At 38.2% G+C, this 58264-nt stretch overlaps 6 protein-coding genes and 1 pseudogene across 7 annotated transcripts; 4 read left to right on the forward strand and 3 right to left on the reverse strand.

The window, feature by feature from the left end:
* The first annotated feature begins 3982 nt into the window (after positions 1-3982).
* Positions 3983-9787, forward strand: LOC141596171 (protein MALE DISCOVERER 1-like). Its single transcript, XM_074416264.1, has 13 exons — positions 3983-4206; positions 5000-5455; positions 5670-5802; positions 5978-6049; positions 6416-6559; positions 6642-6764; positions 7283-7344; positions 7447-7890; positions 7961-8151; positions 8327-8459; positions 8560-8717; positions 8915-9097; positions 9354-9787. Exons 2-13 carry the CDS (start codon positions 5311-5313, stop codon positions 9612-9614), a joined length of 2049 nt encoding a protein of 682 aa, XP_074272365.1. The 5' UTR covers positions 3983-4206; positions 5000-5310; the 3' UTR covers positions 9615-9787.
* Positions 9788-10960: 1173 nt separating this feature from the next.
* Positions 10961-13410, forward strand: LOC141596170 (uncharacterized). The gene is made up of 2 exons (XM_074416263.1): positions 10961-11096; positions 11209-13410. Exons 1-2 carry the CDS (start codon positions 11058-11060, stop codon positions 13162-13164), a joined length of 1995 nt encoding a protein of 664 aa, XP_074272364.1. The 5' UTR covers positions 10961-11057; the 3' UTR covers positions 13165-13410.
* Positions 13411-13548: 138 nt separating this feature from the next.
* On the reverse strand, positions 13549-15157 carry LOC141596172 (receptor-like protein 51). Its single transcript, XM_074416265.1, has one exon. The coding sequence runs from the start codon at positions 14973-14975 to the stop codon at positions 13707-13709; it is 1269 nt and encodes a 422-aa protein (XP_074272366.1). The 5' UTR covers positions 14976-15157; the 3' UTR covers positions 13549-13706.
* A 4212-nt stretch (positions 15158-19369) lies between these two features.
* On the reverse strand, positions 19370-19897 carry LOC141594526 (uncharacterized). Its single transcript, XM_074414538.1, has one exon. It carries the CDS (start codon positions 19895-19897, stop codon positions 19370-19372), a length of 528 nt encoding a protein of 175 aa, XP_074270639.1.
* Positions 19898-22310: 2413 nt separating this feature from the next.
* LOC141596173 (protein ACCELERATED CELL DEATH 6-like) lies at positions 22311-27878 on the forward strand. Of its 2 annotated transcripts, none has more exons than XM_074416266.1 (4): positions 22311-22990; positions 24640-25380; positions 25705-26273; positions 26968-27878. In XM_074416266.1, exons 2-4 carry the CDS (start codon positions 24759-24761, stop codon positions 27619-27621), a joined length of 1845 nt encoding a protein of 614 aa, XP_074272367.1. In that variant the 5' UTR covers positions 22311-22990; positions 24640-24758; the 3' UTR covers positions 27622-27878. The 2 variants fall into 2 exon arrangements, with proteins under 2 accessions (XP_074272367.1, XP_074272368.1); XM_074416267.1 differs by having other exon boundaries at positions 24646-25380.
* A 2891-nt stretch (positions 27879-30769) lies between these two features.
* LOC141594527 (uncharacterized) lies at positions 30770-33192 on the forward strand. The gene is made up of 4 exons (XM_074414539.1): positions 30770-31135; positions 31304-31987; positions 32093-32185; positions 32986-33192. Exons 1-4 carry the CDS (start codon positions 30770-30772, stop codon positions 33190-33192), a joined length of 1350 nt encoding a protein of 449 aa, XP_074270640.1.
* Positions 33193-46453: 13261 nt separating this feature from the next.
* Positions 46454-49455, reverse strand: LOC141594528 (putative pentatricopeptide repeat-containing protein At5g37570; annotated as a pseudogene).
* Positions 49456-58264: the final 8809 nt, after the last annotated feature.

Below are 58264 nucleotides of genomic sequence, written 5' to 3' on the forward strand. Positions count from 1 at the left end.
AGCTTATTACCTCAAACTTTATTTGTTTTTTAGCATGTGTTTTGAGCATATTAAAGTTTATAAGTTAGATTTTAATATTTTTTCCGTCAAAACTAAAAGTTAACTAAACTTATATATAATGTTTTTGAGTTTTATTTTAATTTTTTAGAGCTTAATGTTTAAGTGAATAAACTCAGAAACTTCATAGTAAAACTCATAAACTTTAAAACAAAACTCAAAAACTTTATTATAATGCTCAAAAACTATAAAATTAGAGGTAATACATCAAATGTGTAAATGTATAATCTTCTTACTAGTACTGTTGTAGATGAGGATGAGCGAAAGTCACACACTTTTGAACCATCTCGAGTAAGTTTACCCGCGAGTGTCCAATGTTGGTATTATCTCACTTTTTCCAACCTTGTGAAAGCAACTATTAAACAACTTCACGAAAAAATTATCATCGATTTTTTTTTTTTTTTTTTAAATACTCGTAGTAGCAACTTCCCACCATATCACAAAACATTACAATAACTTTTATAATGCAAAGGCTACCACCTTTAAAAATAATTTTTGAAACTTCCAATCATTTGCGGTTAAAACTCTTTTTAAAATTCGAGTCTTTGACTCGGGAGATATTAAGTTATTAACATCTCATAAGCTTTAAACATGGATATTTGACCTTACTCATAATGAATAGTACAACCTAGAACATACTCCTATACGATTACAACGTAAAAGAGATTTAAACGATAGAGAAACTATGCTTCATTCCCGAATTTTCCCTTCTTAACCCTATTCCCTTCCTCATCGACTTCTTATGTCTCTTTTTTTCTTAAAAAATATTAGAACACATTCTTAGTTTTACCACATGAGTAACATGTGAGTTTTCTATAAAATTTATGTTCAAATCATAAGAAGAGTAAAATCTCGTGTAAAACTATTTTATAATACAATATTGTGAAATTAAATCATCTACATACTTTGATATCTTTACCAGTTTCATCACCTCGTAACTATAAAAAAAATTTACTAAGATAATTAAGTGAAATACTCCAATAACACATAATTTTACAATAACAATTGCGTAAAACCGTCTCATTTGAATAAGAAACTTGAGGATTACAAAACAAGAATTGAGAAATCAATAATGAGAAAAGTCAAGAGGAATGGGAATTGAAGGGACGCACGACCATGATCATTCTCCATCATTGTGTTATCTTGTTGGCATCATATTATGACTAGTAGGTCCCGCAAACAAATTAAATTACCGGCAAATGTAGGTAATTTCCGCCGACAGTGACAGTTAAAATTATGCCGGCGAACAGACGTGGCTAGAGGCCCCACACTACGCATTATTGTTCATAATTGGCAATTTAGTTTTTTACTTTCTCAGTTTAAGTTATTTCTTTAATTATTAACAACGGTTTTGCTAACGTGTATTTTAGTTTTACACTTAAATAATGTAAGGGTACATATTCTCTAGGTAGCACCAAAACGGACACGGACACGGACACGGACACGACACGGACACGTGACACGGCATCCCATGAAATTTAAGACACGGGACACGTTATATAAATTTAATAAAATATATATTTTATAGTTATAAACATTCGATTTTATTTTTATAAAAGTATTTGATATTAAATTTAAATAAGTAAAGGTAAAACTTGTCCATAATTATAACTCATTTTCATTTCCCACCAAAACCCATCTTCTAATCAAGCTATTTAACCATTTCATTTCGTCTAAAGAACATCATTCACCCCAAATGATGTCCAAATGTTATGGACACGCGTCGGACACGGCCCAAATACCATGGACACGCGTCGGACACGTGTCCAAATAAATGTTGAAAGTTAGACACGGCTTTATAGGCGTCCGACACGTTTCGGCGTGTGTCCGAGGAGTGTCGGTGTCCGACACGGTGTCCGACACGGGACGGCTGATTAAGTGAAGTGTCCGTGCTACCTAGCATATTCTCATGAGATATTTAATTATAACTAACTCATTGTTATCATAATTAATGAGAATATATTGTTAATCTTATCCTATTAAGGTTATTAATATGTGCACATTTTAGAAAAACCGTGTAATGTAATTAATAAGAGTTGGTCTAATTGTAAATAATCTACCTTCTAAATGTTGAAGTTAGGATTTCGATTTTCATTGAGTTAAAATAAAGCCATGCTGGCGGTTGGGTGTTGATAGGCAATCAAAATACCATTTTAAGCCCTCAAAGAGGATGATGGTGAGCCGGCATTAGACTGGATAAAACCTACTCTAGAATCTAAACTTTTGAGTAAAAAAAACTCTTAAATAACTTAAATGTGAACTTTATATGTAAAATGAAAATGTTAAAATTTTTACTATGATACAAAAATTATATTGAGATTTTTGCATTAGTATTTTGTGAGTTTCAAGTTGCTTAATTTGATGTTAATGGTGACTTAACTATTTCAAGTTAGGGTGAGTTAAGAGTTATAGGACCGGTGAAAAATATTAATTGGGTGGATTAGACACGATGGCTACTAGTTGGGTGAGGGTCAGACCGAGCTCCTCTGGCCATGTCCTGAACTTGCCCGTCCAGGAGTTCTAGGGCGAGTTACTAAATATAAATCAAATATAGTACTCTGTAATTCATTAGAAAGTAGGAATTTTCATTAAAAAGTTCATACATTTTGTTCAAAAGTATGACTGTCTTTGTAAAAGTTTTATGGCTTCGTCGCAACTTAACATGACGGTGATAAGCTAGCTCCATTTTAGTGGCATGGTTTGAGCTGCGCCTCACTTCAATAATCTAAATGTTAAAATTGTTCTCACTTTAATAACTACTCCATTCGACTTTTTAAAGTGCATCGAATTTTAAATTAGTGAAGATAAGTCACAAGTATCAAAGGAAGAACTTTGCTATATTTCATTTTAAACCAACACAAAGGATATCAAAACGTCCAAAAAACATCTAATTAAGTAAAATTAGCAAACTATCAAACAACAAAATAAAATTACCTAAAAATCTAAAGACATCAAAGCTAGCCCTGATAAATTGGTCAAACACATTAATATAAGTCATGTCACTTTCAGATTTAATAGAATTCGGATCAAATAGGACCTAATCGGACCAATTTGGATTCAAGTCATTTTCGAGTATGTTATTTATGAATAATAGACCGTGTCCAATAAATATTCGTATCCGATCAATTCAATTACGGGACAACTTAAATCCTCAATTCGGGTTTTGAATCAATTCAATTTTAAGAGGTCTAATCAAAGCTACAAATTTCATTGTAGCTAGACCTGGCAAACAGGTCGGGTCGTGTCGTATTCGTGTTTTTGTTAATATTAAACGGATCACCACTACCCCAACCCTAACCTGACCCAATTAAATAAACGGGTCATTTGTCTCAACCCTAACCCGACCCATTTAATTTTTCTATAACCCAACCCGACCTGTTTAACTCATTTATCTTTAAGCAGGTCATTTTTAACCCACTTAATCCATTTAATCCAATAAACTAATAGAATAAACTACGTTTTATAATCCTATTATCCTAAAAATGATAAATAAAAATGCTAATTTTAAGTTGTTTTATTGAATCATTGACTCAAGCTAAATATATTATGACAATTTTAAATAAATGGGTTATTCGTGTCGGGTTCGTGTCAAAAGACATCAACCCTAACCCGACCCATTTAAGTTTTGTGTCGTGTCAACCCAATTACTTAAATGGGTCACAATGTCTTGACCCTAACCCGTTAATTCGTGTTGGGTTCGTGTCGTGTTTTCGGGTCGTGTCAGTGATTGCCCCCTCTAATTGTAGCTATCTAATTAAATCATTTTTCCTTAAAATGAAAGCAAAGGTAGTTGCTTACGATATTTTATTTATAATCAGAAAAAATCATTCTTTAGTTTGGACCCACCAAAATCAATAATTTGTTTAAAAAAGTAGTTGGTAGAGGACAAGCCAAATTATTAAATTTAATCAAAAATAAAAATTGTGGAGGGAAAGTATGGTAATCTGAATTCTGATATTACTGCTTTCAGGGGAAAGAAGAGAGAGAAACAAAAAAAGAGGAGAGAGAAAATAGAAGAACAAATACAAAAAGAAGAACAAGTTAGAGAGAGAAAGGGGAAAATAATTCTACCTTTTTTGAGGGCTTTATCTTCTTTCTAATTCTTCGTCTTGAAGATGGATTGAAGAAGAAGCTCTTTCATCATTAAAGGTTTAATCTTTTTTGAATTTGAGCAATTACTTTTCCTTCATTTTTTTTGGGTTTATTTTTGTTTTAATTTGCTTTATTAATGTTAAAGTTGGGAAATTTGGTACTTTTTGTTACCTAAATGATTAGGGTAAACCCTAATTTGGGGGATAAACTGAAATGTTTGAAAAAAAATTAAAAAGTTGTCATCTTTTTTATTCCTTGCTTCTAAATGGGTTGATTATTTGATTCTTGTACATTATTGCAAAATGAAGTTTTGTTGTTACTTTTAGGTACCCTTTTGGATAATATAAAAAGGGTTTGTTTTTAATTTTGGAGTTTGAGTAGCATTTTTGAGCTCTGATTGTGTGTTACATGGCTATTGATTCCTTGATTCCTGTACATTATTACAGAATGAAGTTTTGTAGCTAGTTTTCGGTACCCTTTTCGAGTTTTCAATGATATGAAGAGGGTTTGTTTCTAATTTTTGGTGTTTGATTAGCATTTTTGAGCTCTGATTATGAGTATTATGCCTGTTGATTATTTGATTGCTGTACTTAATTACAAAATGAAGTTTTGTAGCTAGTTTACGGTACCCTTTTCGATGATATGAAGCGGGTTTGTTTCTAATTTTGGTGGTTGATGTGCTTTTTTGAGCTCTGATTAGGAGTATTAGTAGCTGTTGATTATTTGATTGGTGTACTTAATGACAGAATGAAGTTTTCTTGCTAGTTTTCGGTACCCTTTTGAATGATGTGAAGAGGGTTTGTTTCTTTGAGTTCTGAATTCTGATTGTGTATCATGGCTGTTGTATTAGGGGTCAAATTTGCTGAGCTGCTTGCTACATTGTGAAACAAAGAAGGGTTCATCTTCTGATTACTTCCGGAATGAGGGATTCGTGTTTGATTGCTAAAGTTAAGAGGAGGACAGCTTATTTGGATTATTTTGTAATTATTTAGCTTGTATAAACAGTTGTACATTAGTGTGTAAAGCTTGCCAAGGCGTTGCTGTCGTAGTTGTAGAGTTGTATCTTCGTTTTGTGACTGGAGCTCGGTCAATTGAGGGGGTAAGACGGGATCCTGGCGATTTCCTATAATATTGGTGTGTATAGGTGGTGGTCGTTGGGGAATGTCCATGATAGTCCCGTCACTCCAGTTTTGTATTGAACGAGCAATGTGGGGAAGATGGAGTGCATTTAACCTCCAGTTCATATGTTTTATGGTTTTGATCCTTTGTTCGAGACTCCCAGGAACTTCTTCACTCAATCTTGAGGGTAAGAGAGCATACAAAAACTCATTTGAGACTGTTTCACATGCTAGATCAACCTATTAACCCTATAATTAAATGAGGAATATATAATGATTCGGGTTGGTCTCACATTTTAGACCATCTCATACAAGTGTTACCGGAGAGGGCAAGCTTTTCTGTAACTAGTGCTTTTATTTTCAACCATGATGTTCCTAATTTTTTCATCTCAATCAATGTAGGATCAATATTGCTGAAAGTTCGGGCTAGTATAAAGTCAGATCCTTTTAGCTCTCTGGCAAGTTGGGATTTTAATGATCCTCATCCATGCAATTGGTTTGGTGTCCACTGTGTTGACGGCAAAGTGCAAAAGCTGTAAGTTCTTTGCCATTCTACACCGGCATTAAGCCACTGATAGTTCATATTGTGACTCTACTACTTTATTTGTGCTAGCCATGGTGCATATGGTCTGCAGTATATTAACTGAAAGTAGAATCAGATAAAAAAAATTACAGTTGCTTATTGAACGTTTTCATTTTTTCGCTGACAGAGATCTGAGTGGACTATCTTTAGGAGGTACACTCTCTCCGGAGCTTGGTAACCTTGGCAGTTTAAGATCTATGTGAGTATTGTTTAATTTATTGCATTTACTTTAAGGCGTTAAGCTGACGAGTTGTACCAATGCTTATGTGTGTAATGTGTCATGAGCAAACTGTAATCAACAACTTTACTGTTGTGCCTTAAGGGCAAGGGCTTTCGCCAGAGGGAGGGTTGGTTCGATTGACCCATAATGGTGATTGTGTCAAGATTTGCACTATCCAGTTGTTGCTCCATACAGTTCATAGTACAAAACCGCGATTGTTTGATAACCTATTTGCTGTATTTCAGAATGATTGTCATTTAGTTAATATTAAAAATTACCAACCAGTCTCCTTTCATGTTCTTTTAAATTGGAAACTTTGGTGATTTCTTTCATTTACCTGAACAGCATACTACATGCGAACCATCTCTCAGGGGCCATACCGACTGAATTTGGACATCTCACCCTCCTTGAGGTCCTGGACTTGAGAGACAATAATTTGACCGGAATAATACCAGCAGAGATCGGGAAGCTGGTATCATTGAAACGCTTGTAAGTGCTGGCATGCTATGTCCACCTCTATTATTTTTGGCTACGAGTCTATAAAGTGATTAGAATCCGTTTATTGCTCCAGACTGCTAAGCAATAACAAGTTCACAGGAGTCATTCCTCCAGAAATTGTGGAGCTCACCTCGCTATCTGAGCTGCAATATGATGATTATCTTGTATCATCCAATAACAAGAAAATTGATATCTGGTAATTGGTTACTCTTTTCTGAAGTTTTAGTTTTTCCGTATCTTGTCTGAATTTCTGTGTAATGCACTGCTTTCCAATTTTGAGTTATGTAAATGTTAAGGTTTTTTGAACCTTGATTAGAATAGGTTCCATTTTAATCACTTTTTATTTATGAGCTGAACCTGTTGGCTCTTCGTGTTTAAATCAAGTATATCACGACTTTTCTCATCCATTTGTTTACCTTTGCCGCTGGATAGGTTTTTATACCAGCACATTCAAGTGGGGTTAGTCTTTATAATGGCTATATTTGAGTGTATGTGGGGTCCACCACTCTCGTGGGCACCTCGCAGAAAATATATGAGGGTAAAACAGTCTCTTAACACATAAAACTTGCATATTAGGAAACGTAAACAAATGCCTGAGACAAAGAGGAAGTACCGTATATTATCCAGAAGTCGGCATTGCCATATATTTTTTGCATTGTTGTTATTCTTTTTTCTTATATTGACAAGTCTAACCTAACTGCTTCTTGTTTGAAGGCCGAGCGGTGTGACCGACTCTTTGTATGGTCCGCAAGACAGTCCCAGTAGTAATCTTGAATGTAAGTTTATATACATTATTGCTCATGATCGTCAATTCACAACTTTCCACCTATCTGTTAGATTTGTCTAGTAAAAAATGTGTAATCTTTGGCTATTGTCAGCTTCATATGGCGCAAATCTGCTTCAAAAAGCCCACAATTTAGCTTCTTCCAGACGGCGTCGGTTGGCTGAGCAGTCCAGTAACCTTGAAGCTATACCTGATAAAGACCTCAATCCAGGAGCCCAAGTCAACTCACAACCCATTTCCAGAAGTAGTGGGTCTTTTCCAGCTTCAGGCATCGAGACAAGCCCATTTATAGCATCTCCATCAGCGCCTCCTGATTCGAACTCACAGCCAGTGGCCCAACAAGGTCAACCAACTTCCCATTCTGATAAGGGAAAGCCTTCACAGAAGGTTTGGGTGTATGTGGCTGTTGCTCTTGGAGTGGCTTTCTTGCTTGTTTTTGCTGCAGCATTATTTTTCATGTGGAGAAGTCGATGTGCAAAACCGATAGGTCCCTTTAAGACAGGCATTAGTGGACAATTGCAGAAAGCATTTGTTACAGGTGATTTTCTCTTCTGTCATTATTCTCCACATGTAAAATATCGTATCTTACAATGCTGTCTGAAGTACAGGTGTCCCTAAGCTGAATAGGCCGGAGCTAACAGTAGCGTGTGAGGATTTCAGCAATATTATTGCTACCTTTGATGCCTTCACCATTTATAAAGGAACATTATCAAGTGGAGTAGAAATCGCAGTTGCATCAACCAATATCAGTTCTTCACTTGATTGGTCAGAGGCCGAAGAGTTAGCATACAGAAAAAAGGTTTGTTAGAGTTAAGAGCTTACGAATCTTACGATTATTTTCTGATCCAAATGGAAATATAATGAAGTTACTTCAGCATTCCAAAAGGAAAATGCAATAAACCTTAATGAACGCGAAGGGGTTCCTGTTTCTGCAATTTCTTATATGACGATTTTGTGATCTAAACCTGTTACAGATAGAAACGTTATCAAAAGTGAATCACAAGAATTTTGTGAATCTTCTTGGATATTGTGAAGAGCAAGAACCTTTTACTAGAATGATGGTTTTTGAATACGCCCCGAGTGGCAACCTCTTTGAGCATCTCCATGGTAATTATTCCTCCTATGTTAATTACTATCTGATAATGTCGGTTGTTTTTGTCTCCGCAGAAGCTTACCTGACCCTTGTTTACGATGGTTTATTTTTCAGTTGAGGAATTCGAAAATCTTGACTGGAATTCTAGGATAAGAATCATCATGGGGGCAGCTTATTGTCTCCAATATATGCACCATGACATATATCCTCCCATCGCTCATTCCAAGTTGGACTCGGCTGCTATATATCTGACCGATGATTATGCAGCTAAGGTGCGCCGCGCCATCCACCCCCTTTTTTTTTTCTGATTGAATGCCTTTCTGTCATGTTTTAAATAGGTCTACGACAAATTTAGCTGGTAAAGTCATTGGAGCGGTTTAATTATACCAAAAAGAACTTGTCCATAATACTTTCTGTTCGTCTGTTCGTCTGTCTCTGGCAATAATGTGCTTATTTTGCAATGACCTAGCTTGCGGAGAGACCATTTGAGGTCTTACCCAAATCCAAAGACTCCGGTGAAGAGGGCCCACCTGCTGAAGCGACCAGTAAAGCTGATCCACGGGAAAACGTGTACGACTTTGGTATATTACTGCTTGAAATCATTACAGGAAGGCTTCCGTATTCGGAAGAGGAAGGCTCCCTAATAGACTGGGTAATGCTTCTGTTCATATTTCATTATCTACAAGACCCGGTATGACACGACACTTCAACACTTCACTTAACTGCCATATCGAAGTCTGACACGACACTTCAACACTTCACTTGAGACCAAAAAACACTTGTAGTTTGACCGTACCCGTATGAGTGTATGACCCAACCCGCTGGACCCATTTGGCAGGTGTATTCACATTTACCCTAAAATGACCCTGTGTGACTAGACTCTCATTTTACGGGTGTGTATCGTGCAGGCGTCCCAGTACTTGAACGATAAAGAGAATAACAAGGACATGATTGACCCGGTACTCAAATCAGTCAAAACAAACGAGCTCGAGATCATATGCGACGTTATTCAACGATGCATCGACCCCAATCCGGCGCACAGACCCACGATCCAGGCGTTGACTTCCAGACTACGAGAAGTAATCACAATAGCACCCGATGCAGCAGTCCCACGACTCTCTCCTCTCTGGTGGGCTGAACTCGAAATCTTATCTGTGGAAGCAACTTGATTGCTGCCTTCGCTCGCACTCACCCTCTCTCTCTCTATAATATATATATGTTCTTGAGTATACCTTTTTGCACATTAAATCCTATGCAAAGGGAAGCAGACTGTTGAGTGATCCCTTTCCCCCCTTCCTCCCCCAATCTTGTGATGATCATATTTATTCATTTCTTCTCTATATATCTTTGTCTCGCGTGCAGTTAGATCAATAGGTATGGGGTTATTCTAGTTTACCCACAGGTCTTGGATTCGAACTTGGAAATGCAACCGTGTTAAGAGTATTGCCACCCTTGTGGCCCTAACCGGCTTGTTCTGAACTATACCGAATGGTTTGCACCAAAAAGAAAATTGTTAAGAGTCGGTTTCCATGATTTTCTCTTGTAAATTGCGAAATGGATAAGCTGAAGACATAAAACTCACCAAAAATCGACTTCAACGTAAACCAACACCAACTTCATAACTTCACAAATTCTTGAGATAAAAAATAATTTAGGCATATAATCCAACATTAAAATTCCAAATGTATTAACTAATTCAATGAAAAGTAAAGAATTCAATTTTGTGAGAGGAAATGGTATCCGTCTTTAGCTTGTGACGGATATCGTCGTCTTCAATGAGATTTTGTGTTCAAGTTCAAAGGTCACCTGAATGCTAGTTGGCGCGTATCAGACATTTGACGTATCTAATATGACACATTTTGACACTTTATTTAGTCCAAAAATATAAAATTTTGCGGAATAACTGTATTCGATACTTGCAAGCTAAGTCGGAGAACATAGGTTCAAACATGGATTAATCTATTTTAACCGGAGGTTCAAATAATGGCCATCTAATATAGAAAAATAATAAACCAAAATAATGAAACATCTTTTTTTTTTAAGGTTATCGTGATCATTCTATCAACAATCATTAACTTACTAATGTGATAAATATTTATAAAATCACTTTACTGTGATAACTTAATAAGACTATATTTTTTCTTATATATTTGAGAAGTAAACATTTTCTTATAGGAATAAACTTACAATATCCTATAACAAGGCATATTTTCGATACATTTATTGTTCATGGTAAAATTATAGTTGCATTTTCACTACTACTTTTTATTAATCCCATAATTAAAGAATGGCTAGCCTTCATTCATGCATTTCCTACTTTTCTCCTTAATTCACTTTTGAAATGTATGGTAAAAATTAGTTTTGAAAAAGTAAGTGACATGTATTAAAGTGATTAGCAATTCTACGATAGATCCTAGTTATTCGTAGTTCCCAAACTTTAGCAATGTAATACATGGTGGAAAATCAACTAAGAAACTTATAAATACTCCTTTCAAATTGTTATTCAATCAAAAAACAAAAAACAAAAAAAACAAGAAATAAGCATTGTTTCTACTTCAAAAAAAAAAAACATTAAAAAAAATCTGAATAAGTTAAAGAGAAAATAAGTCTCAATGGCATCATACGTACTCCATATTATTACTTTTCTAATCGTAAGTGACATTTTATATTGCTAGTTTAAGACATGTTTTGTCGATTCTTATTTACAATACATGTTTAACTTATGCAATGTGTTTTTTTTTTTTTTGTCTTTTCAATTTTCAGCTAGCGATTTCAGTGTGCGAGGCGACGCTTTTACCTTTATTAGCTATGGCAGCGGCGAGAAAACACATGATGTTACACGGGAGAGGTCGTGGAGACGGACATGGAAGGCTTGGATTTCATGGAGGATTCCATGGTGGAGCACAAGGTGGGTTTTCCGGACAAGCTAGTGGTGGAGGACATGCATTTGGACAAGGTAGAGGTTTTGGTCAAGGACAAATTGGAGGTTCAGGACAAGCATCTGGACAAGGTGAAGCTAATGGCTCGGGACAAATGTCAGGACAAATGTTCGGACAAGGTGGGTTCTCGGGACAAATATCCGGACAAGGTGGGTTCTCAGGTAAAGCCGGTGGCTGGGGACAAGCATCTGGAGATGCGTCAGGGCAAGCATCAGGCCAAGGTGGAGTCGGTGGCTCAGGACAAGTTTCCGGACAAGGTGGACTTTCAGGAGATGCTAGTGGTTCGGGTAAATTTGCCGGCTCAGGACAAGGATCTCTACATGGAGGATTTTCTGGAGGATTAAGTAGCTCAGGACATTTTTCAGGCGGTGCGTCTGGACAAAGTGGAGCTTCAAGTGCAATTAGTGGCTCGGGACAAGTGTCAGGAGAAGGTAAAGCTAAAGGTGAGGGTAAATCTAATGGTTCTGGAAAAATGTCCGGACAAGCCTCTGGAGATGCTTCAGGGCAAGCATCAAGCCAAGGTGGAGTCGGTGGCTCAGGACAAGTCTCCGGAAAAGGTGGACTTTCGGGAGATGCTAGTGGTTCGGGACAAGGTGAAACTTCAGGTAAATTTGGCGGTTCAGGACAAGGATCTCTACATGGAGGATTTTCGGGAGGATTAAGTGGCTCGGGACATTTTTCAGGCGGTGCGTCTGGACAAAGTGGAGCTTCAAGTGCAATCAGTGGCTCGGGACAAGTGTCAGGAGAAGGTAAAGCTAAAGGTGAAGGTAAATCTAATGGTTCTGGAAAAATATCCGGACAAACTTCTGGAGATGCTTCAGGACAAGTTGGAGGATCTGGAGAATCTAGTGGCTCGGGACAAGCATCCGTACAAGGAGAAGCTAATGGCTCAGCACAATCATCCGGAGATGTATCGGGAAAAAGTGAATCTTCTAAAGGCGCTAGTGGCTCTGGAAAAGCATCAGGAGAAGGTGAAACCTCTGGTAAAGTTAGTGGCTCAGGACAAGCATCAGGAAAAGGTGAAACTTCTGGTAAAGTTAGTGGCTCAGGACAAGCATCAGGAAAAGGTGAAACCTCTGGTAAAGTTAGTGGCTCAAGACAAGCATCAGGAAAAGGTGAAACCTCTGGTAAAGTTAGTGGCTCAGGACAAGCATCAGGAAAAGGTGAATTTTCAGGAGCTATTAGCAGCTCAGGACAAGCATCGGGGAAGGTTGAAGCTTCTAAAGAAGCTAGTGGCTCAGGAAAAGCACAAGGTGAAGTCTCTGGAGGAGCTAGTGGCTCAGGACAAGGATCAAAAGATGCGTCAGCCAAAGACGAAGCATCTAAAAAAGCTACTAGCTCAACAAAAGCACAAGGTGAAGTTAATGGCTCAGGGAAAGTAGCTGGACAAGGTGAAGTTTCTGGAGAAGCTAAGGGTTCGGGAGAAGCATCAGGAGATGCGTCCGGGAAAGCCGAAGCTTCCAAAAAAGCTAGCGCCTCGGGAAAAGCATCAGGAAAAGGTGAATTTTCTGGTAAATTTAGTGCATCGGGACAAGCATCTGGGCATGGGGAAGTTTCCGGAGAAGCTAAGGGCTCGGGAGATGGTTCAGGGCAAGCGTATGGGCAAATGGGAGGGGGCGCAAGAGGTAACGGACATATGATGGGACATTTTAAAGGTCAATTTTCGGGTGGATTTTCCGGTCATATGTCACACTCTTTTGAAGGTAGAGGTGAAGCTTCAAAAAATAACGGCTCAGATAGAAGAAAATTCAGAAAACTTTTAGCATTGGAAGATTATTGATGAACTAAAAGAATAAATTGAGTAAAATAAATGATCATCTGGTAACATCACTAAGTAGTTTTACATGATCACATAAAGTTGTCTTACAATAACGTTAGGGTAAGACGACGTGTTTTTCTTAGTGATTGTTTGGTTGCCTTCTCAAATGGGAACTCTATTTCCTATGAATTGTAACTGTATGGAATTGTTTTGGTTATCCATTCTTTCTAAACATAATAAAAATGGAGGAATTATGAGTTCTTCAAATCCGATTCTTATGTTCTGCTTTTTATTTAATTATTTATGTACTCTCTCCGAAATGATTAATGTCATTTGCAGCAATGTTATAGAAAAGAGTTTGACAACATCTACCAAAACAAAAATTGACTTAGTTTAGACAAGTAATTGCAACATTGGTGAATTATAGACGAGTCTTATTTCAGTGAAATGTTACAACTTCACTTATATTTTTCTATAAAAAAAAGAGTAAATAATACCATTTTTTTTTTCAAAAGTTATATTTTTCCATCCTAATCTCTACACCTACAAATTCTCATAATTTATCAAGCACACTTTCTAGAAACAAATATGAGGAAAATAATTAAAAATACAATAGAAACAAGAGCAATAGCTATGGCAATAAAAGCCTTGCTAGGACCATGATGCTCCTTACTCTTGTGACTAGTCTCCTCTTTTGCGCTACTATCCTCATCACCAGAGTCATCGCCCTCGTCCTTGTCATCGTCATCATCACCGCCACTCGGAACCGCCTTCGGCGGTGGCGAAACCGGAAGCCCATCCTTATCACAAGGCACAATGCCAAGCTTGACATTAGGAGAAATAATACTAGAGTTGTCATAACATAAATTCACATTTCCACCAATCTTAAAAAACTCCAATTTATTAATAAACGTCTCATTAAATGGCATAATACCCTGAAAATTATTCTTTTCTAGATTTAAATATTTTAAATTCTTCAACTTTTTTAAGAAATTTGGGATTGTCCCATTTAATTTATTTGAACTTAGATCAAGGTATTCTAACTCTGGCATTGAGGCCATTGATTCGGGTATCCGACCCGAAAGTGAATTCGACGAAAATGATAGCTTCTTAAGCCCAATTAGGTCACCAATTGAATTGGGTATTTCACCAATTAATTGATTTGAGGTTAAATCAAGTAAAATTAAATTCTCCAATTGAGTTAGTGAACTAGGTATGTTACCTTTTAATTGGTTATATGATAAATCAATTTGGGTAAATTTTGGATGCCATGATTTGGGTAAATTACCAACAAGATTAGCATGAGTAATTGTGAGTTTATGAAGGCTATAAAGGGTATTAAGTATAACATTAGGTTCACTAGCATTAATTGGGACAAAAGATATAGTAAGATCAATTACATTTTGTAATTGGCTTAGCATGAGACCATTGAGGTTATGCAAACTATTAATGCATGTAAAAGATTGGAGATTATAGCCTAAATCGGACGGAAAATGGTCGGCGGTGGGGGTGGCAGGGCAATTTGTGAAGGATAATTTTTGGAGAGTTGATAAGGATTTGAGGGCGGTATATGAGAGAGAGACGTCATTTGAGCAATTTTCGAGGTGGAGGGAGACAAGGTGGCGATAGGGTCTTGTGCTGTCGCAAACAGTCGCGTTCTGAAGGGGAGGAGGATTCGAACATGGGTCTGTTGATATAGGGAAGTTTAAGGATTGGAGGGCTCTTAGTTGTTTTGGGTCTAGAGTATTTGAGGAAGATATGAGGTCGGAGTTTAGGAGGATGCAGAGCGAGAGGAGGAGAACGAGGAGGGATGACGATGGAGGGGCCGCCATTGAAGTAAGGTGGACAATGTGGTGGAGTTTGGATGGTAAAATTTATGGGGGGGAAACGCTGGGACAGATAATCTGCTCTCAGAAATCGAGGGCGTAATAAGAACTAAGAAGGTGGTGGTGGTGAGTACAAAGTTAAGAGGTTATTGCAAGGGTTTAGATCAATATGATTAAGAAAATGCATGCTTCTTTTCTTTTCTCATTTGGGGATTAGTCAAGTTAGGCTCTTATATAAATATGAGGTGTTATGGCATGAAGTTGATAGTTAATAATGATTGGGACATCTAAATGATCTCTAACTGATCATGATTTGGAGATTGAGTGTTTGAGTTTAAAGACATTGACATCACTTGCGTGTAATTTTCTCTAAATGTTGTAAAAGGCAAATTCATTTTAGCTCAATCGAATTCCATAACTAGAACTCTAGAAGTACCCAACTTTTGGGAAGATTATAGCTAGAAGTATTTTTTGTTAAGCATTAATACGACTATTCCATAGTTGCCATTGTTTAAAATTCGTAAGAAACTTTCAAACAACGGTGCTGTTTGGCCCGATTTTTAGAAGTGTTTTTTTACTGAATAAGCACAAATTAGGTCAAATAATCAATTTTGAAGAAGTTAAAACAACTACTTTTAAGCGCAAAAGTCAATTTTGAGACCCAGAAGTAAAAACATCAATTTTGTGCTTCTAGATTTTACTTTTATTTTAAAGATTTTTAATGTATAAATGACAAATTTGATGTTGTAAATATGTAAAATAGAATAAAATTAATACATATTAATTCATATTTTTTCATTCTCTACAAATCGCGACCCATCTTGATATATACTTTTCAGCAAAAAAATTCATTTTTCATCCGCTTACGTAAAAAGTCTTGTTGAGAAGTCGATTTTTATAAAATGTTAGGCCAAACAATAACAGTTTTTATCAAGAAGGAATTTATTAAAAAACTCATTTCAAAAAGCAAAATCAGTTTTCCAAAAACGAGGCCAAACATGCCCGTTCGATAACTATTGATCGAGACGAAATAAATATAACTCACCATGGTATTAGTATTACTCTCTTTGTGATATAATAACCTCATCGCCGTTTCTAAACCGAGATAGTAATTCCGTTCGATCTTACACAAAACTAACTACATGTATATTAAGATATAAGACATCGGCCATGTAAAAAAAAAAAAAAAAACATGCACCAAATGCATAAACATATTATTAACGTACGTAGGTGATATGTCAGGGTCATTTATCATAAATAAACAATAATTGTATTCAAGAGTTATGTAGTTGAAGTATATGAATTTTGAACAAATAAAGATAGAAAACAAAAGAGGTACACATAATGAGGGAAATTCATGCATACTTCTAAGCTTTTTCCATTTGTAGACCATCTTTGTTAGTCACACTACGTAATTTGTTTATCATCTAACCTAAGTATGATGATGTTGAGATATGAGCGAATTTAATTCCTTGGTATTGAATATTGATGATGACAAAGGAGATGAATTACTTTTGACATGTTAATGAATAAGATGTATGGGATTAATGTAAAGATGTATGTTATAGATTAAATTAGAAACATACATTTACATTAATAATATATTACATGTAACATGTTTATGTTACGTGGGTTTATTTGGGTGAGTTTTTCTATATAAGAAAGATCTTATGTATGTTGCAAGTGTGTGAGATATGTAACCTCAACAATGTTATAGTGTGAGGTCTCTTCACCAGTGAGAGGGTGGTAGTCACCACAAAAGAGAGTTGTGTGGGGATTTCGGCCCGACCCTTTGACTGAGATGTGTGCTCGGGGTCCTTGGATGGTTTATTGTATGAAGGTTTGTCAAGTTGTCCTTAAACTTGTACTTATGAGATGATAATATATTATGGATGAGATGGTGGACGTAGGCATTTGCCGAATCACGTAAAAATCGTGTTCTTGCATTTTTTTTCCTTCTTTATGTGTGAGGCTAATTTTCCCCAACAGATGAGAACTGAACTGAAGTGGATGTCTCAATGGTTGTTAAGAGGAACGTTTATTTAAAGTTATGTAAAAATACAAAAAATTATTAATGGCGTTCGGTCCAAACTATTTATAGCAAATGGGTTTATGTAATAAGGTCGGATCAAAGTAAAATCGTTGTTGTTATTGGATTGTTTTTTCCCTTCAGAAATTGTGTTTTATTGTGTTAAGAGGAACGTTTATTTAAAGTTTTATTATTTCCCTTCAGAAATTGGGACAACAATTTTGTTTTCAAACTTTATCATATGGATCGAATCTATTTTTGTTGCTTGATATAGAATAAAGCCGCTATGAACGGTTTTACTCCCACCTCCTAGGACCAGTAGTGGTGGACCTAGGGCTAGGTCTACTGGCGGTAAAAAATTCTAAAGTTTTTAGTTAAAATTTCCAACATTTTTCGAGTTTTCCTTAAACCATTATTCGTTTGCCTCCGCTAGGATCAATTCCAGGCTTCGCCACTGCCTAGGACTGTATTTGTCACAGAAACAAATACGCGTATAAGATAGTAAATAGGCACACGTCTCGTGATTGTCAACATACTAATAAATCATAAATCAAAACTACACAATGATTTTAAGTAATACTTAGGATTTTTTGTCAAACACGATCTTTAAAAAAAAAAATCCACAACACCACCTTTAGAAAAAAAGTCTGTTAAACACAATCTTTAATAATTTTTTTTTTTACACGAGTTTTTGGACGGATTTCGACAACTTAAATAATTTTCTAACCACTTACAACGGAGTGACTTTCACTCGATGTTTGAAATAGCAAACGAGGTCGGTTTGAGGTGTTCGTAAAATGTAGTATAATCAATACAGAACATACAACTTTGAGTTCAGTCGTACATTTTTTGGCACGTCAAATTAAACATGAGATGTACACGTTAATCTACTTTACATAGTGGATACGCTCATACGCTCTTTAGAGAATCATGGAAAGTGGATACTTTCCTCAAATCTTTAATTTGAGTTGTTTACATTATACATTGTGATATTTTTGAGTTTAAGTGAGATTTTTGGTGACTTATTCAAGCAACGTAACGGTCACATAATTATAACGCATGATTTTAGTGGAAAATCACGCATTCATCATATATATTATTCGGCATGCACTTGTCTTTATTTTATTATGATAAATTATTGAATTTGATTGTTATTATTGTATGGCAATGTATAAATTTCATTTAACATTATTGCTAAATGTGTGACAAAACAAAAATCAATTATCGAAGAATTTGAAAATGGCTTGTTGAAGTGAAATCCAACCAAATTAGCGTAATAGCAAGTGTAATACATCAGACAGTTAATGTATTATACAATTGGTTGTATATACAACCTATTTAATGTAGTTGAGCTTTATTATAAAGTTATTGAGTTCTATTAACAAAATTATCGAGTTATGGTACAAAGTTATTGAGCTTAATAGAATAATTATTAAGCTCAATAACTTAATAAAATAGCTCAATAACTTGTAAAATAGCTCAACAACTTGGTTTAAGAGCTTAACAACTTGGAGGCGGTTGTACAATGCTACTATACAACTGGTTGTAGGATAGTATTTGTGCAAGTTCTGGTGTGTGGAAGGTTGAAAACTTTTAAGGGTTGCAATTACAAATGAAATATAGCCGTCATAAAAAAAAAATTGAAAGCTTAACAATAGGGCGTAGTTATTAAGTTTTTCGTTGTTCAAAATGATACAACGCTAACACCATTTAACATCTAAGTATCTAACCTAAATAAAGAAGTAGTGGTGATCACGGTTATATTACGGTTGTATTTAACTAATGAGTTAGACCTTAAATATTGTAACATTTGACTTTATTTATGTATTTGACGAATAATGAAACTAGCTGCATTACCCGTATTAAGGTGGTATTTGGTTACCATGGCTGAATTAAACTCTATTAGTTTCAAAATACATAAATTGGACTCCATTTTTTTTTAATTCATGGGATTTTCCAAATCCCTCGCATTTATAATGACAATCAATTGACACCGTATTTCCTCGCAGTAAGAAACTCCTTTCATTTTGTGCAATTCTTCTAATCTAACAAATTTCGCTTCTAACTACGCCCTTGATTGCGTTTAACTCATCAATGCGAGCAAAACTTTTTAGTGGCTTAATTTCGATTTTATTCTCTTCTAAAAAATATCGGATGATTAAAAATTGAGATTGCTCGACGTACTACTTCGAATCACCCCTTCTCTACGTATCATTCATCACAACACATAAAACCTCAATTTACACTTCAAATTAAGAGTAAAATGGAAGGAAAAAGGTGACAAATACAGCTCAAATTGTTAAGAAAACTTGTAAATTGTAATTAGACACTAAAAAAACAAAAAGATTACTAACTAATCCATCATCATTCATCATCTAACCATAGAAGCTACATTACGTGCCCAAATTTTAATGTAACTCTTCATATCCATCTGATTAGTACAATCAGGAACTTTCAAATTTAATACATTTCTTTGTTTCTTCTTCTCAAAACCTAACATTTCGCGAGTACGGATTCCCTGTCCCATTTCCCATGCTTCCGAAAGATAAGGCCTTGAAATTGCACATTTCTTTTCGTCATCAACAATATTAACAATAATATTATTATTAATTTCGTCATCATTAGCATTTCCTAATCTTTGTAACCCGGGAATAATAGAAGCCAAATTTGAATCTTTATCTTTAATAGTGAAAACAAACCCTAAATCCATGAACCCTTTAAGCTCTTCAAACTCAAGGTCCGATAAACTCTTAACCCTTCTACTCGAAATTACCTTACTCCAAGAAATATTTTCTTGTTCTTGATCATCAGAATCCTCTGTTTCGTTCCCAAAAAATATTGTTTTTTGGAGATTTTGAGACAAAAGAACAGAACTCGGAGATTCGGAAAGGTCACTCATCTTTGAATTTGAGAACATTTTCTCGAGTTGTTGTGATTTTGTATGAATTGTGGGTATTTCCAAGATTTTGGAATTAATTGTGGGTTTTGATGTTTTAAATAAATCAAGATTATACCAATATAAATCAAGGAGATTTAGCACAATTTTAGGCTCCATTAATGGTGGCTAATTTTTTGGAAAAGAAGGTAAGTAAGAAGAGAATATGCTATGGTGTAAGAGAATGTGCTTAATAATGTACTTAAGTAGTTGTTAAGAGGTATTTATATTTGAGTTTTGATTAGTATATTACCCTTTTGTTTTGTCTACATAATTATTCTAAGAGACAACTAATAACAAGTGTAAAGTTGATTAAACGCTCCACTAGTATATACAATTTGTCAAGAAAATAGTGAAAATCAGAGCAAGTGTGGAGTAGTGTCAATCTATTATTCTTATTGAATATTCCGCAAAAGTTGAATTATTCTTATTGAATATTCCCCTAAGTTTGAAGCAATAGTACTTTGTTATTAGGGGTGTTTATTGGTCCGATCGACCAGATTAAAGTAAATGGTTTGAAGACGAAAACTAAGGTGAAAAAGTGAATTATAAATAATCGGACTATAATTACATTTGTTTCGCTTTGGACAGGACTAAAATCTTGAGTGTAACAAATGGACCGAAGTTTGTGTAATTACGCAAACTTGTAAAACAAACAATAAATAATGTAAAAACGAAATTTATAATTTCAAAATAATGGAATAGACAGTTAATCTAAATGTGAAATACTGTTTATACATAACACATGGTGGATCTACAATATGTTAACCCAAATTTATAAATAGATATAAGATTAAACCAAAAGTCGATGTGGCAATTTGATAGGCCACGAGGCAAAATATAGGAGTTCAAAGCCAATAACATTTATGTCAAATAAATCAATTTATCATCATATTCATAACATTAAAAATTACAAATATGACATCTAATAAAAAAAAAAAATTGAAAACACCTTTATATTTGTTGATCATCATATTGTTGTATATTATTTGAAAATTTTCTCTCCAAAATGCTCAATTTAAAGAAGGAAATTACACCCGTGATAATAAATGTCCAATTCATACATCTCAATTGCAAATCATTATAATTGTGAAATTATCACTATGTCGATGAGGACAAGACATTGATGTAGGTCCGTCCGTAGTACGAAGCTTTGCAAATTAAAATGAACATCGCCCTTAAACTAAAAGAATAAGAGATTCTCAAGTTTTCCCGCCTAAATGAGTTGCTCTATATTAGGCTTTGGGCTTCATTATATCCTATTTTTAAAAGGGATAATATTTTTTCAACTTGCATTTCCCTTTATTTAGAAAATAAAAATTTTCAATAGTATTCCCTCCAAAGGAAGTTGGCTAAATAAGGAAACAAAACTCTATTTTTAGTAAATTATTATCTTTTAGTTAAGATATAATCTTTAATCATTATAAATTTTTTATAATTAAATTATAATCTTTTAATTTAAAAATAAAACAAAACTGGTATAAATCTAAAATTCGTATATGAAAAACCGACAAATTTGATATTATTAGTGTCGCATAATTTTTTTTTACCAAGTACGAGTATTAATTCGTATAAAAAAATTATGAACTTATATTATTAATTTCTTGAAAAAAAAAATCTTTAAAATTATTTGAAAAATTTTATAAATTGTAATCATTAGTTTTGTGATGACACATTTCATTAAAATGTACCTTTCGTGAATTTATTTAATTCTTTTAATTAATTTTCCATTTCAATTTTTATTCTCATATTAAAATATGAAAAATTAATAATACGTCAATTTTAAATCATAAATAATACATTATAAAGTAAAAGATCTATGAATACCCCGCATGTATGCGCGGTATCCATACTAGTTATACACTATTATAATAATAATAATACAACAAATCAATTGCAAAATATTGCAAAATAATAAAATCCTCTATTTACTAAAAGAATAGGCGAATCTAGACATTTTCCCACTCAAATTTTTTTACCTATATATATATATTTATTTATTTTTGGTTACACGAAGCGGGATTTTTTTTTACCTATATATTGGGCCTTAACATGTTTAATAGCTATCTGTTATTGGACTTAACATTTTTGCTCATTCTATAATCTATACAAATGTTGGCCTACCTTATATATAATTCTTATTTGTGAATATTTATACAAAAATATATTCTACCAAAGTATTTTACACTATGTCATATTATATCTCAAAAATTCCGTGTTTTAGTACGGGATTTACACTAGTTAAATAATAAAAGATTAAACCCTCAACTCGAGCTTTACCAAGCTTGGAATTGACTCGAATTTGGTTATGCTCAACTAATATTGAGCTCAAAATTAGTATCGATCGATTTCATGCCAAACTTTGACCGAGCTGATTTTAAAAACTCCAACGGACTCAAATCGTTATCACTGGAATTTTACGACACCTCGGACACCCATTCTAAAAATTTCCCTCGTTCTAGTTTCATGATCTCCTCCCGCCAAATTATCCACCTTTTTCAAATTAATTTAGGAAACCCTAATTGGATAAACTTGAACCCTAATCAATTTAATTCCAGCTAATTAGAGCTCACATGTTGAAGAATTACTGTGTGAATTTTCGAATTTGCTACGATTTGATCATATTCACCTGTACGCGTCTCTTGATGATAATTTCCCATTATATTTGGGGAAATTTTTTCCGAATAAGTTTTATTTCAATTTCAGGAATTATTGCAAGAATTATGGCTCCGTTGTGAGGAATTCGTACGCGAAATTGGGAATTAATTGACTGATAAGTTCAATTTTGATTCTAGTTCGGCTCATTAGTGTTGCAATTTAGGTGTTTTATATGGATTTCCAGTTTTTAGGGTTTCAATTTTGGGAATTCTCTGCAAAATGTCGAATCTGATTTTCAGCATGTTGATTTGTGATAAATTATACTATAAAAATATGCTGATGCTATTTTTGTGTCGATTTTGGAGGGCTACTAGTTGAAATGTTGTGCAGATTATACTGCACTTTTCGGCGCGTGGCGTGGAACTTCACTGTCTTGATTTTGCAGTTTTCTGTGCTCTGGTATGCTTGTTTCCCTTCTTCACCTCTCATGTTTTTTGATTTTATGTTTCAGTAGCGTACATTGAGGACAATGCATTAGCTTGAGAGTGTACTTCGATGGTGGCTGTGTGCTTATGCTGTAACTAGTATAGGATAATGTTTCACTAGAATGGAATTCTTTGTTGGGGATGCTGTACAACGAGTGTTTCCGAGTACAATAAGATTATTCCGAACATACTTCAAGAAGACATGGAATTCTTGGTTGGGGATAGTGTTTCCCAGTACAATAAGATTATTCCGAACAAGCATCACATATTATTAGAGAACATACTTCCATATATTAATATATATTTAAATGCAAATATTTCTACTCCCTATTACATCTGATAATTCAAGAAGACATGTTCGGAATAATCTTGTTGTACTGGGAAGCAAGAAGAGGATCTTATTTCCTTCTAATAAAGTACACTACCAACTATAGTCTTAGTTCTTTAAATAATAATTGATCTCAAGTACATGCCATTGCTCTGTACAAGACTTAGCAAACTGGGTCATTCTGGTTGGGTATGTCGTATGTGCCTACTTACTACTTAGTCTACATTGGCTCATTTAAAGTATATCCTGCAATTAAGGCCGGGGTCAAATCGATTAATTTGCTCTGTTTGAGCCTTCTGTTTTCAGGCCATTAAAGGAGTTTTAGCTAGTTGGTATCAGGTCATTTTCGGTTCATTAGTTATGACTTAGATTGATCATGTCTAAGAGTGGTCATCTGCGATTTTAGTCTCCCTGATCACAGGGAGGGAGGCGGGAGGGAATTAAAGCCTGCAAAGATTTCTTTCCAAGTATTTCTACAATAAAATCCGTCAAATATCATTTGGAAGACATTAAAGGGTGAGGAAGAGTCGAAATGAAGAGGAGAAAGAAAAGAGATGAAGTGTTAAGGAGAGAGTTGAAATGTTGAATGGAAAACTAGGGCATGCTTATGCGTGCATTTGGCTCAAACAGGGCCATCAATGTAAGCGGATCTGATATTCATAACAGGGACTTAAGGCTCACCCAAATATGTAAGCGCACACGATATCGTCTATCTATATGTTAGTATTAATGGTGTTTTCATTATTGCATTTTTAATAAGTTGATTATTTCAACAGTGTAACTACTGTGTAAGGAAGAATATTAATTTGACTGTGTTGATATATCTTGATGTGGATCAATTTATTAAAATACATTTACAACTTTGAAAAGTCAGGACATATACTAATATTAATCACACATGCTAGTTAGTTGTCGCGATTTAAATGCCACGATTAAACTTTGGAGGTAAGTTTATTATTGTTTAGTCTAAAGTCTCAATTCAGAAACATAAACGAAATTTCACATGATCACTATCAATTTTGGACTTGTAATAGAAAATTAGTATTCCGAGTGATTTAAAATGCTGCAATATATGTGTCATCTTCATTTTGTAACAATGCATGCCTACTGACTAAATCAATTGCTTATTTCATTGATTCTCCTCGTTGATCAAGGAAAGCATTTAAAACTGGACTTTTGTTAATAGCATAAATAGAGCATCACTGGAAATTAATAACCAAGTTAAATAAAGTGAAACATTACAAACTGAAGTTTAATGGCTGACGATAAATTTCCACTGCCTCCATTCCACCAAGTTGCAGTAACTTACGATGAGAAGCAAGCTAATGGCTATGATCAGCAGCCTGCAAACCAAGATGGTCAGCAGCCAAATCAATGGGACCAGCAACTAGCACAAACCCAATCAAGGTGTCGCATGGAGCGTGATGTGTACCTTGCTGCGTTGAGTGGCTCAGTGAATGAGCTGCAGTCGCGTGACTGGAAGGACATGAAAACTCCATTGGGGAATAATGTCTTGCATGTTCTCGTGGGGAAACCTCTTAAAGGCAAAATAACATCCAAGAACAAGAGCGTACCCTTCATCAATTATGTTCTGGGTGCAACAGTAGAGAATTCCATGCTTTTGCAGACAAATGATAATGGGGATACTCCGTTGCATCTGGCTGCAAGGTTCGGGCATGCAGACGCTGTTGAAGCTTTCCTAACGTACCAAATGTTGCAAGGCTATGGGGTAACTAGCCTGATGAATATGAGTAACATCAACAAGGATACAGCTTTACATGAGGCTGCTCGGGGTGGCCATGCTCTTGTTGTTAAGTTGCTGGTTGAAGCGGAAGCAGAAGCAGGTCCTGACAACTCGGATTGCCATAACCCTAATGGTGTGGATGAGACTCCGCTTTATCTTGCTGCAGAGAAAGGGTGTGTTGACTCTTTCAGTAGTATTCTGCAGGTTCCCAAAGCATTGGGATCACTTCCTGAAAACAGACGTCCATTTGGCCTAACCGTTCTTCACATTGCAGTGCTGTGTCGGAATGAAGGTACGCTTATCCTTGCCCTTGGTTTAGCGTATACCCTTGGTATACGCTAAACCGTAACAATCAAATGTTAAACTAGCTTAATTAGTAAACTAATAGAGTGATACATAGTAATATACATTCGTTGAGTTCGAAATTGGTCAGCCAAGCTTACAAATTTTGTTTTTAGGGAACATATACCCCTTCCCTGCCCCCTGGTTGCGGGCAACTATCTCCCCAGCCCGTCCTACCCACGTCGAACCCCCTTCTGCACCCATCAAAACCCCATCTTAGGGGCACTCAGCTATTACAGCTTTCCTGCTTCTCGCTAATAAAAAAAATCATCAGGGGTTGTGAAGAAGATACTGGAGAACGGTAGTTCACTGATCAGCGTTAAAAACGATCAGGGGCAAACCGCACTTCATTGTGCAGCTGCTCAGCATGTACACGATTTGAGTATTCTGCAGCACCTCCTAAATTACGACGATCAGTACAATTCAGCGGCATACATTCAAGATAATAAAGGGAGAACACCTCTACACCTCGCGGCACTCAGTTGGAATTTCAAAGGAGCAAGTAAGATAATTCAATCGTATCCCGACTGTATTGAGACAGTGGATATTAGTAAGCAGAATGTGGTGCACTATGCAGCCAATTTGGGATGTCTCCATAGATTGCAACGGTTTCTAGAGCATGCACCTTCCTGTGACCGACTTCTGAACGACAAAGACCAGAATGGGGATACGCCTCTTCATCTGGTAGCCGCTACTACTCCAAGCATTCCAAGCCATGACTGTTTTGTCCGCTTAGCCAAGTTCATTAAGCAGTACGACTACATACTTGATGTGAATGCATACAATAACCAAAACCTTACTGCCGGGGATATTATTGCCTCAAATACCAGCCTTCGTCATTTTGTATGTTTCCTTTCACTCTCTCGCCTTTAAATTTTTTTTTTATTTTTTTTTTTGATGACGAGGGGGTTGAATCTCCCCCGGGCCCATGCATTCCCGCACCACCACATGGACCATGTAAGCCAATCCCTTCGGGGGCTGCAGTGGCCAAGTGATCATCGCCCCAGATGGTAGTCGAACCCGGGACCTCTCAACTCCTGCATTTCTGCAAGCTTCAAGGTTTAACCCGGCTACCACTGGACTAACTCCTGCCTTTAAATTTCATAACACGTTTATTGAGTATGCTTAGGAGCTATCAATTTTGGTTTAGATTAAGCCAGGGCAAGTAATATTGATTTCAAGACATATCGGGTCAGCAGCACCATTTTAGGTCATTAATGGAGTTTTGGGTCAGATAATTTGTTGCAATCATGTCCAGTTACAGTTATTTAGGTAAATGTCAAATGAATTGCATTTATAACTTAACTGGGTAACAAGTCATTGTTGCGTTACGAGTTGAATGGGTCAGAACCAGCTTCATCGGAGATTAATTGGGTTGTATCAGTTACTTTCCTTTACCATGCGCTGTCCGATTGGTTGTTTTTAGTTCCCTCGCTTTGCGAGTTCCATATCTTGTTTTTAGTATGCTCCTATGTTAAGCAGTTTGCTATGATACAAACTTACAACTTCCTGGTTTTACCTATATACTGTAATGTAGGCTGCAGCTCCACCAAGACAAATGAGTAAGATACTTCCAAAAAGCCGAAGAAGGAACAATGGAGTCCCCAGCGGCGAGATAGTTAAAGAGAATGTCAATAACATTACACTAGAAGAGAAAAACATAAATCTTAGAAAAGTGGAAGATAAAATTAGCACTCTGAAGAAAGCAAATGAGACTCGGTTGGTTGTTGCCGCGCTAATTGCAACAGTATCCTTCACTGCTGGATTCACCGTTCCTGGCGGATTCTTTCAGAACAATCCAGATAATACAAAAAATGCAAATTCCACCGGCTTGGCAGTGCTTGGAAAACATCCTGCATTTCAAGCATTTTTGGTATCGGACACTGTCGCATTTACATTGTCTAGTCTTGCCATAATCTGCTACTTTGTGGTTGCAAGAGAAGAAGCCTTTGTGACTGTAGACAACTTGTCAATAAGTGCTCACTTACTCAACTCGATTTCATTGGGTGCATTGATGATAGCGTTTGTTAGCGGAGTATGTGCTGTTGTGACTAATTCACCGGTTCTCGTTGCCACAGTCATAATCGTTTCTTTGTTCTACTTCTACTTCTACCTCAACCTGTTGCTTGGAACTTTTGGTGGGCTTTTGGCGTTCATGACCAGGAACTCGAGCAAGAAAGCCAGAGAATGATTGAAGATAATTTTATGTAAAATAATTTGATGTTCCATTTTAGGCATGTTTTGTGTGGTAGAGAATGCACGTTGGCCTCTCCTAGCTCGCATTTAGATGTGTTTACACTATAACTGATTTAAAAGCAAATGTAAACTACTGATTAGAGTAAACAGTGTGAGAAACATATGATGTAGCTGATGACATGGATCGAATAATGGCCGCATTCTACTGTTTTATTTCTAAATTGAATCACCAAATTTGTTTGTGTTCTAGTTAAACTTCGACTTGGTATTTGAAAAAAAAAATTGTATGAATGGATTACACTAATAATTTAAATTGAACGGATCAATTCTTTCTTTTTATACATGTATAGCAATATTTGTGTATGACTCCCGCAGAAACTCCAAAATGATTAGATGAGTTTTTTTTTTACATTATCTTTTACGAACATTGTATGGCAAATAAACTGTTTAATATTGCACTTTTAATCGCTAAAAAAAAAGCTTCCTTTAATAATACAGATAGATAGATAGATATTGATTGTCAGATGCCAACAACACACATGTGAGAAGCCCGTGCAAATTATAACTACTTGTAATTTAGCATAACTAACTAGCTGGCATTTAGAAGTTTGTTAGGGAATTTGAGCGGGAATACTTTATAAATAGAGCTTCATTGCTTTACTTTGAACTTGTTTGGTTATTCTTTAAAAACACATGAAGTGTAATTCATGGGAAGTGAAGTGTAAAAATAGCTAGTTGGGTGATTGCGGAAGTGGTAAACTGGTAATTGAGCCTCATTACTTTGTCTAAGGCCCTGTTTTTTTTTTTTTTTTTTTTGGTAAAGGTCTAAGGCCCTGTTTGGTAAACAACATATTGGCCAATTTTTAGCATATTCAAGGGTTTTAACATGTTTGACCAGTCAATATGCTAATTTTAATGTTTGGTAAACAACATATTGGAATAGCATATTTGGGGTCAAATGGTCAATATGTTGTTATTAGAATATGCTGCTTAACACAGCATATTGGTCAGCATATTCTAAACTAGGAAATTTTACTACATTTTACAAAGAAAACTAACAATGTACTAATCGTAATCTACCAGTTACAAAACACTCAAATTAATTCTGCTAATTATAATATGCTAGTCAAACCTTCTGTTACAATCTGCCGTTACAATCTGCTTATGCTGAAATTAATCCGTTGTTTACCAAACATGGCCTTATTGTGAAATTAAACCTCATAAGTTTAGATTGTAGTGATTAAGCCCCATAAGTTATATAAAAGGTGAAATTAAACCCCGTACCCAAAATCTCATGGGAAATTCAATATATCATATATAAAAAGTGAAATTAATTATACGTTTTACAAAATATACAATCAAAATTCAAAAAAAAAATTAACAAATGAAGTCATAATCGAAATTGAATTAACATCAATTAGAAAAAAATTTAAATATTTTATAGAAAAAAATATTTAAATTTTGTAAGAGAACTAAATATTTTTCCTAAAATTGTTAACAATTCTTTAAAATATATACATATATAATTTTTTTTGAAAAAAAAAGGAATATTCTAAAAAATATATGTGTCTGGTTTTAATTGTCTAAAATTTTCTTAGATAACAAAAATATGTTTAAATAAAAAGATGTTTTTTTCTCAAAAAAAATATAAAATAAAATAAGTTTTTTCATTTTTTTCAGAATTTAAAACATAATTTTATTTACATTTAAAAAATTCGATCTTATTTTTAAATAAAACATAACTAATTTCGGTTTTTACAGTATGAGAAAATGAATTTCTCATGAGATTTTGACATGAGGCTTAATTTCACCTTTTGCAAAAGTTAAGAGGCCTAATCACCCCAATTGAAACTTAAGGGGTTGAATCTCACGATTAGACTAAGGCTCTGTTTGGTAAAACAACCTGAAAAGGTAGCTGAAAACTGAAAAGGTAACTGAAAACTGAAAAGGTAGCTGAAAACTAAAAAGGTAACTGATAAGGTAGCTGAAAATTAGGAGCTAATAAGGTAACTGATTATATAAAAATGTGTTTGGCAAACTAGCTGAAAAGGTAACTGATTTTGGTAAAATGACGTAAAAGGATATGAAAACTATTTAATATTATAGAATAAAGGAGTACAAAATGGAAAATAAGTCATTTCAGGTACCTGATTTCTCAAATGCTACCTGATGTAGCATTTCATTTCAGGTACCTTATTTGACCAAATAAGCTACTTGCCAAACACTTGCAAAAAAAATCAAGTAGCTGAAATTTTGGTCAAATAAGCTACTTTGGTCAAATAAGCTGCCTGAAGTGTCGTGCCAAACGGAGCCTAAGTTAAGGGGCTAATTTACTACTTTCGCAGTTGTCCGATTGACCCATTTCACATGAATTGGAACTTCCTAGGAACTCTAATTCCTCCGTAATGGAGGAAGTTGCTTATCTAGGTCCCTCTAGGTAAATGGAAATTCCTATAGAATTGGAGTTCCCACACGCAACCAAACAACTTTTTCAAATTCACATGAAATAGAATAACATAGTAATTGGATCTTCGTAGGCATTGCAATTTTCCCTTGTGAACCAAACGACCCCTTAGATTCATTTAATTCTCCTGTAATAGTTTCCCCGACTTATCTCTGTGTAAACATTCCTTGAAATTGCTTGTTAATTAATACGATATACCCAGCACATCGAGCCAACAACTCTATTTCTCCAAACCGGCAACTTTCTCTCCTTGCCCCGAATAGAAGATAATATAGTCGTCGTAAATATTCTACGAGCTTTTGTCTTATTTTTTCTGTATTTACATCATAGCACATAGTATATAAGGAGTATAATATTCATTTGAAGCTATTAGGCCGAGAGGCCTGTCCTCGGTACTACCGTCCTTGGTAATCAAGATGGTTGAAGTCATATGATACCAATGCATCATAGTAATCATAAGTTAGATGATACAATGTATCCATTTAATAGCATACTTTAAGTTCCTTCCTTAGCTTGTATAAATAGCATCCTTTGGATGAATGGAACAACACACAAGTATTCTCTAATCACTTACATTATCAATAATATCTTCCTTACATTCTTATCATGGTATCAGGTTCGGTTTCCTTTCAAAAAAAAATAAAATAAAAAAAAAATTCAGAAAAAACAGAAACAGACAATGAGTAAAGATGCAGAGCACATTGAGAGTAATTCATCCACTTCCACAATTGATGTCCTCTCGCCTTACTATCTTGGTAATCAAGATGGTCCGGGTCAGACTATCCACCACATAAAACTCCGACACGATAATTATGAAGAATGGAGTCGGTCGATGCGTATGTCTCTTAAATCGAGACGCAAATTCGGGTTTTGCGATGGCGCTATTGCTAAACCCACGGATCCTTTTCTCCTTGAACAATGGGAAGTTGTTCACTGTACCATTGTTCAATGGATTATGCATACTATTGACCCTTCTGTCAAAGAGACGGTCACATATTGCAAAGATGCTCGATTGCTTTGGGACGATTTGAAGGAGCGGTTCTCTGTTATTGATGGCTCCAAAATCCATGAACTCAAGACTCAACTCAACAATTGTAAACAACAAAAGGGGATGTCCGTCACTGCGTAATACGGTCAATTAAAAGGACTTTGGGACGCCATTGCTGCACACGAACCTCCTTTCGCGTGTTTGTGTGGTCTCTGCCTGTGTCAGATTAACAAAGCCGCTATCGCTCGTCAAGATAATGAACGATTACACAAGTTCTTGATGGGTCTTGATGCTTCTTTATATGGGACAATTCGTTCCAATCAGCTTGCTTTGGATCCCCTGCCCACTCTTAATCGTGCCTATCAAGTTGTTTTACAAAAGGAGCGGCTTCGTGGTGGTTCTGGCGCGGTGGTTGAGGACGTTACAGATATCATGGCATGTGCGGTTCGTCGTGACTCTCAGCCATCTTCTTCCACTGTTGATTGGCGTACTCTTCGCGACAATGAAAAACAAGAAAAACGGAAATTACTTTGTTCCCATTGCACTGGTCGTGGACATGAGGTTCATTCATGTTTTATCAAATCTCAAAAGTTTCCCAACAGGTGGGGAGACCGTCCTCGTACTGTCGATGAGGTCAAGAATCGGGCTAAATTACGCAGTGCTGCTCGTGAATCTGTGCGCGCCAACGCACTTACTACTGACTATATTGGCACCTCCGATCGATTAAGTGGTATGTCTCATGCTTGGATCATTGACACAGGGGCTTCTCATCATGTTACGGGTGATATTACTTGTTTGACGGATCGACACACTATCTCGCCCTGCCCTGTGACTCTTCCTAATGGGCATCGTGTTTTTGCTACAATTGCTGGAATTGTTTTATTCAATTCTCATCTTATTCTTCGTGATGTTTTATACGCCCCTAGCCTAAAATGCAATCTTTTATCTGTTTCTCAGCTGACCACTACGTCTCCGTGTGTGCTAAGTTTTAATAATACTTCTTGCTCTATTTAGGACCCTTCTTCGAAGATGAGGATTGGAGCCGGTGAGCTACGGGATGGCCTTTATTTCTTGTGTGCGGCAGTAGCGACTCCAGCGGTTCATCGGGTGAGCACGGATGACTCTTTTGTGTTGTGGCATCGACGTCTTGGGCATCCGTCAAATAAAGTGGTTAAATTAATTCCGTTTGCTAAGAACATTATTTTCGATTCCAATCATATTTGTGATATTTGTCATCAAGCTAAACATGCTAGACAAAGCTTTTGTTTGAATGATAATAAAGCCTCGGAAATTTTTTCTCTAATTCATTGTGATTTATGGGGTCTTTAGAGAACACCCTCTTCCTGTGGGGCGAAGTATTTTTTTACCATTGTAGACGATTGTTGCAGGGCCGTGTGGGTATATTTGTTGCTCGATAAAACCGAGGTTCCCGACATGTTTTTAAGTTTTTTGGCTATGGTCAAAAATCAGTTTGCTAAGCGGGTTAAAATTGTTCGTAGTGATAATGGCACGGAGTTTAACTCCATGGCAGATTTCTTTTTCAAAACTGGTGTGTTTTTTCAAACCTCTTGTGTTGGCACGCCTCAACAAAACGGGCGTGTTGAACGTAAGCATCGACATATTTTAAATGTTGTTCGGTCCCTAATGTTTCAAGGCAATCTTCCTACGTCTTTTTGGGGAGAATGTGTCTTAACTGCTGCTCATTTAATTAATCGTACCCCATCACCATTACTCCAAAATAAAACCCATATGAAATTCTCTTCGGCTCTGCTCCTTCTTATGTCAACCTTCGTGTCTTTGGTTGCTTATGTTTTGTCCACAATCAAAATACTAAGGGCGATAAATTTGCTCGGCGGAGTCGTAAATGTGTCTTTATTGATTACCCCCATACCAAAAACGGTTGGAAGGTGTATGAACTTGCTACGGGAAAAATCTTTGTCTCTCGGGATGTCCATTTTTACGAGAATTCTTTTCCTTATGCCGAAACCCCAATTTCTTCTCCTTTACCCTCTGTTCCTATTCCGTCTTTCTTTGATGATGAAGGAATTTCTGTATCTCCCCCGCTCTTGGATGATGCTACCGTGATGGATGGTGTCGAGGGAGGGCTGGTATGATTGGCGCGCCTGAGGGGGAGTCTAGTGACCAGACCGTCGAGGGGTCTAGCATCACGGACTTGTCTGCCCCGGGAAATGGAGGAAATGGGTCTGATATTGTGGGCAATGAGGATGGGTGTGTCACTGGTGCCACTACACACAGCAATTCCGATGAAGGTGGTCGTGGAAAACGTATCAAATTTCCGTCTTCTCGATTAAGGGGTTTTGTTGTTGGAACCGCTGCTGAACGCACACCCTCGCCATCTCCTCCTAGCTCACCACGTGCTCCTTCCTCAGGTACTCCTTATGCTCTTGCTAATTATATTAATTGTCATAATTTTTCCACTAGCCATCGACGATTTCTTGCAGCCATTACTACAGGCGTTGAACCTCCCACCTTTCGTGTCGCCATTACCAATCCCGCTTGGTGTAAAGCTATGCAAGATGATATTACCGCTCTTGAAAATAATGGTACTTGGGAGCTTACCGACTTACCTCCGAACAAAAAAGCTCTGGGTTGCCGGTGGGTTTACAAAATCAAATATAACTCCAACGGTAGCATTGAGCGTTACAAAGCTCGATTGGTCATTTTTGGTAATCACCAGGTAGAAGGGATTGACTATGGAGAAACGTTTGCCCCCGTTGTAAAAATGGTGACAATACGTGCTTTTCTTACTATTGCTGTTGTAAAGAACTGGGAGCTCCATCAAATGGACGTGCATAATGCTTTCTTGCATGATGATCTTGCTGAGGAGGTCTATATGAAGTTGCCATCCGGTTTTAGCAAAGGTAAGGAAGGAAAAGTATGTCGCTTACGCAAGTCACTGTATGGACTAAGGCAAGCCCCGAGGTGTTGGTTTGCGAAATTAGCCACGGCCCTTCACGCATACGGTTTTGTGCAATCTTATTCTGATTATTCCTTGTTCAGTTTGTCTAAGGGATCGGTATGTCTTCATGTTTTGGTTTATGTTGACGATCTTGTTATCGCTGGAAATGACTCGGATGCTATATCCTCTTTCAAGTCTTATCTTGGCAACTGCTTCCATATGAAGGATCTCGGAACTCTAAAATATTTCTTGGGAATCGAAGTTGCACGGAATTCAGAGGGGATAGTTTTAAATCAGCGGAAATACGCTATTGATATTATTTCCGAAACAGGTCTTTTGGGTGCCAAACCAGCCATCACACCTATCGAGCAAAACCACTCGCTCGGTCTTGCCAAGGGTCCCATTCTTTATGACATTACCGCATACCGTCGTTTAGTGGGTCGTTTGGTTTACGTAGGTGTTACCCGTCCTGATCTCACCTACGCCGTCCATATTTTATCGCAGTTTCTACATCAACCTCGTAAGGAGCATATGGATGCTGCTCTCCGTGTTGTTCGCTACCTTAAAGGTAGGCCTGGTCAAGGGATATTACTGCGTTCTGACAGTCCTTTGTCTCTTTCGGGTTGGTGTGATTCGGATTATGCTGGGTGTCCTTTGACTCGACGCTCCGTTTCTGGGTGGATAGTTTTCCTTGGTCATTCTCCGATTTCCTGGAAGACTAAAAAGCAACAAACAGTCTCTCTTTCTTCTGCTGAGGCAGAATACCGTTCCATGGCCTCACTTCTTTGTGAGTTAAAATGGCTTGTGGGATTACTTGCTAGTTTAGGGGTCACCGTCTCACGCCCTATGCGTTTTTTGAGTGATAGCCAGTCCGCCCTTCACATTGCTCAAAACCCCGTCTTCCATGAACGAACGAAGCATATTGAAGTGGATTGTCATTTTATTCGTGATGCTATTACTGATGGGTTAATTCTCCCGTCGCATCTGTCTACTCATGAACAACTCGCGGACATCTTTACTAAAGCTTTGGGATCCGCTCAATTCGACTTTCTTCTCCGCAAACTGGGCATTCTTGATCTACATGCTCCAGTTTGAGGGGGGGTATTAGGCCGAGAGGCCTGTCCTCGGTACTACCGTTCTTGGTAATCAAGATGGTTGAAGTCATATGATACAAATGCATCATAGTAATCATAAGTTAGATGATACAATGTATCCATTTAATAGCATTCTTTGAGTTCCTTCCTTAGCTTGTATAAATAGCATCCTTTGGATGAATGGAACAACACACAAGTATTCTCTAATCACTTACATTATCAATAATATCTTCCTTACATTTCTATCAGAAGCAATCTGGGGCCATGGAAACTTATCAGGAAAAGTTCGATGCATTACTACTTAGAACTGATCTGTCTGACAAATAAGTTATCAATTGTTGGGTACTTGAGTGGGTTCCAACCTGATATTCAAAGCACAGTAAGGATCTTCAAACCCCAATCTTTAATTGATGCTTATACTTGCTTTGGCTAAATTACAAGAAAACACCCTTTATTGTATTCAAAAGAAGAGTGAACCCTTGTTGGAAAAACCAGTTTCCAAATCTTTCTTTACCATATCAGCCACCACAAATCAACATTCCTCAGAAATTTGTTCTATCTGCAAATTTTCGGCCAAAAACAACCAGGAAACAACTAACTCCTGAGTTCATTGCAGAAAGGAGAGCCAAAAACTTATGTTTCTTCTATCCTGTGAACTTTACTCCTGGCCATAAACGTGCAGTCCAATTACATATCATTGAAGTTGTTACATTTTCTAAACCTAATGAGTGGGGAGATATGGAGCAATCTCAAGAAGGGAAGAAGGGGGTGAAATAACTGATGAACTGCGTCCCTTAATCTCTTTGAATGCTATTAGTGGGAACGCAACTTATCTGACCATGAGAATCTCGGGCAAAGTTAAGGGCAATTCGTGCATATACCCGTAGATTCTGGAAGCACACAACTTTTTGGATGAGCAAACTGCCAAAAGGTTAGGTTGCCATGTCAGTTCCACCTATCCGGTAGCTGTATAAGTGGTCAATGGAGCAACTATCTATTGTACAACAATGTACAAGAACTTTACTTACCAGTCACAAGGCGAGAGTTTTGTAATACTACGGTTTTCTTAAGCTGGTACTCGGCCGAGTGTGGCCTACTCGGTCGAATAAGGGGTGTCGTGTATCCTGGTTTGGCTACTGCCCAGGAACACTCGGCCGAGTATGTAGAATACTCGGCCGAGTATGTGGAATACTCGGCCGAGTATATACTCGACCGAGTATCCGGTCTGACGGGTTTAATTCCACGATTTGGTTAAGGTGATTAGAGATTATTATAAATTATGCTTTTACGGTTTCTAAATCATTCTTTTACCAAAACTAAACGACGCTCACATTTCTCTCTAATCACCCTAATCATTCTCAAGGCTAATTGATCGGTCGCAAGTCTACACTTTCGTCTCTTGTCTCGATTTATTTGGTAAGTCTCTAGTTCGTTGTAATCTGCTAATAGGTTGTCTTTTAGGGTTTGGCCCTAATTATTATTTGGGTTAATTTGGGGGTTTAGGGTTTGGTCATCATATGTGTGTTGATTGTTGATTATCATTGTTGTAGGTGACGATGTGGTATTTGTTATGCATTTGTATGATTGATTGCAGCGTAGCGGATTGCGAAAAGGTAGGGTTTCCCTACTTAGTTCCTGTTTAATTGATTTGAGATTATGTTGTTTTGCGTACGATTGTTTGTCTGCTGATCATCGTTGGAGTGTTGGTGCGGTGTTGGTGTGGTGATAGTGTTGGTGTTGTGATGATTGTGGTGGAGTCACTTGCGGGAGTGGCTTCACGCCCTAGTTCGCCCTCCGTGGAACCCGCCACAGGAGGGGATGTGCACATTAAGGGACAGGGATATCGCTCATTGATGAGCGGGACTTACGTGGGGATTGGCTGTGGTCCCCACTGGCGGCGAGGATTACCTGTTGTGATGGGTAATCTAGCAGGGCTACACACTTCGGTGTGTAGTCGGTTACTATGTGAGATCGGGAGACCGGAGGAGGAGGATGATCAGCTGGTTGCTTATTGTACCTGTCTTACTTTAATTATTCAGTAACTGACCCCGTTGTTATTTTGTAAAATCTGTGGTGATCCATTCGAGGATGGTGAGCAGAGTCGTTTAGCTTTGGGGCAGTCATGGGGAGTCACCAAGCAAGCTTAGCTTCCACTGTCAAGAGTTCTAGTTGTCATTTTGTAGTTGTTGGTTTTTGGATAGTTCTTTAGTGTCGGATTTTGAGACTATGTAAACTTTAAATCTTTCGTACTTTAATAAATGTGTTTTGAGTTGTTGCTTTTGATATACTAACCTCGGACAACCGAGATGGTAACAGCTTTTCATGCTAGGGTAGTCCTTGTAAGGTACCTTGGTATGAGGGGGTGTTATAAGTTTAACCACTGATATCATGATTGTGCCATTGGGGAGCTGTGATATAGTACTGGGAGTACAATGGTGACGCATTGGGACCATTTCTCTGGGATTTTCAACAACTAAGAATGGAATTCAAGTACAAGGGAAGGAAGCATGTACTTAGGGTGATAAACCCGGAGTAGGCCAATAGATCATTGATAATTAATGACGGACAGTCTTAGTGAAGGGAACTAAGGATGCAATCAACTTGTCAGTTCAGTTTAAGGATGCAGGCCAAGGTACTTTATGTACACCATGAAATCCAATGCATTTTACATGAGTTTAATGATATTTCTAAAGAACCTACAGAGTTACCACAAGACACCAGAGCACATGATCATAAAATTCATCTTAAAGAAGGAACTTTGCCGTTTAATGTTAGGCCTTATAGATATCCCGTCATTCGAAAAAATGCCATCGAGCAAAGCATGAAAGAAATGTTAGAATCAAGTGTGGTTAGACCAAGTCAAAGTCCACTTTCTTCTCCCATTCTGTTGGTTAAAAAGATAGATGGATCATGGAGATTGTGTATCAATTATAGAATTGAATAACCACACTCTGAAGGATAAATTCCCGATTCTTGTCATAGAGGAACTATTGGATGAATTAAATGGTGCTGTGATTTTTTCTAAAATTGGTCTGAGGTCATGAGGATGTGCCTAAGACGTCCTTCAGGACACATGAAGGACAATACGAATTCCTATTTGTGCCTTTTGGCTTAACTAGTACTCCCTCAACCTTTCAATACCTTATGAACACTACTATTTTCAAACCCTATCTTAGAAAAATTGTGCTAGTGTTCTTTGATAACATTTTTATATATAGCAAAAGTTTGGAAGAACAGGTATGTCATGTCAATTTGTCAAAGTGTCAAATGTGTTTTTGATGCCTCTGAAGTCGAGTACTTGGGACATGTCATCAATGCCAGAGGAGTAGGGACAAATCCTAGCAAAATTAAGGCCATGGTGGATTGGCTAGAACCTAGAACCATTAAGGAGCTTAGGGAAATTCTATGTCTAACCGTTTAATTATAGGAAGTTCAACAAATCGTACGAAATTATTAGTAAGCCTTTGACAAATTTGTTGAAGAAGAATGGCTTTAAATGGTATGCAATTGCAGCTTCTGCATTTGAGCAACTTAAGTCCGACATGACTAAAGCCTATGTTCTTGCTCTTATTAACTTCACTAAGGTGTTTGTTATTGAGACCGATGCTTCTGATAAAGGCATGGGAGTCGTACTAACACAAGAAGGCCATCCTATTGCCTATATCAGTAAAGCTTTCTCTTTCTCACAGAGAACTTTGGCATGTTCAACATATGAAAACGAGTTGTATGCTGTCATATTCGCAGTGGAAAAATGGAAATCATGCCTGGTGAGTAGACACTTTGCCATAAAAAACAGATCATTTCAGTTTGAAGTATTTGCTTGAGCAAAAAATAACAACTCCCTTTCAAAGTAATTGCTTGTCTAAACTGTTGGGGTTAGATTATGAGGTAATCCATCGGAAAGGTAAGGAAAACGGAGCCTCAGATGCTCTGTCTAAGGTGGAATGCCATCAACTCATGGAAATTCAGGTATCTTAGAAAACCTGAAACAACAGATTCTGAAAAGTTGGCAATCTGACAATCATCTCTGTCAGTAATACAACAACAATTCCAGTCAGTAATACAACAATTACAGAATGGAGATGTAAAGAAGCACTATTCATGGAGTCAAGGGGAAGTGATGTTTCTTAGACAAAAGATTATTTTACTACTGCATAATGCTCCAATTGGTGGTAACTTTCCAATTGGTGGTCACTCTGTAATGCATGCTACCTTGAAACGACTTTAAAATCTATTTTATTAGAAAAAACTTAAAAAATGTGTTAATGTTTTTTTTTAAACATTGTGATGTATGTCAGAAGTTTATTCCAAATTTCAACTAATTTTAATTTTTTTGTAGGTTGTTGGGGACGAAAGTCATGGAGGAACGTTGTTTTCTGTTTGGACATTCAGAAACTAATCAGTCAACTCCTCCTCTGAGTGATTATCCAATTGTTCACTTTTCGAGTGAGGAAAGTGTGACAATTTCAAATTTGATAATGGATGCTGCTTCAAGAAATGTGTGTGTTTTTAATCGCGAGTTTTTTCCTATTCATTCAATAATGTTTACATGAAAAAAAAGGGCGGGCGAAGGCTGAGTTAAATTGTAATTTGAAAAATGTTATAAATTCAATATTAATGGATACATATTTGATTTTATTTGTTTTTTTTTATATTATATAACGAAAATTCATTTAACTTTGCTTTTTATGTTATCTAGAAATGGTTTTCGTGCACGAGTTTTTGTGGTTTATATATAGATTTGTACTACATTAATGGTAAACTTATAACGTCACATTTTGTATACGTGTATACGCGAAATTAACTGCTTCGGAATGAAAAAAATTAACGGAAACTCATTTCATGTCACACTTCTCGAGCAAAGGACCATGTGAAGTATTTAGAGATTTTATGAAGATATTATATTTCTTGGATTTTTTATATTAATATGTTTAGAATATAAAAAAGGGATTGTTTTTATGTCATTAAACTTTAAAATGATATACTGTTATTTATTTCGTAAATGTCATAAGTATGATAACTTTAAGTAAACCTAGATTTATTGTTTGTTGGGAAATAAGCGTATTTTCCTCTGTGTAAGTACGGGAAAATAAAATTAAATGGTGAATTAAACAAAATATTTCAAAGAATATTTGTAGCTCATCATCAAAATCTTCATATCGTCAAAGAGCTCAATCATGCCTTGATCCTTCTACTTCTGGCTCCACGTAGCTTTCATTGCATCAAAATCCGTCTTCTCAGCATCCTTTTTATATTTTGATTCTTTAGGATTATTTTAGGATCTTTCAGAATTGTTATTTAATGCTTTCAAAAACATAGCGAGACTATATTGACTATTTAATTTGTTTGTGTGTATATTGTAACAATATAATGACATATTATATTTATGTTACGTATATTATCACAATATACGTACATTTACCACATTTAAATAAAATTTTGCCACGTATTGTTAGTATTTTATCATAACTATTGCATTTATTTATATTTTGTCACGACTATTGTTATTATTTTTATTGTTATTGTCGTTATTTTTCTTATTCTTATTTTTCTTATTATATTTTTTAGTAACGTAAAAAAAAAATATCGGCAAGTGATAATAGATGACAAGAGGAACTTCCTCTAAATAAATACACTACATATTTGATTTATTTTTCCTCAAGGTTCAAGCAGGAATTCATCTTCGACACATATAACATACATGGAGAAGAAGTAAGCTTAATCTCCGGTATGCTACAAAAACATAAACCCTAGAATTAGTTGGAGTTGGACATTTTTTATTACAAATAGATAATAAATAAATAAATAAGACTCTTTTAGGATTGTCTTATTAGTAAAATATCATCATCAGAATCGTGCTTTTATCTTATTTACAGATTGGATCTAAAAAAAATACATAGTAATTAATTAACGGTAGGCTTTACTAATTAAATAATTCATAAAACAAATTAATTAAAACGGGTAAAATATTTCTTGCTCGATGTGCAAGAACCAACACTCAGACACCATGGTCCTAATACGGCTATTAATCTTAAGCCATGTTCTCCCTTGTTGCCCATTGGCACTATAGTTACTATATCGGCTCTTAAAGCCTCGAAGACTTTAAGCTTTTTTGCCAATCAATGAGCCCATTCCTCAAAGCTGTTCCACAAACAGAGATGAACAACCTTTAGCAACAAAAGAAACAAATAAAGTGATAAGTTGCAGTAAAAACATAAAAGTGAAATTGTACCCTTTCATTCCTCTATTTTCATTATAAGAAAATTGCAAATTTTTCAAGAACATAAAAGTTAAACTAGAGAGAAAAACAGAAGAAAAAAGTGTAATGGTGATTGTGGAAGAATGGGCTTAGAAAGATGAATATTTTCAACATGAAAGGTAATGGAAGAATTGCAGGGGGTTTGAACTGAAAACTTGCAGCTTTGGAGACTACAAACAAAACTTGTACTACTTTTTTTTTTTTTTTTTTTTTACATTGGGTAAAATCCAACGGTAATAAATCCTCTCTCCCATTTTATTTTATTTTATTTTATTTACATATAGACATTTTTAATCTCGTCAACTAACGTGCTAATCAAGTTCTAGTTTTTAATTAATTATTAATAACATAATCACTAAATATTAAACTTACCACAATCTTATTATTAAATTTAACGCAGTTAAAAATGGGTCGAGTAATAGTCACTTGAATAGAAAGGCAAAATATCTAGGGAATAACAAAAAGTTTTGTCCAACTATCTAAATAGTGAAATACGGAGTATTTTTATCTGTTTTATCTATAAAACAAGTACTAGTTTTAAACCTGTGCAAAAAAAATGCACAAATTTACTAATACAAATTTAAAAGAAAAATAAATATAGATATATTTTACTTATGATAAAAAAAACTTATTCCTTTTATTAATCCTAAAAATATTATGTTTAGGATAAAGTTTGTAGATGTATTGTATTGAATTTTTTTTTTGTTTGCTAAAATGTTGTTCATTAATCTTTTTTATAAGACACACCTGTTCTGCATGTTCAAGCTTCTAATTTTTTACCTTCAATTTTAGTAAATTTTTCTTTTAATTTGTTTGTATGTAGGTAGATGTTCAACTATATTAATTAAATGGGAAGGTGGGGGGAAAGAGGAGTAATTAATGAAAGAAATGAGAGAGTAATTACTTCCTCCATTCAACTCCACTCTACCACTTTTGTTTTTTCACGTTTGTCAACGCATGTTTTACGCGGTAAATATCGTTAGCTACGTATTTGTAAAAATTATAAAAGTTAGATATTTTTAATGTACTCGTAAAGACGAATCAAACAAGATCTCACATGAATATATTTTCACTTATATATTGAGAGAAAATCGAGAATGAATATGCACTTGTGAATAGTGTAGAAAATAGAAATAGGTAGAGTAGAGTTGAATGGAGGAAGTAAATATGAAGAAAGAAGTGGGTGGACCTACCTAAAATAATTTTTTTCTCTCCCTAAAAAGAGGGACCTACGAGATTGCAAGAAATGTTTTAGCTTTTATATTATAGAGATTTCCACCTTAAGACATACCAACGATAAATCTAATATTTGTTCAATTTTGGTTTTGACAAAAAGATGGGCATTTGTAAATTGTAATGAGGTTAGTGGATGACAATTGACAAGTGGACCATTATATATGGATTATGGAAATGATCAAATTAACCTTCTTAATATAACAAAGTAAATAAATAAACGAGATACTCAAAAATAAAATTGATTAAAGAAATTAACCTGAACTGAGAAAATATAATACGGAGTAGTGATTAATAGGGAATATGGCAAAGAGTGCATCCTCCCTCCATGCACTCTATGTTTAAAAAGGTACATTGTACTTAATTATTTTTGCATTTCTCTTATTTTGGGCTGCTGGCCATACGTTAAGGACGGTCGAATGCGAGAATTCTTGTTTAATTTTATTGCATTATAGTTCCAACAATCATATTAATTCAATTCAAAAGATTTTCATTGGATTTGTAATATAACCAATTCAGGTTCCTCGTTATGAATACCATACCCGCTCTTATAGCCTTCTATCGGTATAACTAAACATCATAGTTCTTTCAAGTTGTTTTTTAATTCAGTGGGTGACTAAGAAACTCCGCTAACTAACGCTTAATTATATACATCGAAAATTTGTGGTACGATATTTGTACATTATAGACAAACTTTTTTCAATGCGTTGTGGGGTGAAAATTTACCAATTAAAAGAGTAAACACTCAATACGATTTGAGCCGAAATGAAACTTAATTGTATTTAATGGAATTGAGCTGAACTCTTAACACTATATGGATTTGAACTTAAATTAATAAACTTGCAAATAGATTGGAGGGAATAATAAATTGATAATTTATAGTAGAACACACTTTTTCAAATCTTATCTTAGTTTTTTGCATTCATTAACATTTCTTTTAAAAAATACATCAATATGGAAGAATTCCAGGAGAGAGAAAACCCCCAAATTAACCCAATTTCCTCATCTCACCGGCGGCTTCTCCGGTTCCCTCTGTTGGTCGCTGGCAAGGTCTCTTCAACCTTTTCTATTCAAACCTTTCTATTCTACCTCAGCACCATCGTGTTACGGCCTTTTGCGTATTTAATCTGATTTCCAGGTTTGGTTGCTATTTCTGCATGTTGTTAATTTCGGTTTAATTATTCTATTCTCGCTGTTGTCAGATTATATATGGCCGTTTTTTTTTCAACTCATGCTCTGATCAAGAATCTCTAATATTTTCAAGTTTTTCGTAAGATCTTGTGGTGGATGTGATTTTGGTCGATTTTGTTTTCACTGTTGTTTTTCAGTTAACGTCTTTGCTTTTTTACTGGTACCTTGGTCTCTGTTGAGGGGTTTGGGCTCTTTTACTATTGTTTCCTGGGTAGGGGTTTAAGGTGTGTTGTTTCCACTACTTCGATGCTGTTACTATGTCGTCTTCTACAGTTTATCATACATTTCTTAAAGCCTTTGTTTGTGATCATGTTTGTGATGGGTTTATGGAGAAAGATGGGATAGGATGTTAGGCTCCTTTATGAAACTTCAGGGGTCACCTTTGTCTGAGGTTAAGGAGCTTAAAGACAAGAGGAATGGTTTTTTTAAGTAAAATTATTTCGATAGGGTTGCTGATTGCTACGATGAAGCATGCAAACTTTTAGGTCTAAGTCTGGGAATTATTGGTGGTGAAGATATCCAATCTTTATTAGACTTTACGGTCTCCCTTAATTCTAATCTCGCCGCGTGTGTCCTAAAACTTGAGGAATACCAAGCTGATATTGATTTGTGTTTCATGATATTGGACACATTTCCTCATAATGTCAAGACACTATTTCATGGGCGGTTGCTTTTATGAAGTTGAAACGGTTTTTGAAAGCTGAAACGGATCTGCTGGAGGCACTATTTCCTCGTAATGTCAAGCAACAAGTCCTACTTAAAACGAGTCAAATACCACAACATGTTGATAATAAAGACCAAACTTTTGACATTTTTTAGACAACTTGACATTTGATTTGGTATTATGTAATCTTTTTTAAGCTTAACACATATAGTGTCCATCATAAATAAAAATTTGTGCACCAAAAGTAACATCCACTCTTTGGGAGTCCAACACCAAAAACTTGGACCATAAACATCGTTAAAAGTATAATCAATTAAGCTAATTAAACAAAAATTAATTAAAAGGAGACTAAAAAATACCTAATTAACTTCACAAATAATTAAAAAGAAAGGATGAGAAAGAAGGTGGAGGGTAGCGGTAGGCGGGGGCGGTGGTGGCTGGAGCACAAAGAAAAAATAAAAACAAGGAAAAGGAAAAGGAAAAGGAAAAAGAGAGAGGAGAGAGGAGAGAGGAAGGAAAGACAAAAGACATTACCTAATAATGGCGGCGACGGCGTGGTGGTGGTGGTGGCGCCAGAAGTGGAGGATAGTGGTGGTGGTGTCGGGTTTTAGAAGGTTAAGGTTAAGGATTTTTAATCGATTTGAGGGAAGTGAAATGGTAAAGTGTCAAGGGAGTTTGTTCGTGTTTGAGTTAATAGGCGTGTCTGACGGAAATTCCGTCAGAATTCTTCAAAAAAACACGGGTTACTAACGGTTTTTCCGTCAGGAGTTTTATCTCAATTATTAGCCTATGGCCATTTCAGGGAAAGGACAGTCCTGACGGAAAAACCGTCAGGAAATCATGTTTTTCAAAAGTCCTGACGGAATATCCGTCAGAAAAGTCGACACAATTTTGACTTTCCTGACGGATATTCCGTCAGGACTTTTGTTTCAATAATTGAGTTTTACCTGGTTCTGGGAAGGGGATGTCTGATGGGATTTCCGTCAATAATGCTGACTAACTAACGGATAATCCGTCAGAAATCCGTCAGGTTGCGATGGCGCCATTGCTTTTTGTCAACGCGCCAGTAACCTGTGACGGTGTCTGACGGAATGTCCGTCAATATTTTTTTACTGACGGATATTCCGTCAGTTTCCCGAATTATCTGACGATTTGGAAAATCCGTCAGAATTACGGTCAGTTTCCCGCGTTATTTTTGTAGTGTATCATGGAAAATTTCCGATAGCACAAAGCCCAGCTCAATAATGTAATTAACTTGTAAAAAAATTAGTTTCTTTTGATAATATAATATTTTATTTTGATAACTTACATATTTAAATATGTCAGTATCTATCATAAAATATCGGGTAATTAAAATAAAAATGTAATATGAATATAATTAAACGTAAATTTTGGGCTTTTCTCCTTTGAACTAGTCCTATAGAAGACTTGCTATTTTGCATTTTAACGCATTTGTTGTTTTTGGTGGGTAAAGAAATAAATTGAAAGTTATTCCCAATGTTTATGAACTTTGTTTGTGACCTATGAGTTGGCAACTTGGCATAGTTGAGAAAATAATTGGAACGGTTGAAAATTTGTGGGTTAAAAAACCCTAAAATGGCATTTGCTCCTTTAATTTTAGATTTCAAATGTAATAATTAAGCCTCTTAATTTCAATAAAAAGTGAAAATTAATGTGATTCTTAGGTGCTGTTTGGCCTTGCTTATGGAAAATGACTTTTCCTTTTTTAAAGGAGTTTATTCACAAGTTACTTTTCCGAAAAGTTTTAGTTGTTTGGCCATACTTTTGTAAAAGCAGTTTCACACAAAATTTATATGTTTGGCCTAACTACTTTAATACAACTTTTGTTTGCTTATTTGGTTATTTATGTAAAAAGTAGAAGTAGAAGTAGTAAATATCTACTTCTCCTTTTGGGGGTAAATAATCAGTTTTTGACTTCTCAAAAGCACTTATAAAACTCTCTAATTTACCATGTTTGGCCAAGTTACTGCTTTTTCAATTAGAAAAGCACCTTTTAAGCTTGGCCAAACAGCACCTTAGAATTACAATGCAATCTACATGCCCCAAGAAGCGCTCCCCAGGCTTCAGGGTGAAACCCATCAGGCATTGACTTGAGAATATTGTAAGCGGCTTTTAAGTAACCAGAACGACCTAGAAGATCAACCATACAAGCATAATGATCAGCAGAGGGAGAAATTAAATAATTGTTCTTCATCATATCAAATAAGCGGCATCCTTCTTCAACAAGTCTTGAACGACTACACGCTGTCAGGACAACAGTGAATGCCACGTTATCAGGGACTATCCCTTCAGAAATCATGTCGTAAAATAATTGAACAGCATTGGTTCCTTGACCGTGAATAGAACAACCTTGGATCATCGAGCAATATGAGATTAAGTCTCGCTTAGGCATATTTTCAAACAAATACATTGCTCTTTCTATATTACCACATTTAGCCATCATGTCCACCAACGCCGCGACAACATGAGGCCGACAACGATCAAAAGAGCTACAATTCATAACATACGAATCAAGCTCCCTTGCAAGATCCAAATTTTCTAATTGTGCACAAGCCGCCATTACACTCACCATCATAAACTCATCCGGCCTAGTTTTACTCCCTCGCATTTTCCTATAACACCTCACAGCCTCGTAACCTGGAATCAAAGCCGACCACAAGAAACAATCTTTCTCCCGACACTGATTAAACAACACCTCAGCAGATGCAATATCACCACTTTTAGCATACCTGTTGAGTTTATGGATTCAAGTACCTAAGAGGGGGAGGGGGTGAATTAGGTACTATTAAAAAATTATAACTTCAACTTTATTGAATTAAAGTGAGTTATGAGGACAAAAGAGATGAGGAGATACTTTGAATAATATTGAAAGACTAAACAAGTATCACGATGAATGTTTGCTGAAGTATGAAAGTAACAATTGTTCTGACTATAGCTATTTGTCTCAGTTTGTGGAATACGACTGCAGGCCAAATGTGACAGTATGATGAACTGTTACTTCGAAGGTTTAAGCAAAGCAAAACAAACAATATAAAAAGCAGCGGAAATAAAGTAAAACAATTGAACACGAGATTTTTGAATTGGTTCGGCAAGAAACTCAAGTGCCTACGTCCAATCTACCTTTTTATTGCTTTCTTTTAGTGATCTACTCCGACAACTAAAAGACCCTTACAATAAAAGACACCAACCTACTCCGGTTGTAAAGCTAGTACAAGAACTACTCCGTTCTTATGACAAGCTAACTCGCAACCTACTCCGGTTGCCAAGAGTTAAAGACTACTCCGTCCTAAACTCTACTAACACACTTAGAATGTTATAGGATCAAGTTTCCACTAACATATTCTTAGCAAAGAATAGAGATGGACAACTTTTACAAGATCAACAATTCTTAAGCAAGAGAGTTTAGTATTATAAAGTAACAGTAGCCACGACTGTAACAACTTGAAGACTCTTTAAAGGTTTTGCAAATGTGACACGGTTTAAAGCTTTGAAAAACAAATTTGCAAACTTGAAAATAATTTCAGAAAGAAGTCTTAGGTTTTGTGAGGAGGATGGCACGTCTTATATAGAGGAGGTGAGTGAAGGGGTTGCTAGGGTTTTGAAGGGTCAAAGACCACACATGTGAAGGGCATTTGCAACCACCCAAAACTTGCACCAAAAAGGGCTCTTTTGCAAAGGTAAGAATAGAGAAAGAGTGTTTGAAAGATAACCTTAAAAGCTCTTGTAAATTCAGAAAACAAAGAGAGAAAAGACAAGTCACATGATGACAAGTTAACACTAAAATGGCAAAAAACATTCTTTGTTTTCTTAAAGAACCAAAGAGTTGAATTTGCATAAAGAGGAAATATTTTGAAAATAATAATAATTCAAACCACTCTTTATTGAATACCATCTCCTTAATAAAAATCTGAATTTTATCTTTGAAAAATAAGAGTCACGTGAAAGCTTTTGAAAGATAAAAAGGGACTTCAAGTTTTACGAATTGTGGCAACAATCCAAGCAGCTATTTACTAATAAAAGCAAAATGCCCTGGATTTTGTTTCTATTACTCTAAGATACTCTACTTTCTCACTTGTACATTAGATGACACTAAGACTCATTACAAAGGGATGATTAACAACTTCAACACTTCTTAATCCATGCTTGATTACATCATTAATCCTAAAAAGGTAAACTAAGATAGAACAAATCAAATGGGCATATTATCATCAATCATAAGGAACCCAACAATACCCATCAACCATCGTCGTAAAAGTAACCACATTCTTACAAGGCATCTCATCACACAACCTATTCGCCTCGTCCAACTCCCCTTTCTTCACATACCCACTAATCATAACATTCCACGACACCTGATTCCTCTTCGGCATCTCATCAAACACCCTCCTCGCACTACCCAATTCCCCATCATTCGCACACGCCGTCACCAAAGTCGTCCAAGACACCTCCTTTCTCACAGGCATTTCATCAAACACCTTCTGTGCATCCCTACATTTCCCATAAAATCCAATCAAACTCGAACCGACAAACAAATCATCCCCAATGAACCCCAAACCCAACACAACAACTCAATTCCCTACAACAACGCTTAATTAACGGCGGAAACGTATAATTATCAGGACAAAACACAGAAACCCTCAAACCCGACAAAACCGAAAGCGAAAAACTTAACGAGGAATACTCAAAACAACCTTTCAAAAACGCATTACAAAGACGATCATTAGGATAAACAACAGCATTAAACACATAAGTTGGGTAATCAAATGAGATTTTCTTGTTATTATTAATAATGTTAAATTTGTCGAAAAGGCGAGAAATGATGTTAGGAATTATGTAATTGTCATTCTGGAGACCGTTTTGAATTATATGAACATGAATTTGTTTAAAACCTGGAAGAGTTTTGAAGGATTTTAGAAGGGCGATTAATGCAGATGAAGTAAAATGGTGTGTCATAGATTTAAGGAAGTTGAAGTTTTTGACATTGTTGGAGGTTTTATCGAGTTTAGTAGTGTGAAAAGGGAGGAAGAAGGCGCCTTTTTTTTTTTCCTGTCAATGCAAGAAAAAAAAGGCGGGAAAAGGAAGTAGAGTTTTGCTCGACTCAAAAATACTCGACTTTGTAATTAACTCGATTGTGATAACTTGTAAATCTCGTATACTTGTGTTTAACCACTTTTTAAGGAGTGACCGGTTCGAAATTGAGAAGGCCCTGATGGAAAAAATAATGGTCCAAGAAAGAGGAACAAGGTTAATTTGCTCTCTTAACTTTGTTTAATGGTGAAATTAGGCTCCTTATATTTCAATTGTAGCAATCAATCTCCATAACTTTAGTCAAAAGTGAAATTAAACCCCATTGTTTGATTTTTCATAAAATTCCACCAAAATTCATTTTTATAATCCAATTAATCAAATATAAAATCTAATTTTATAACCTTATAAATTTTATACAATCTATAATTGTAATAGCCAGTATTTTTTTTATAATATTACAATTTTAGACAATTTATTCTAAATGTAAGTGATGGGGCATATTCCGCACCGCTGACCAAGTCAACATATTGAGCAAGGTCAAGGATATCCACAGCAAAGTCAACGACTTAGGCACTCTAGCCGATGCAACCCATCGGCATGTCACCTGGGTCTCGGCCTGGCAATCAGCCAGCCGGGACACATATCCGCGTACTCATATCCAAGACCCTCGGCCGGCCTGCCATGGGTCCATCGGCCGAGGGTAGAACGGTCTTTCCACCTGCTAGCCACTTGGCCACTACGTGACAAAAGGTGAAAGCCTATAAATACTCCTCAACCTTCATTGAGGAAAGGATCCATAAATTAACCTAAGAATCACTATTCATCTGGTAATATCTTCCTTATCTCCCTATAATACATCCCTAGCCAAGTAATAACAACTTATCCCTCTAAGTTTACTGACTTGAGCGTCGGAGTGAGTACACTTGGCACAAAGCCAAGCCCTCAGTTCGTTCATTGTTGCAGGAGAGGTCGAGAGGAACGATAGAGACGAGAGATCCAACTCAAGACATCATTCTATAAGCCACGGGTGGTAACAATACTTGCTCTGGAATTACACCGGGAACAATTGGCGCCGTCTGTGGGGAAGACACTAGAAGCTAGTCACATTCATTCCCAAACAAAAATACACACAAAAAACCCACCCCAAAAGCCAAGAAGATGTCGAAACAACAAGAGGCATTCGTGACTGACGAAACCGAATTCTACCAAGATGATACCGTCCACAAATCTAGAGTTGTGCAACCCTCCGCCGGTCAAGTGATTCAACCGGAGTACGGGATGCCAATAATACCAGACACTCCGCTGCCTGCCGACCAGGTCACCATCATGGGGCATGTGGTTGACGCAAAGAAAGCGAAGATGCTCCTGGACCTAATTGGGAGTACGCCGGCTCACACTGTCACGCCGACAAGAGCGGCGGAAACCGTCCAGGAGGCCAGGGCCCGAAACGTGACCCCAAGAAACTTGAACGGAACATTAGGAGAAGCTGACCCTGTCAAGACACCGGAGGAGCCCAAAGTGGTCGTGGTAGACCTAAGTCCTTCTCGCACTCGTGAGAAGACAGCGTCGCCGCGGCACGAACGAGGCACACCCCGGAGGAGCGAAAGAAGCCCAACTCGTCAGAGTTGGAGAAGAAGCCCGACTCACCAGAGTCGGAGGAGAAGTCCTTCTCGCTACGAGGAGAGAAGCTGGACTAGGAATGCGAGGAGCCGATCGCCGCGTGTCATCCGACATGTGGTCGACAGCCCCTCGGCGCCACGTCCTAGATACCCCGGTGCCGACTAAGTGAAGTTACCACCTATAGCATACAAAGGGGAAAGTGACCCGACCGACCACGTCGAGGCTTACGAGTCCCACATGTCAGTATGGGAGCAACTTTGATGAGGTTTGGTGCCGAATCTTCCCAACGACACCTTTGCATGGGATGGCACGAGTTGGTACAAGGGGCTACCCGACGGGTCGGTATCTTTATTACGCCGACCTAAAGGACGCGTTCCTAGCCCAAGTATTCGCAACAAGAGGAGGGCCGTGGAGACATCGGACCTCCCGACTATCGGACGGGGAGGGAGGCGAGTCTCTCCGAAGTTATGTGAAGAGGTTCGACGCCAAGGTTCAAGCAAATTCGTGAGTGAGCAATGAATCGGCGACCTTGCGGCGATGAAAGGCCTCCCAAGGGGAGACCTAAAAACGAGCTCATCAAAAGCGGCGGCGACCTTGACGCCGCCAGAAATTGGCCGATCAAGCCATTAAAGTGGAGGACTATCACAAAACCTGGGTAGGCCCTAGCGAGGCCAAACCCTCGAAAAGAAGAGCGCGGGAGGACAACCCGGATGAGGGACGCCGTGACAATAATCGGTCACGGTCCAGTGAAAGACGCCGTGACAATAATAGGTCACGGCACTGATAAATCTGCCAGAAACAGAGGACTCGACGGGCGCGGGTGGAGTTCGGGATCGTACCACCGAGGCGGTATAATGATAAAACCCCCTCGTCGTATCGGCCGCCGAGGTCTTCGCCCGAGCAAAAACGAGGGCCGAGGAAGTGGGAAAGGCCCCCAAGCCGAAGGGAGATGGTGACACGAGCCGATCTTGTGAGTACCACGGCCACACCGGTCACCTTATCGACAAGCGGCATCGAAGAATGCCATTGAAGAACCGATCCGGAAGGGGAGCCTCGGCAAGTACGTTGCCAAAGGCCAAAAGACCGACGCCGCATAGTTCGGATAAGAAATCCGTCTTGAACGGATAGGAGTGATCCATGTTGTCATCGGGGCAACGAGAACGGAGGGTCCGCCCATGGGCACAAACGGCACCTGAACGAGCTATATCAGGCCATCAACTTTGTGCCCAACACGGCGATCCCCGCTTCCAACGTCCCCGATATGACTATTGGAAGGCGGGACTACGAAGGAGTCATCGCTCCTCAATGACGACCCACTTGTAGTCAATTTGGACATATCCAACCACACTGGTCAAGAGGTGCACGATTGACACGGGCGCCTACACGAACATCATGTTCGGGGAGTGCTTCCTCGGCCTCGTCCGAGAGTCAAGGACTTAAGCCCCCGCACCAATCCACTATACGACTTCTCCGGGGCCGGCCTGGTACCATCGGGGTCAATCGGGATCGCCTATGATGTTCGGCGAAGGGAATGCGGCTAAGAATGTCCTAGCCGAGTTCGTGGTCATTGACGGCTCGTCCGCCTACAACGTTCTCATAGGCCGAGTCACTCTGAGCGAGGCCGACGCAGTGATGTCCATCCGGGCCCTAACACTGATGTACGTCTCGGACCGGGGGGAAGCGCATAAACTCGTCTCCAAGGACGAGAAGGACGAGGTGGTCAACGTCCAGATAGCTGCCAGAGGATGCAACATGCAATCCCTCAAAGTGGCAAAGAAGTCGGAGAAAGGAAAAAGTCCATCCTTACAACAGGAGGGCGACCACATGGATGCAACTAGCGGCTGACTGGGAAGGTGTGCCTTTGATGAGCCATTAGGACGCTGGTGATCTCGGGAAAACTTTTTATAGCGGCGGAGGTGTCCAAGATAGCTGTGGGCACCCCAACGCATGTTTATACCTAATGAAAAATCGTCCAAATCTTCCATCAAAGTGTCCATTTTTTCCCCATCAGTCATTAACGGGGTGAAGCAGATCTTGGCTCACTTTGTCACACCGACAAGAGCGGTAGTCTCCATAAAGAAGCAGACGCCGTCGCAGTCACCCCAAGTAGTAGACGCCACTAGCGATCACCCCAAGAGGTAGACGCCGTCGCAGATCACTCCAAGTGGTAGACGCCACGGCCGTCATCAAGAAATAGACGCCACTCACACTTGTCACACCGACAAGAGCGGTAGTCTCCATAAAGAAGCGCAGCGCCGTCGTTAGTCACCCCAAGTAGTAGACGCCACGGCAGTCACCCCAAGAGGTTGACGCCGTCGCAGTCACTCCAAGTGGTAGACGCCACGGCCGTCATCAAGAAGTAAGACGCCAGCTCACACTGTCACACCGACAAGAGCGGCCGTCGTTACCAATAAGGCATAAGCAGACGCTGGCTCACACTGTCACACCGACAAGAGCGGCAATCACCCTCAGGAAGCAGACGCCGCGGCAGTTACGGGCAGCGCAGTTGATACTCGCAGAAACGATCAAAACGCCTTAAAAACGTTTAAACACAGTTGAGATGCGCATTGGATGCCTCGGCCAAGGCCGAGGCGAAACAAAAAGGCAACTCGCAGGACGAAGATGAAAAAAGACCTCGGCCAAGCCAGAGGCAAAGTGAAGACGCTAAGTACAGTTGATACGCTCAACTATTAGCGCAAGGAAACTCAAAGTGAGGTAAAGACCTCGGCCAAGCCGAAGACAAAAGAAACAAACTCGTATTAAGAATGATAAGTTACAAGTGAGGAGAATACAGACGACGGCCGTCCCCATAAGGATAAGCCAAAACACAACCTACCAGAGTTGTACAAAATACAAGGAAAAGAAAAACAAAAGATTACAGGTATCATTTGAAGCGCCAAAAATGGCAGGGAGGGAAGGCTTAATAATTGGCTCTCGAACAGCTGAAGCTATCTGAGACGCCGGGTGAGCCTGATGACGACCGCCCGTCTCCCTATGCCTGTTGCTGCTTGCCATCAGCAGCGGTAGCAGCATCTTCTTCGATGGGCAACCCAGCGGCGTTCTTAGCAACCTCAGCTTCAGCAGCCTCAGCCTTAGCCTCGGCAGCCTCAGCTGCCCTTGCCCTCTCGGCTTCCTCCTTGGCTGCCTTAGCCTTCTCAGCAAGGGTTGCACTCTCCGCGGCCGCCTCTTTCTCTATCTTCACCCTCACCGCCTCCTTGGCCTTCTCCTCCACGGCTTTCTCCTTAGCTTCGAGCTTATCGTCAAACAGCTCGTCAAATTTGCCCCACGGAAAGGAACCGGCAAGAGGGAAGAGCTCCTCAATCACTTCCCTGGCAGCTTCTTCGGCCAGATCCTGGAATTCGGTGCACATGTTAGGGAGCATGACGGTTTGGAGCATCTCAATGTCCTCCTCCTTTTGTCTAATAATGGCCTCCTTGCTCCGAATCACCTTCCCCTGGATCTGAAATTTGCCCCTAAATTCATTCCTCTCATTGAAATAAAGGTCGGCGTGCCTCGAACAAGGTCACACTTCTCCGGCGGCTTTGCAACTTCGGCCCGCGAGCCTCGGCCTTGGCTCTCTCAGCAAGGACCTCCTTTTCAGCGTCCTCCCCGAGTTTTCTCTCGCCCAAGAGCGCTTTCTCAAAGCATCTCCCCTAAGCCTCTCGCTCATTGAGGAGATCCGGCTTCGCCTTCGCGGCCACCTCCTTAGTGGCATTAAGCTCAAGAGCGGATCGAGCCACGGCCTTCTCTGCTCTATAATGCGAGCACTGTCGGCTCGTTCCATCTCGCCACTCCTCGATCAACCTCGCGCTTTCCGCTACAAGTCGGGAGGGGAAGCCTTCTGGGATGAAGGGTCAGTGGTGACGTTTCGATCACCAGCCTGCAGCCGGGAAGGGAAAACCTTCTGGGATGAAGAGTCGGTGGTGACGTTTCGATCACCAGCCTGCAGTCGGGAGGGGGAAGCCTTCTGGGATGAAGAGTCAATAGTGACGTTATGATCACCAACCTGCGCGGGTTTCTCCTTCACTTGCCGCTCATTAAGAGCGACGGCCGACAGCGGCTGATCTGCAAAATTTAACGAAAGCATCAGTATCAACATGCATAGACATGCCAGAGAGCCCGTCATCAGCAGCGCCTAATGAACCGGCTAAATCTGAGCCACAGAATAGATCAGTACCATGCTTGGCCTTCTTGGCCGGAGGACGCGTTTCCTCGCCAGCAGCAGAAGCAACGACAGCGGTAGAGGCTGTCCCTTTTCTCTTACGAACAAGGGGAGACCCCTCCTCATCAGAGTCCTCCCCATTGGTGATATCAACGATCTCCACCGTTGCCCTCTGAACAGGGGGAATGGGAGGTGGAACTGATGTCGACGCCATCGCCGCTGAAGACCTTGTTTTTCGCGTGTGGCGCGGCATGTTACTAACAACCTTCGCCTGGGCCTCCACCACATTCAAGCTCTTCAGCTGCTGATCCATGAGATCATTCGGCGACGTCCTACGGTCATGGGTTAGAGCCTTGGGATGCAAGTTAGCAACGGTTTTATCTTTGTGCAGCCCCATTCTCCGGAGGATATCCTCAGACATGTCCGGTCCAAAGTGGTCTGCGAAGGAAACAAAGCAAGAGTTAAGTAGAAGAAATAAATCGAAGTTCGAGAAATAGGAACATTGAGAGCGGTGATAGGCCTCACACCGACCCCACTCACCCTGTGCTAGGGCCGGTATGAGGCCGACATGGCAGAGCGGCTCATCCCGGAGGATGATGATCTGCGTTGGGGAATCCATCTTTTCGGCACCCCACTCTTGTCCGCCTCAAAGAGCCTCATCGCCAGCCTCTCATCCTCCTTAAGAGGGACCTTGCTGGCATCCATCTTGAGTTTTTTCCGGGTGACCCATCTGTCGTGCTCCGCCTTAGTCTCACACCGCAAATTAACTTGGTGCTGAAAGGAGCGGGGCAGCGGATAGTCATCCGGCACCTTAACGTACACCCACCGATCTTTCCAGTCCTTGCAAGAAGTAAGTTTGTCAACAGAGACATAACCCTGCTCCGTTTGCACACTGTACCATCCGACGCGGCCAGAGATTGATGGCCGGAGATGATGAAGCCGGCGGAATAAGTTCACCGTTGGGGCCTCTCCCTTGAAGAGACAAAGCCAGACAAAGCCGACTATGGTCCTCATAGCCAACGGGTGTAGTTGGGCAACAGCAACGTTCATGGCCCTAATGATGGCCATAACGTACTCATTCAGCGGGAACCGGAGCCCGTACTCCAAGTGCCGCATGTATACGCCGGTGTAGCTCGGTGGAGGGCAACAAACGGCCTGACCCTCCTCAGGGATAACAATTTTGTACCCCCTGCCAAAGAAGAAATGGCCCTCGAAAAATGTCTCGCCGGAACAACTGGCGAACTTATGGGTCCAAGCACGGTCAAGGCGGACCTTACAGGTGTCACCGTGATCCATAACGTACTGCCTCCCCTCTTTAGGACGAGCCTTTTCAGCGTCATCACCAAAATCGTCTGCGTCATCATCGACATCATCGTCATCCTCCCATTCCTCCAAAATTTGAGGATCAACTTCAGGAGAAGGAGACCTAGGGCCCCCAGGCCTCATCAGGAGGGCATCTAGCTTCTCCTCCTCATCAAGACGCGACGGGGAACCCCCCGGCGCAGAAGTACTAGCCCCGGCGTCAGCAGAAGACATGATAGCAATGACTACTTAACAAAATAAGAAGTGAGGAAATTTGCTCGTTTACCTTGAAGAAAAAAAAAAAAAAAAAAAAAGCCTCTCGCCGGAGTAACAACTCTGAAAATTAGAAGACAAGCCCTTGAAAGTTTAGAGAGAAAAATTTTGGAGAGAATGAAATTGGTGGCCAATTTCACGGAGCAACTGCCCTATTTATAGGGAAAAGCCCATGAAGAAGGACCAATCAGAGAACAGCCCATGAAGCACCAGCCAATCAGCAAACAGACACGTGTCAGACATGCAACCATGGAAAGTCAATCGTCGCAACAGTCAAACGTCAATCAATGCAACAGTGATCAAGCGTCTTCAACACGCCCTTTCATATCTCTGCCTTTTCATCTTCCTCAACAAATTCCTAGGTATCTGTGCTCCGCCGGCCACGTGATCAACCATGCTAGGGAGCACCGGCCTGGGGGCAATCAAAAACAACCGGCACTCTCAACCCTGGTCTCGGCCAGCGTCGTTCTCTCTTCCACATCGGATGCCCTTTACACATCCATGCGGAGGGGGGATATATATGGTACGGCCTAATAAGAACCAGGCCGAGATAGAAGAAGCCGATACAGAAAAAGTTTCAGAAATTACTTTCGCAGAATATACGCTCAGCATACATCGGAGCCCATACCACGGCATAGACTACGCTGGGGGCAAATTGATGGGGCATATTCCGCACCGCTGACCAAGTCAACATATTGAGCAAGGTCAAGGATATCCACAGCAAAGTCAACGACTTAGGCACTCTAGCCGATGCAACCCATCGGCATGTCACCTGGGTCTCGGCCTGGCAATCAGCCAGCCGGGACACATATCCGCGTACTCATATCCAAGACCCTCGGCCGGCCTGCCATGGGTCCATCGGCCGAGGGTAGAACGGTCTTTCCACCTGCTAGCCACTTGGCCACTTGGCCACTACGTGACAAAAGGTGAAAGCCTATAAATACTCCTCAACCTTCATTGAGGAAAGGATCCATAAATTAACCTAAGAATCACTATTCATCTGGTAATATCTTCCTTATCTCCCTATAATACATCCCTAGCCAAGTAATAACAACTTATCCCTCTAAGTTTACTGACTTGAGCGTCGGAGTGAGTACGCTTGGCACAAAGCCAATCCCTCAGTTCGTTCATTGTTGCAGGAGAGGTCGAGAGGAACGATAGAGACGAGAGATCCAACTCAAGACATCATTCTACAAGCCACGGGTGGTAACAATACTTGCTCTGGAATTACACCCGGAACAGTAAGAATAGTTCATAAAATTTTATCATATTTTATTTTGTTTATTATAGATGAATGTAAAATTATTCTTTAGATGAATAACTAAACTTATATAAATTAATAAGGTTAAAATTAGTAATTTTTATGTATTATTAGTTGTGTAATAATGTAATATAAATATAAAATGAATTTTTGTTGAA

The sequence above is a fragment of the Silene latifolia genome, chromosome 8, assembly GCF_048544455.1.
Source record: "Silene latifolia isolate original U9 population chromosome 8, ASM4854445v1, whole genome shotgun sequence".
NCBI lineage: Eukaryota > Viridiplantae > Streptophyta > Magnoliopsida > Caryophyllales > Caryophyllaceae > Silene > Silene latifolia.

Coding starts and splice junctions, on each gene's coding strand:
- LOC141596172 (XM_074416265.1), bottom strand. CDS start 14,975: ATGGCGGCCCCTCCATCGTCATCCCTCCTCGTTCTCCTCCTCTCGCTC.
- LOC141596173 (XM_074416266.1), top strand. CDS start 24,759: ATGGAGCGTGATGTGTACCTTGCTGCGTTGAGTGGCTCAGTGAATGAG. Junction 25,381..25,704: donor AGTGCTGTGTCGGAATGAAG/GTACGCTTATCC, acceptor AAAAATCATCAG/GGGTTGTGAAGAAGATACTG. Junction 26,274..26,967: donor ATACCAGCCTTCGTCATTTT/GTATGTTTCCTT, acceptor ACTGTAATGTAG/GCTGCAGCTCCACCAAGACA.
- LOC141596170 (XM_074416263.1), top strand. CDS start 11,058: ATGGCATCATACGTACTCCATATTATTACTTTTCTAATC. Junction 11,097..11,208: donor ATATTATTACTTTTCTAATC/GTAAGTGACATT, acceptor TTCAATTTTCAG/CTAGCGATTTCAGTGTGCGA.
- LOC141594526 (XM_074414538.1), bottom strand. CDS start 19,897: ATGAGTGACCTTTCCGAATCTCCGAGTTCTGTTCTTTTGTCTCAAAAT.
- LOC141596171 (XM_074416264.1), top strand. CDS start 5,311: ATGTCCATGATAGTCCCGTCACTCCAGTTTTGTATTGAACGAGCAATG. Junction 7,345..7,446: donor TCCCAGTAGTAATCTTGAAT/GTAAGTTTATAT, acceptor GGCTATTGTCAG/CTTCATATGGCGCAAATCTG. Junction 7,891..7,960: donor GCAGAAAGCATTTGTTACAG/GTGATTTTCTCT, acceptor TCTGAAGTACAG/GTGTCCCTAAGCTGAATAGG.
- LOC141594527 (XM_074414539.1), top strand. CDS start 30,770: ATGAGTAAAGATGCAGAGCACATTGAGAGTAATTCATCCACTTCCACA. Junction 31,136..31,303: donor ATTTGAAGGAGCGGTTCTCT/GTTATTGATGGC, acceptor TGCCTGTGTCAG/ATTAACAAAGCCGCTATCGC. Junction 32,186..32,985: donor CGACTCCAGCGGTTCATCGG/GTGAGCACGGAT, acceptor AACGGTTGGAAG/GTGTATGAACTTGCTACGGG.